The 65,880-nt window shown below is 59.7% G+C and overlaps 4 protein-coding genes across 12 annotated transcripts; 3 read left to right on the top strand and 1 right to left on the bottom strand.

The window, feature by feature from the left end:
• Positions 1-9,270: 9,270 nt before the first annotated feature.
• ZNF511 (zinc finger protein 511) lies at positions 9,271-13,129 on the bottom strand. Of its 2 annotated transcripts, none has more exons than XM_039252382.1 (6): positions 12,958-13,129; positions 12,516-12,589; positions 11,901-12,102; positions 11,586-11,719; positions 10,446-10,595; positions 9,271-9,665 (listed from the first exon to the last, which is right to left on the bottom strand). In XM_039252382.1, exons 1-6 carry the CDS (start codon positions 13,108-13,110, stop codon positions 9,587-9,589), a joined length of 792 nt encoding a protein of 263 aa, XP_039108313.1. In that variant the 5' UTR covers positions 13,111-13,129; the 3' UTR covers positions 9,271-9,586. The 2 variants fall into 2 exon arrangements, with proteins under 2 accessions (XP_039108313.1, XP_039108315.1); XM_039252384.1 differs by having other exon boundaries at positions 11,595-11,719.
• A 50-nt stretch (positions 13,130-13,179) lies between these two features.
• TUBGCP2 (tubulin gamma complex associated protein 2) lies at positions 13,180-32,180 on the top strand. 3 transcript variants are annotated; one of them, XM_039252380.1, is made up of 18 exons: positions 13,180-13,251; positions 16,118-16,277; positions 18,094-18,222; positions 19,040-19,216; positions 19,861-20,020; positions 21,942-22,149; positions 22,456-22,655; positions 22,941-23,130; positions 23,987-24,132; positions 25,192-25,372; positions 25,952-26,132; positions 27,475-27,647; positions 27,962-28,090; positions 28,523-28,643; positions 29,169-29,312; positions 29,850-29,978; positions 30,651-30,814; positions 31,748-31,883. In XM_039252380.1, the coding sequence occupies exons 2-18, from the start codon at positions 16,128-16,130 to the stop codon at positions 31,881-31,883; spliced, it is 2,718 nt and encodes a 905-aa protein (XP_039108311.1). In that variant the 5' UTR covers positions 13,180-13,251; positions 16,118-16,127. The 3 variants fall into 3 exon arrangements, with proteins under 3 accessions (XP_039108311.1, XP_039108310.1, XP_039108312.1); XM_039252379.1 differs by having other exon boundaries at positions 13,224-13,558; XM_039252381.1 differs by lacking the exon at positions 13,180-13,251 and having other exon boundaries at positions 16,128-16,277; positions 31,748-32,180.
• Positions 32,181-34,096: 1,916 nt separating this feature from the next.
• On the top strand, positions 34,097-45,183 carry ADAM8 (ADAM metallopeptidase domain 8). Of its 3 annotated transcripts, XM_039252418.1 has the most exons (25): positions 34,098-34,313; positions 35,291-35,394; positions 36,278-36,354; positions 36,439-36,517; positions 36,602-36,678; positions 37,001-37,184; positions 37,531-37,593; positions 37,667-37,735; positions 37,873-38,042; positions 38,168-38,249; positions 38,548-38,696; positions 38,779-38,956; positions 39,190-39,279; positions 39,428-39,617; positions 39,691-39,772; positions 40,024-40,186; positions 40,704-40,781; positions 41,339-41,423; positions 41,736-41,870; positions 41,982-42,093; positions 42,509-42,668; positions 43,120-43,185; positions 43,333-43,383; positions 44,199-44,276; positions 44,630-45,183. In XM_039252418.1, the coding sequence occupies exons 1-25, from the start codon at positions 34,271-34,273 to the stop codon at positions 44,678-44,680; spliced, it is 2,616 nt and encodes an 871-aa protein (XP_039108349.1). In that variant the 5' UTR covers positions 34,098-34,270; the 3' UTR covers positions 44,681-45,183. The 3 variants fall into 3 exon arrangements, with proteins under 3 accessions (XP_039108348.1, XP_039108349.1, XP_039108350.1); XM_039252417.1 differs by lacking the exons at positions 44,199-44,276; positions 44,630-45,183 and having other exon boundaries at positions 34,097-34,313; positions 43,333-43,567; XM_039252419.1 differs by lacking the exons at positions 41,736-41,870; positions 44,199-44,276; positions 44,630-45,183 and having other exon boundaries at positions 43,333-43,567.
• A 291-nt stretch (positions 45,184-45,474) lies between these two features.
• LOC120245381 (sperm flagellar protein 1-like) lies at positions 45,475-50,987 on the top strand. 4 transcript variants are annotated; one of them, XM_039252423.1, is made up of 7 exons: positions 45,475-45,644; positions 46,175-46,286; positions 47,288-47,438; positions 47,817-47,883; positions 48,225-48,312; positions 48,403-48,505; positions 50,506-50,987. In XM_039252423.1, exons 1-7 carry the CDS (start codon positions 45,503-45,505, stop codon positions 50,785-50,787), a joined length of 945 nt encoding a protein of 314 aa, XP_039108354.1. In that variant the 5' UTR covers positions 45,475-45,502; the 3' UTR covers positions 50,788-50,987. The 4 variants fall into 4 exon arrangements, with proteins under 4 accessions (XP_039108354.1, XP_039108356.1, XP_039108358.1 ...); XM_039252425.1 differs by having other exon boundaries at positions 50,627-50,793; XM_039252427.1 differs by having other exon boundaries at positions 50,607-50,694.
• The last annotated feature ends 14,893 nt before the right edge of the window (positions 50,988-65,880 follow it).

The raw sequence follows: 65,880 nt of genomic DNA, 5'->3' as shown, positions 1-65,880 counted from the left end.
CGAGGGAGTGACCAGTGGAGGCAGGTGAACTTGAGAAGACCACCCCCCGCAGGCAGGACCTGTTGGCCGGGAGTCACGGCACCTACGGCCCCTCCCAGCAAGGTCTGGTTCTCCTAAAACAGCAGGAAGGGCTCAGGCCGCCTGGGAGGCCCTCCCAGTGACTTGAACCCATGTTCTGTGACGCTCGGCTGAAGGGAAGGCGGGGAGAAGGGAAGACCCCTCCCTGCAGCTAGTGAACGAGGCCCAGGGGAAACGGAAGCCTGGGCGCCAGGCCCCGGGAGCAGGCTCCACTGCAACCAGAGGCTGGCCTGCCCCTCCGTGTTCTCAGGAGGCCAATAGGTGTGGGCTACTGATGGGCTACGGCCGCGGGGTCCCCTGAGCATCAGCCTAATGGACACCATCTGTCGCACAGGCCTGAGTCCTGGGGACCAAGACAAACAGGAGCGAACTCAGGGAATGCGAGAGAGGCATCCAATAGCCCTGATGCAGAGCAAGGGCTCCAGGAGCCTCCCTGGGAAGTTCAAGTGGGAGCCGTGTGCCCAAGCTATGGCCTCTAACTGAGAAGCATGCCGGCCGAGATGCACAGACCAGACTGTTCCTGCCTCACCTCCCTCGGCACCTGCCCTGGCCGCACCCCCCACCCCTCGCTGATACAGCAGACAAGAACCAGCCACTGGCAAATGACTCCAGGACCCAGGGGTTTCTGCTCCACCAGCCAGCCAAGCCGGCCCAACAGGTACAGACCCCCGCATAAAGGCTGGTGGGCTCCCAGCTCTGGGAAGAGCTGCCGTGCACCCCAGCACACAAGCCCACCCCGCATCCCAGCATCCTTCCCGGGCCCATGAAGGGAAAGAGGCTGGCTCTCACCAGGAAGTCGGTGAGCATCCCTGACTACAGTCAGCTGTTCTGAGTGGTCTGAGAGGGTAATAGAGCAAGGCCAGGATCTGATGCCTGCCCAGGAGGACCGGAGCCTGAGTCCAGCGTGAGTGGTGGGGAAAGCGGCCTGGGGGAGGCACAGCTCAGGGCTGAGAGGCTGCAGGGAGAAGAGCAGCAGGGGACAGGGTGGGCAGGAGCACATCCTGTGCAGGGAAGGGGGGGAGGGGGGCAGGGATTTGGGACTGGCCTGAGGGACACTTCATTCTTTCAGCTAGCAAGAGGCTTCTGTCTCCTGGGCTGGGGGGCAGCACTTGTGCAGAAGCTTCTGGAGGAGCTGCTGTCAGAAGGCTCAGGAAATTCCGAGGGGCTGCGAGTTGAGGGCCCTGGGCCCCACCCAGCACTGCCTGCTGGCCTGGTCCTGGGTGGATACACTGGTGACAAGTGGCCACTGGCCTTCCAACACCTGTCTGAGGTCTTACTCACGTCCTGCTGGAAGGCGTCCCTGTGCTCTGTACCAGTCCCTGGACAGTGTTACCTGACCTTCCAGAGCCCCTGAAGACTGACCCCCAACCTAAACCCCAGGGCAGGAAAACCCCTTGTGCAGCCTGGGGCTGGGGGCCTGGGGGTTGCAGCCTGAGGGTGGGGGCTGGAAGGGCACAGCCTGGGGGTGGGGGTGCAGCCTGAGGCTGGGGTGTAGCCTGGGGCTAGGGGTCCAGCCTGGGACTGGGGAATGCAGCCTGAGGGTGCAGCCTGAAGCTGGGGGGTGCAGCCTGGGGCTGGGGCCCTGGGGGATGCAGCCTGGGGGTGCAGCCTGAAGCTGGGGGTGCAGGGCTGGGGCTAAAGTTCCAAAGGGTTGTTCTTCTCTAGAACCCTTTCCTGGCCCCTCAAGGTCCAGGGTCAAGTCCATTCCTCCCAGGGCCGCATTCCAGGTGTTTGTTCACTGATGAATGAATGAGTGAATGAAGTGCTTTCACACCACACACTGTGCACTTGCTCATCTGTTCGAGGTGGAGAACAGGCTTCCCAGGACCATTTGTGCAAACAGCGGGTGCTGTCCCCGCACTCCCTCCCCTCACCCCGTCCCAGCGGGCAGAGCCCACCCCCTCCAGGTCCCATCCAGGGCGACTGAGGCGGGGTCTTGGTGACATTACCCGCTGACTGGCTGCTCAGCGAATCCTACGAGGGTCACCCTGTAGCCCCGGGTCCCCCGCAGAGGCAGCGGGGACCCTGCCCCCACTCGCGGGCGGAGGCGTGCGGGGCGGGTTTTAATAGAGTGGAAAGGGGCTGGACCCCGGCAGCCACGATCCCGGCTGGGGGCTTCAAAGGAACAATTACCCGGGGCCGGCGGGGGCCCGGGGGGCGCGGGGGCGCGGGAGCGCGGGGGCGCGCGCGGGCGGGGCGCGGGGTCGCCCCTTGAGTGGCGTGGCCTTTGCGCCGGCGCTGTGAGCAGCACACGCTCCGCGCCCGCTCCCCGGTGACGTCCCAAAGGGCCTTTGAGGGGAGCCCCTGGCAGGAGGGGTCACCTGCAGAGCCGCTCTATAGAGCCTTTGAAAGCGCGGCAGCTGCCGGGGCCGGCAGGCGGGCACCTAGAGGGACGAAGAATGGGGGAGCGGCCCCTTCCGTGAGAGGCCACTTGGAAACAGCAGGCATGGGCCAAGCCCGCACACCGGGAAAGAAAAGTGCTCTTCATCGGGACTCCGTGTTTGAAGGGGACCCTTTCTCAGCCGCAGCGCCCTCGTGTGCATGACAAAGGGGACTCGGGCGGGCCTGGAGGCCGACAGTCGCAGCCGGGTCAGAGCGCTCAAGGGTGGCCGGTGCATCCATCCAGGGAGCTGGGCCCTGGTGCCCAGCCGCAACCCGGCGCTCTCTGGTCCCCACTGCAGGACGCTCCCGCAGGGAAGTGGGGGGTGGGCGCCCATCCTTCCCTGGGAAATGGTGAAAGAGGCCTGTTCTGGAACCAGGAAGGAGGACTTGAGGCAGGGGAGCCCCCGTGGCCACAGCATCCCTGAAGCAGAGAGCCTGGTTTCCCTTCACCACGCAGAGACTGCCTGCCGCAGCCGGGGCCAGACTTGCCCAGCGGCCCCTGCCCCCCAGCCTCCAGGGCTGTGGAAGAAGGTAGGCAGGCAGATCCACTGCTGGAAATGTTGGCCAGCTGCTCAGTCTTAAAAGGTCTTTTAGACCAGGATTAAATTAGATACTAGATTGTCAAGTACCCTCTATTTTAGATTGTTTTCAAACTTAACAATTCTTTTTTTAAAATTTTTAATGTTTTATTTCTTTCTGAGAGAGAGAGAGAGGCGGCGTGAGCAGGGGAGGGTCACAGAGAGAGGGAGACACAGAATCCGAAACAGCTTCCAGGCTCTGAGCTGTCAGCACAGAGCCTGACGCGGGGCTCAAACCCACGAACCGTGAGATCATGACCTGAGCCGAAGTCAGACGCTCAACCGACTGAGCCACCCAGGTGCCCCCCATTCTTGACTTTTAGAGAAAATATTTTTAATGCCACCACAAGCATGAGACATGTGGTGGGTGTTTTGAAATCTCTTCCAGGTGACCACGGTTCCGTTCTGCAGCTAGTTAGTCCGAAGTTTTATCCTCAATGAATGTTGTCTTTTGTCAGATGCTTTTGTGCACATATGGAAATGAGGCTATGATTTTCCTTTCAGGCTGTTAATGTGGTTTATCATAGTAACATTCTCCAGGGTTGAGACAAGTGTGAACTCCTAGAATAAACCTGTGGAGTGAGGAGCTTTTGACACATTAAATTTAAAAAAATCATAAAGATAATAAATGACACATTGCCCACGTAACTGTTAAAAACTTCTGGACAACAAAATACCGTAACATGAGGTCCACAGCAAATCGGGTGATCGGCTTGGGGAGAGACGGCAGGGTGATGTGCGAGCCCAGTGCCTGTCCTGTCCTCTGGGGCGCCTGCCTGCCTGCCCGCTACCCACCCCATGTGCCCACTCCGCCTCCCCCCCCACCGCCTGCTGCCTGCCTACCCTCTGCCCGCTGCCCACTCCTGCCCGCCCCACCTGCCTGCCCGCTGTGGTCCAAATGGACCACCTCAAGCAGAGGCTGCCCACCGTCTCCAGGGTGGGTGCCGCTCCCTCCCACTCGCCCGCGGCTCGGTGCCCTTCCCCCGTAAGCACTCACTACGCTGCTCCAAGAGCCTGATCTCGGTTCTGTCTTTCAGACGCCCGACGCCCGGAAAGAAAGCCGTTTGCCTTCTGCTCCTGCCGTGCGGCCGGGCACGAGTTTGGTTGGGTGCAGCCTCTCATCACTTGCTGCGCTCATGGAAGTGTGGGGGGCCGCCCTCGACACGTGATGGCCCGGAGCTCTGGTCCCTGAGGCTGGTGCTGCCCACCACACCTGCCTTGGCTTTCCCTTCCTCCTTTTCAGTTTACTTGCAGAAGAGGCAAGGGCGTGAGCACAGTTAGGACCACCATGCCCCCGGCTCCTGGTTTCGGCAGCCATCAGCCCAGAGCCAGCCTGGTCTCCTCTCAGCGCCAAGCAGCCCTCCCTCCCAGATCATCCTGAAGCAAAACCCAGACATCATGTTATTTCCTTCACACGTATTTCAGGATGTGCTTTTTAAAGACGATTTAGGAAAACACAGCCAGTGTGAGCATCGCAGGAGCGCTGAAGCATGTCGAGCACCCAGCAGCATCCGGGTTTCCCAGATTGTCTCGCGATTTGTGTGCTCTGTTATTTATTTGTGAGCTTTTAATTTTTACACGTAAGTCTCTACACCCAACATGGGACTTGAACTCACAACCAGAGATCAAGAGTCGTAGGCTCTTCTGCCTGAGCCCTCCAGGTGGCTGTTTGTTCTCTTAAACAGCTTTATGGAGAGAGCACCACACTCCACACGGTTCACCCATTTAGTGTAGGATTCGGCGCTTCTCAGCAGATTCACAGACACGTGCAGCCATCGCCACAGGCAACTTCTGAGAGTTTCCATCGTCTCAGAAAGAAACCCCGTATTTTTCAGTTCTCATTCCCCTATTTCCCCATAACCCCATGTGTGTGTGTGTGTGTGTGTGTGTGTGTGTGTCCTACGTTCACTCAGCATCAAGTTTTCAAGGTTCATCCGCGTTGTAGCCATTGTTAGTGATTCATTCCTTCTGGCCAATTAGTATTTCATTTTATGAACACATTGCATTTTGTTTACGCATTTATCAGCAGAAGGATGTCTGAGTTGTTTCCACCTTTCGGCTGTAATGAACGATGCTGCTGTAACATCCACGTGCGAGTTTTTGTGTGGACGCGTATTTTCACTTCTTAGGTGTATACTTTCTTTTGCATGTGGATGACCAGTTATCCCGTACCATTTGTTGAAAAGACTACTCTTTCCCCACCAGTTGACCACAAATATATGGGTTAATTTCTGGATTCTCAATTCTATCCCAATTATCTTTATGTTTATCTTTCTGCCAGTACCACAGTGTCCTGATTATTGTTGCTTTGTAGTAAGTTTTGAAACAAGTAAGTGTGGCTCCTCCTATTTGGTTCTTCAAGATGGTTTTCGTTGTTCTGGGTCCCTTGAAATTACATACGAATTTTAGAATCAAGTTTGTCAATTTCTACAAGTCCACTGGGATTCTGACAGAAATCACACTGAATCTGCAGATTAGGGAATATTGCCATTTTAACAGTGTTAAGGTTTCCAATCATGAACTAGAGATGGTTTTTTTTTTTTCAGTTACTTAGATCTTTAATTTCTTTGAGCAATGCTCTATAGATTTCAGAGTATAAGTTTTACTTTTTTTTTGGTGAAACTTATTCCTAAGTATGTTATCTCTTTTGATGCTATTGCAAATGAAATCGTTTTATTTCTACTTTTGAATTGTTCATTGCAAGTGTAGAAAAATATAATTGACTTTGTATATTGATCTTTTTTCCTTAGAAGATTTTTTTCATAATGTTTATTTATTTTCGAGAGACAGACAGAACACGAGTGGGGGAGGAGCAGAGAGGGAGGGAGACACCGAATCGAAACAGGATCCAGGCTATGAGCTGTCAGCATAGAGCCCAATGTGGGGCTTGATCTCACAAACTAAACCATGAGATCGTGACCTGAGCTGAAGTTGGACGCTTGACCAGCTGAGCCACACAGGTGCCCTGTATATTGATCTTTTGTCCTGCAACCTTGCTGAGCTCACTTGTTTTTAATCATTTTTTTTTTCAGTGGGTTCCTAGGACGTTCTATATACAAGATCATGTTGTCAGTGAATAGAAATAATTTTACTTCTAGAAAGCCTGAGGGGCTCAGTCAGTTGAGCATCCGACTCTTCATTTAGGTTCAGGTCATGATCCCCACCCAGGTCGTGGGATTGAGCCCTGTGTTGGGCTCCATGCTGAGCATGGAGCCTGCTTAAGGTTGTCTCTCTCTCCCTCTGCCCTTCCTCTTTCTCTCGCTCTAAATAAATAATTTCACTTCTTCCTTTCAAATCTGGATTTTTTCCCCTTTTCTTGCCTCACTGCCTGGCCAGAACATCCCGCACAATGTTGGATAGAAGTGGCTCTGAAGTCCTTGTCTTATTTCTGAAGGCATCCAGCTTTCACATTAAGTATGATGTGAGTTTTGGGCACATCTTTTCATAGATGCCCGTTATCAGGTCGAAGAAGTTCCCTACTATCATCAATTTTTTTAAGTCTTTCTATCACGAAAAGGTGCTGGTTTTTGTCAAATGATTTTTCTGCATCAGTTGAGATGATCATATGGTTTTTGCTTTTTATTGTGTTGATATGAGGTATTACACTCATTGATTTTCTGATGCTAAAAGAACCTAGCATTCCTGGGATGCATCCCGCATAGTTGTGGTGTATAATCCTTTTATATGTTGTTGACTTGATTTGTTAATGTTTGTTAGGATTTTTGCATCCATGTTCCCAAGAGTTATTGAACTATGCTTTTCTTTTCTTTTTTTTTAAATGTTTATTTATTTTTGAGAGAGAGATACAAAGCACATGCAGGAAGGGGCAGAGAAAGAGGGAGATCTAGAATCTGAAGCTGGGTCCACACTCTGAACTATCAGCACAGAGCCTGATGTGGAACTCGAACTCACGAACCCTGAGATCATGCCCTGAGCTGAAGTTTGTCGCTCTACTGACTGAGCCACCCAGGCGCCCCTGCACTATGCTTTTCTTTTCTTGTGTGTCCTTGTCTGGTTCTAATGCCAGAGTAAAACTAGACTTGCAAAAGGGAGTCAGGAAGTGTTCCCTCCTAAGCTACTCTTTGTAAGAGTTATTGAAAAATTGGTGTTAATTGTCCTTATTAAATAATTGCTGGAACAGTGAAACTATCTGGTCCTGAACTTTTCTACTTTTTCTAAATGGGTAGTTTGTTGCTGTTTATTGTTTAATCTTTTTACCTGTTACAGGCCTATTCGGATTGTCTATTGCTTCTTGAGTCAGTTTAGTGTCTGTGTCTCTCCAGGAATGTACCCGTTTCTCTGCATTATCTAACTTGTGGCATGCAACTGTTCCTAACATCCCTCCCTGGCCCTTCTGTCTCCATGAGATATGGAGTAATGCCCCGCTCCCTTCTGATTGCTGGACGTGGGATTCCCGACAGCCTTCTTCTCTGAGCACTGGGAAGGCGCCACCCTCCGGCCTTCTGGCCTCCGCGGCTCCTGATGGGAGCCCACCGCCTAATGTTCCTGAAGTGTCCTTGTAAGTAAGCGGCCGTTTCCGTCTTGTTGCTTTCAAGGTTCTTCCTCGTCTTGCACTTTTCAGCATTTTTATTACATGTCCAGACTCTCTCTGCGTTTATCTTACTTAGAGTTCATTAAGATTCTTAGATGTGTGGGTAATTTGTTTTTTAAGTGGTTTTGGGAAGGTCGTTAGCCATGATTTCATCAGTTTTTGCTCCTTTCTCTCTTCTGGTGCCCCCCCTCACACGTGTATTGCTCTTAACGGTGCCCACATTTCCCTGAGGCTCTCTTCATGTTTCTTCATTATTTTCTCCCTGTTTTTCGGCTTACATGATCCCCATCACTCTATCTTCATGTTCATTTATTCTTTCTTCTGCTAGTGAGGTGCCTGGGTGGCTCAGTCGGTTGAGTGTCTGACTTTAGCTCAGGTCATGATCTTGCAGTTCTTGGGTTCGAGCCCTGCGTCGAGCTCTCTGCTGACAGAGCAGAGCCTGCTTCGGATCTTCTGTCTGCCACCTCCCCGGCCCCTCCCTGCTCACCTCTCTCAACAATAAACTTTAAAATGAAAAAAGATTGAGCTTTGTACTTTTCAACTCCAGGATTTCCACTTGGTTCTTTTAAAGATAATTTCTATCTCATTGTTGATAGTCTCTATTTGATAAGACATCGTCCTCATCCACTTCATGATTCTTTAGCCAGTTTCCTTTAGTTCTGTGAACTGACTTATAGTGGCTATTTTGAAGTCTTTTCTGATAAAGCTGACACCCTACCCTGCTCATAAGCAGTCTCTGTTGCTTGCTTTTTCAGACATGTGGGTTTTAGATTCCTCTTTCTTTGCCTGCCCCATCATTTTTTTGTGGGAAATTGAACATCTTAGATAATACATCATAGCAACTTTGGGTACTAGTCCCCATTCTCTGAGGCCTATTATTATTTGCTTGTTTATGTGTTTAAAGAATGGCTGGATTATTTTAGTGAAGACATTTCTTTCCATATCCCCACCACCACAGCATTGAGCCCCTGGTGTGTCCCTAAGGACTGCGCAGCTTCGGGTAGCCCACAGCACCCCCCCACCCAGGCGCCAGCCCCACTTGCATTTGCTGATTTGACCTGGGAATTTATCCCAGGCTGTGAGGCCCTCTCCCTCAGGAGGACCCTCCAACTCTTCGTCTGGTTGGTGGGTCCCCACTCTGCCAGGCCTAGCCCCCCCACCGAGGGCCCCGATTTCATCAGGACGGAGCCGATCCTGCTGTTTCTCCCCGGTGTCCCTCTTCCTGCAGCTGCGTGGCGTTCACCTGGGACACAGCCACACACTGGTGCCGTGTCCCCCCAGGAAGATGCCAGCCAGGCCCTGGCGCAAGGGCGAGCCTCTGCCGCGACACCTGCCCCTCTGCCCACCACTGTCCTTCCTCAGGGAGGCTGGCCCTGGCCGCGGGGTTCCCTCCGTGCCCAATGCCCCCTGCGGCACAGGGGCCCCTCTGCCTGTCATCCCCCCCAACCCCCCCGCCCCCGTCAGCTCTGAGCTGATCGCCGATGGGGAAGGACAGCCCTGGAGCCTCTCGCTGAGCTGTGAATGTCCGCGACTCAGGTGCTGCATCCTCACCTCCCAGGGGCGCTGTGGCTTCATAAATCTTTCTGGAAACCGAGCCGTGCAGATACATTCCCCACAGACAGCTGCTGCCCATTTCCCTACTCAGTTCGACCACGCATTAGTCACGGCTGGAGACAGTTATGGCAAATACTTATGTATTTATACAGCACATCCTCAGGGCGGCCCCTGCAGAGGGAGGAGGCACAGCGGGCCCCCATTCCAGTCACCAGAGCATATGTTGGGGCCATTTCCAGAATCCATGGGTCTGTCAGTGCTTCTGCTGTCACACAGCCGTTCGCCGACACAGAGCTGGGCTGACACAGAGGGTGGCACAGGCCTGGGTCTGAGGGCAGCCACACCAGAAGGCGAGAGAAAGTGCATCACTGATGCCCTGTGCTGCGGAAGGCCACTGCCCGCTCAGGGTCAGCTTGGAGTCCATGGCTCTCTGTCCACGTTGTCACTGGTTTTCCTTTCTTTTCTTGGTGCTTTTAAATCCTCGCGATGCACCTTGACCAAAACAGATGGTAGAAGGTACTCTGGAAAAGAAAAAGGATCTTCGTACTAAACCCTCGTGTTTTTTCCCAACAAAAGCCCAACTCCTAAAACGGCGTCATGAGTTTGTTGGAACAAACTGAGGAACATTTGGAACACGGGCTCTCCCTTCCCCAGGTGCCCCAGGCCCCCAGGGCAGCTCCCTCCCTACACCTGGCTGGCTGCCTCAGACCTGCTTCCCGAGGGACACCCTCCCAGTCACCAGTGCACACTCGCCTGGGACACTGGGCCAAGAGGGCCCTTCCCGCCCCGAGCTCCAGGCCCAGGCTGCCCACCATCTGGAAGGAACCTGACCGCGACAGCATCCGGGGCCACCTGCAGCCAAAGGCTGGGCGGCTGCACCACGGCAGCTGGGAGTAAGAGTCTACCTTCTTGTCAGTTTGCAGTCGTTAATTTCTTTCTTTCTGTCCCATATTCTTCCCAAAATTAGACTTGAAATCCAGTTTAGCCCAAGAAGAGAGCAATTAGTACTAGAAAGACAGACTAGTGGATTCTAACTTCAGCAACGACAACCAATGGTTTTTCCACCCCAGCTTAGGCCACGAAGCAAAGAGGAGGTGGTGCCTTGGCTTCCCGTGCCTCAGGGCTTCCGAAACAGCACGCGCAAGAGAGAACAGGAACAGCCGGGCTCTCAACTCCTGCTGAGCCAACACTCGGCCCTGCGTCCCCTTCGCTCAGGGCGACTACTGCCCAGGGCCCAGCCCAGCACTGTCCTCACAAAGCCCACACTCAGAACCTGCTTCAGAAAGACACCAGGGACTGACCTGTGGCTGGAGGTCCGTCGCTCGCCCACGGGCTCTGGGAGGGAGGCCGCGTGTTCAGAGCAGACTTCCATGGCGTCCCCTCCTGACTGCTCCCCGTCATGCCCCGGAGCTTCTGCTGACGCCTGTACGGCAGCCACAGGTGTGGCTGGGCTGTGGAGACAGAGAGGGTGAGTGGTGGCTCCTGTGGCCCTGTCTTCTCCCACAGACAAACTGACCACAAAAACACTACTTTTTCTCCCAGAAATATTTTTTAACTATTTTGGCAAAGTGTACTTTCCAGATTACTGGGACAGACATGATTACAACAAAATCCTAAATGAATGGTCACATAATGGATGCCACTTTGTAAATTTAATGACAATTACACTTTAATTTTTGAAATCAATATTTTTGTAGTGCCACATGCTAAACGCCTCCCAAGGGCGCCCAGTGTCTTTCCACAACTATGAGAAGTTTGCTAACGTTAACCAAGCAGTACTGAGAGCCTCCTCCCCAATCCCTACTCAATCCAGAGCCGCAGGACTTCTCTCCTTGAAATGATCCCTCCGAGACCCTTGCACTCGGAGCCTCGTGACTCTCCCGTGTCACAGTGGGCTCTCGGAATCAGGGTACTTTAGAGAGCAAAGTCCTGCTGAGGACTGCTAGCCTCGTAAAACTTCAATGCGATTCTCAGGACGTCCTGACAGATCTCTTTAGGAATCAGTTGAAAAAAGCAAAGAAAAACAATACAAGCTTTAGAATTACTCCTGATGCATTTCCCCTGGCTGCTCTGAACAGTGGTGTTTTAACAAAAGGGCTTTACTGTCCAAGTTACCAACCAGACGAAGAGTTGGAGGGTCCTCCTGAGGGAGACGGCCTCACAGCCTGGGATAAACTCCCAGGTCAAATCAGCAAATGCAAGTGGGGCTGGCGCCCCCAGGGGGCGATGCAGGCACAGCAGAGAAACCTGTAACATTCCTAGATGCCCCAGGGCAGACACCAAGGTGAAATCCCAGTCACGCCCAGCTGGGCTGGCAAAACCATGCTCTACCAGTCTAACCTCTCCTGAGAACCCCCAGCCCACAGCACCCTTAAAGTCCGCAACTCAGAATGGTTTTCTAAATTCAGGGGCCCCATCCCACAGCTCAACATGTGCACCACCTTGCATACCCTCTGCTTTTCTTTGGTTTATCAAATCGGAAGTCCGCAGGGTAGAGGTGACATCTCACCAGGTGATCTTTCCTGTCTTTGCTGGTCTTGAACTTCTCTGCACAGCCTTCCACCAGGCACTGATACTGAAACAGCAATGGTGTCACCTCCATCCTGACCCCCAGAATCCCCCCACACCTTGCCCCTGACCCTGAGAGCTGGGAGCAGTGCGCTGACTCCCCACCCCCCCCAGCTCTGGTACCCACTAGGCAAACCGCTAAGGGACCAGCCCCCCGCCGCCCCAAGGAACATGGACGCATCACCCACCATGTCCTGCCTTTCGGACAGGACCTGGAACAGGGAGTCATGCCACTCCAGGATGTGGATGTCCAGCAGGTGCACCGAGGGGAAGGCCCGTTTGCAGAAGGAGCAGACGTTTCTGTGCAGAGTGTGGTAGTGGTGCTCGTAGTCCTCCAGGCTGTCGAACACCTGGCAGCAGCCTGCCACCTGACAGGTGAACTCAGGCACCCTGGCAAAGGAAACCACCTCGTGGGAACGCCATCGTGCTGATGACAGACCGCCTGAGGCTTCCGTTCGACGCCTTTAAGTAGCCTGATAAACAATAAAGCTTCGATGTCTCTTTCAAAATATCAAATTCTTTTTTTTTTTAATGTTTTATTTATTTCTAGGAGAGAGACAGACAGCATGAGCAGGGGAGGGTCAGAGAGAGAGGGAGTCACAGACTGAAACAGGCTCCAGGCTCTGAGCCGGCAGTCAGCACAGAGCCCGACGCGGGGCCCGAACCCACGAACCGCGAGATCATGACCTGAGCGAAAGTCGGACGCTTAACCGAATAGACTAGAATAGAACCGAGCCAGAATAGAAGGGCACGGACTGAGGTCGGGCAGAGGGTAGGGCGCCCAGGAGCGGGCAGGCTCCTACCTGGGCCTCTCGGGCGCCTCGGTCACCTGCGTGAGCACGTCCCGAAGGTAGAGGTGTCGAAGCACGTCCCCATCCTTCAGGAGACGCACATCAGGGGCGGGGCCGGTCGTGCCAGGCCCGGCCCCTTCCGCGCCGCCCTCAGGCCCCCGCCCGCCGGCGCCGCCGCCGCCCCGCCCCCGCCCGCGGGCCCCGCCCCCGCCGCGAGCCCCGCCCCCGCCGCGAGCCCCGCCCCGCCCCCGGCCCCGCCCCCGCCGCGAGCGCCGCCGCACCCCCGCCCGCGGGCCCCGCCCCCGCCGCGAGCACCGCCCCGCCCCCGGCCCCGCCCCCGCCGCGAGCACCGCCCCGCCCCCGGGCCCCGCCCCCGCCGCGAGCACCGCCCCCGCCCGCGGGCCCCGCCCGCTCCGTCCGCGCCAACAGCTGCCGTCTCCCTTGGCTCACGGACCTCGAAGAACTCGTGCTCCCGCGAGAAGCGCACCCGGCGCGCCGCGAAGCGGAAGGGCGGGGCCCCGGCCGCAGGGTCCCGCTCCACGGGCAGCGGCTCGGCCGCCCCGGGTCCCCCCGCCAGGCGGGAGTGCAGCGCGGGCGGCAGCTGCATCGCCCGGCGCGCCGGCGGCCCCGCAGCCTGCCGGCCACCGTCCGCGAGCGGGCCGGGGCGGGGCCGGAAGTGGCCTCGCGCCACTTCCTCTGCCGCCGCGGGCTGCGCTGCAAGCCCAGGGGGACTGGCGCGGCGAGCGCGGTGAGTGCCCCGGGGGCGGTGGGGGCCTGAGCCGTGGGGGCGGCGGGGCGCAGTCTCCCTTCCGCGCTCCGCTGCCGCCGGCCGTGCGCCGACTGCCCCACCGACGGTTCAGGCCGCGAGCCTAACTGACCGTGCGGCTTCCTAGCCGTAGAGGCTCCCACTCCTCCTCCGCCCTCACTGCCCTCACGCCGTCCACACCGCGTTCGCCTCTCCCCTGAAGGGCTGGGGCGGCCTCTGGATCGTTCTTGTCTCCAGACCAGTAACCAAACCGGAGCCAGAGTTGTCTTTGCGGAGTTCCCGTTTTACGGTAAACCCTCCTTGTGTAAAGCGCTTCGGTGGCTTCCGGTTACCTTGGTCCGGCGGCCCCCCCTTGGCGTGTCGGGCCCTGCGTGTTCCGCCTGCCTGTCTAGTCTGCACCCCGTCAGCCCCTGGGATGCGCGGGACGCTGTGCCCCGCCGGGGAGGCGGCTGTCCGCGCGGTGCCGGTTCCCTGGCTCAGACGGTGATGGGTGGCCTGAGGGGCTTCCTGCGGGGGGTGCGCGGGGTGGCCAGAACCGGACTCCGCGCCTCCGCCGGGTATCTCGGCGTCCTCAGGGCCTGTACACCCGTGCCGTGCGGCGGTCAGGAAGGGGGGTCCTGTTACCTTAAAAAATTAGGAAATAATTTTTAAAGCTGTAATTTAAAGAGCCTAATAAAAAGCTTTTGGCCCCTTCATCCTGGAAGTAAAGGCTTGTGGCTCTATTCCCCGTCGGTCATTTTCGCGCTTAGGAAGAGCTCTGGAAAGATTCATCTCTTATGCTTTACTTCTCTGTCCCTGAAAAAGCCGTCAGGGCTCTTGACTTGTTTTTTTTTCCACAAATTTTATGTTTCTCAAGCCCATTTGTGCAATTAGTTTTGAGCTCTCACCAAAGACCATCTTCGGAGCGCCCGGGTGTCTCAGTGGGTTGAGCTTCCGACTTGAGTTCAGGTCATGAAGGTCTTTGGGTTCGAGCCCCGCATCGGGCTCTGTGCTGACAGCTTGGACCAGAGCCTGGAGCTGCTTGGGATTCTGTCTTCCTCTCTCTCTCTGCCCTTCCCCCACTCACGCTCTCTCTCACTCTCAAAACTGAATAAATGTTAAAAGATTAAAAAAAAAAAAAAAACAACAAAAAACCCTCAAAGACTGTTTTGTTGAAGTGTTCACTGGGGGGGGCATGTGTGCCTAACCTTTTCGTGGGGCAGCGTGCGCTCACCCTCAGCGTGAGGAGGAGGTGAGTTCTGCTCACTACAGAAGTCGGTGTTTGTGGCAACTGACAGGAGGACTCAGGAGCGAGCCCCTCCGAGCTGTTTCCAGCGGCGGGACGCTTCTGTTGATTTAGGTTCTCTGGTCTCTAGCCCACTAGACACCAAGCGCACCCTTCTAGTCCCTACGACAACCAAAGGTGCCCTCTGCGCGTTTCCAGAGGTCTTCTAACGAGAGCTCCTGCCCGCAGGCAAGAGCCACAGATCTTGCAGGAATTGTTCCAAATCCGCACAGAGGACCAGCTTCCTTGGAGTATTAACACTTGTAATGGGAGGATGGCTGTGCTTGTATTTTTGCCACAAACGTAAGGTTTCATGAGGATAGTTTTAAAATAAACGTTCACGTTGGGGCACCTGGGTGGCTCAGTCGGTTTAGCATCCAACTCTTGATTTCAGCTCAGGTCATGATCCCAGGGTTGTGGGACCAAGCCGCATGTCAGGCTCTGAGCTGATGGCATGAAGCCTGTTTGCGATATTCTCTCTCTCTCTCTCTCTCTCCCTGCCTCCTCCCCCTTCCCTTCTTTCTTCTTTCTCTCTGCCCCTCCCCTGCGTGTGCACGCACACACTCACTCTTTCTCAAAAATAAATAAATGAAAACTAAAAAAAAATAAACATTCACCTAGATGATCTTCTTCTGAAGCGACCTCTCTGCCTACTGTATCTGGGCGACAGGTGTTTCCCACGGTGAATGCAGTGCCCTTGCCATCTAGTGTGACAGTGTCCATCCCTTATAGGACATCTAGTCCAGCTGCTACAGGACAACCCACATTCCTTAGGAAGCCGTGTAGGACGTGGGTAAAACTGGGTGCCCTGAGATTCAAAGAGGCTTTTGTCTTTTCTGCCTTGCTTGTGGTTTGCAGTGCCTCGTTCAGGGTCTGTGGTTAATAAGGTAACTGATGGTGACTCAGATCCAGTTTTCCTTTGGTGAAACCAGCCCTTTCTCCAGTCACATTTCCACGTGGTCAGCCCTGTGTAGTAACGGAATTCCTTCTTGCTTCTCTAGTGACAGCGCCTTAGGAGCTTAGTATGTGTGGGCCCTTTGCTAATTTATAAGGATGATTTTATTTAATCTCCACAATAGCTCTATGGCTGGGACTTACTATTCACCCCTTGTCAGTAGAAGCCTAGAAAGACGAGCTCCTTGCCAAAGACCTTACAGCCCAGAATTGGCCAAGTCAGGGTTCAGACTAGCTGGGACTCCGTGACCCATGCCCAGCTACACCTCATGCCCATAACTGATTATTGTGAGCTCCCGATTTTAAAAGCATGTGTGCTAGTGACTTATGCATCAGCTGCTGCTTACCTGTTCTGCCTTTATGGTTGAAGATCCCCTGACTCCGGCCAGTGTTCGATGTTTAGCATGAGACGGAGATATTTATATGTCCGGAACTTGTTTCCATCACATGAGATTAGAGTCTCACTTTCTCAGTTGCAAGTTAATATTCATTAGTTAATTAGCATACAGGGGGTTGTTGCGTCGACTGCTTGATGTTTAACTCGAGCCTCATCTTCACTAGAGCTGTTAGCACAGTTTTGTTTTTCATAAACTGCTTCCCTCTTTAGAGTATGTTGTGATGTTGTTTCAGAGGCAAAACTATGAGTGAGTTTCGGATTCACCATGACGTCAATGAGCTTCTCAGCTTGCTGCGTGTCCACGGAGGAGATGGTGCTGAGGTCTATATCGACCTGCTGCAGAAGAACAGGACCCCATATGTCACAACCACTGTATCTGCACACAGTGCCAAGGTGGGCCCTGGCGCTGCACTGTGTGCACTGGGTAGGGTGGGCCCCGTCCCGGTGCAGGACTGTGCACTGGACAAGGTGGGCCCCATTCTTGGTACAGCTTGTGCACCAAGTTCACAGACTCCTTGATTGAGCAGCCCCAGCACTGGCAGTGCAGATGGCAGATGGTACTTGTCAAAGGCTTTTCTTGGACCATGTATTCTGCTCACCTTAGTGCTTCTGATGATTCCTCATAGTAGCTCCTGGAACTCACCCTGTTGTACAGATGAATAACTGGAGGCTCGGGGAGACTGCTGGGTTGTCAGCCTAACCTCAGAACCCAGGTTCCGGGTCGCCTGAGGAGGGAGATTAGATATTCTTCTGGATGAAAAGGAAGCTCCTGGTATTAACTGCATTGAAATCCCTCTAAAGCAGTTTTTTCTTTTTTTATTCAAATAGTGTATAATTCAAAATTATAGATATTTAGTATAAGATAATTTGAAACTTGTTTTTAGAAGCACTTTTTAAAGCTTCAGTAGTTTAAAGAGGTTAATAACGGCACAAGGATAATTAGAAACATTCACCAGGCATGGGGCGCCTGGGTGGCTTAGTCGGTTAAGCGTCCGACTTTCGCTTAGGTCATGATCTCGCAGTTCGTGGGTTCGAGCCCCACGTCGGGCTCTGTGCTGACTGCCAGCTCAGAGCCTGGAGCCTGTTTCAGTCTGTGACTCCCTCTCTCTCTGACCCTCCCCTGTTCACGCTGTCTCTCTCTCTCTCCTAGAAATAAATAAAACATTAAAAAAAAAAATTTAGAAACATTCACCGGGCAGAATGGGAACACAGAAGTGATTCTAATTTATTACAAGGGAGCATCATAGAGTAAACATAACCCCTGAGCCTGTGCCTGATTCTAGGGGGAATAGGTTTAAATGCATAAATTTTAAAAAGTTTTGGGGGCGTCTGGGTGGCTCAGTCAGTTAAGCATCCGACTTCGGCTCAGGTCATGATCTCACGGTTCATGGGTTTGAGCCCCGGGTTGGGCTCTGTGCTGACAGCTAGCTCAGAGCCTGGCGCCTGTCTTCGGATTCTATGTCTCCCTCTCTCTCTGAATGCTGTCTCTGTCTTTCTCTCAAAAATAAATAAACCATTAAAAATTTAAAAAAAAATTTTTTTAACGTTTGTTCCCTTTTGAGAGAGTGAGAGAGAACGTGAGCTGGGGAGGGGGAGAAGGAGAGGGAGACACAGAATCTGAAGCAGTTCCAGGCTCTGAGCTGTCAGCACAGAGCCCAACCCGGGGCTCGAACCCACAAACCGTGAGATCATGACCTGAGCCGAAGTCGGACGCTTAACCGACTGAGCCACCCAGGCGCCCTACTGCATAATTTTTTTTGATGTTTATTTTTGAGAGAGAGACAAAGCATGAGGAGGGGAGGGGCAGAGAGAGGGAGACAAGCTACAGACTCCGAGCTGTCCAGCGTAGAGCCTGACGCAGGGCTGGAACCCACGGACTGAGAGACCATGACCCAAGCTGAAATCAGACGCTTAACTGACTGAGCCACGCAACCGCCACTAGAGTTAAATGTTTAAAGTGAATGCACAAACTGGTAGAACGTCTTAGTGGTTATTTTCTGATCTCAGGCTGAGGAAACATAACAGGAGGGAAACTGGGAGAGACCATGGGTAGGTTTAATGAGATGTTTTGTTGAATTTAAGTTTAATTTGAGGAGTGTACAATCATGTAGCCTACCTAATTTCACTGTTTTGGTTTTCGTGTTTAATTTTCTGGAAGATTTTAACGGTTTATTATTGTCACTAAATCTCTTCTGTTTATGCTTTTGAGGTTAAAATAGCAGAATTTTCTCGTACTCCAGAAGACTTTCTAAAGAAATATGATGAACTGAAATCTAAAAACACAAGGAACCTTGACCCACTGGTATACCTGTTATCGAAACTCACGGAAGACAGAGAGGTAACGGCTGTGGATGCCTCAGGAGTGTGACGCATGCTTCTGATGGAGTTTGTGTGTGGAGTTGCTCTGATTAATGTGTTCTGAGCACGTGAGTTTGCTCAGCTGAGATAATACATGGTACGCCTGCTGTCAGATGGCACATTTCTGCTCACTTGCAGCACCCGACACATGGCTTCTTTCCCTGCCTCGTGCTAAGAGCACTCTGACGTACCATAGAGTATATTTGTGGTGCATCAGGATGAACAGCAGCTCACATTGGCAGTACCCCTGGGAAATAGTACGGTGGTTACCCCTGGAGATGGGGGATTTTAATTCGTAGTCTCGTGCTGGGGTTTTGTCTGTTTTGAACTGGCACGTGTTATGTGTGAGCCTAGGGAAAGCACTTAGTGTCATGTCAAACCCAGAGGCACCGTTGTAGCCAGGACCGTCCGGGGATGTGCTTGGGCCTCTCACTCCGCAGCCCTGGGGTCTGTTTGAGGGTGAAGGGTGCGTTGCCGCACCAGTCACATCTGACCATCAGATAAAGGGAAGAGGTCTCGCCACGTGCAGCACGGGAGACGGGCCGAGCATAGAGAAAAGGCCATATTGGGAACAGGGATTGGGAATTGGCTGTCAATCAGCTGTGGGATTATTCTCCCCTCTGTTTGGGGATGTGACACCTCATGGCAGAAGACATGGAAAGACTGGACGGCACCCTACGGACTCGGGAGCTCCTGCTGGCCCCCACGTGGTGGTTGGGGTCAGGAAGGAGGAAGGGGGCCTGGCCGTGCTCAGCAGAGCGCACAAGCGTGTAACGCGGGGCCTCGTGTATTTTCAGACTCTGCAGTACTTACAACAGAATGCAAAAGAGAGAGCTGAGCTCGGGGCCAGTGCTGCAGGCAGCAGCACCGGCGGCTTCAGTGCCCCCCCCACGGCCTCCAAAATCTCCATGCAGGAGCTGGAGGAGCTGAGGAAGCAGCTTGGCAGCGTGGCCACGGGCTCCACGCTGCAGCAGGTACTGCGCCCCGCCGTCCGCAGGCCCCACACCCCACGCCTGCGGGAGCAGGTGCGGCGGCGGGACGTGTGCGTGCTAGAGAAGTACGTGAACGTGGAGGGGCTGAGGCTCACTCCCGATGGGGACCTAGCTGTGTAGGGATGGCAGTGCTGATGCACGTCACAAACACAGGGCCCTGCGTCACACAGGCCGGATGCCTATTCTGGGCCCGCGTGTCGGAGGCACTCGTGCGGGTCTTACACTATAAACTGTGATTCTTTGTTTTCCTCTATTAGTTTTTCAGTTTATTTCTTAAGGTTATAGATAATTTCATCTACATCATGTTCTACCTCCTATACTTACTGTTTTTCTTGCTCTTGATTTTGTGTCCCACGCTGGTCACTTGATGGGCGTCTGTCTTCTCAAGCTGTTACCTCTGTGACCCTCAAGCCCTGTCAGAACTGCATCCCCTCGAGGGTCTGATCAGAGCACGTGCCTGCGTTCCCCTCCTGTCCCAGCTCCTCACATCGTAACGGGCAGGGAGACGGTCATTTCATCCCTTCCCGTGTGCTCAGTGGTTGACCTCTCCAGTGCCGCATGCGTTAGCGTTAAGTGTTCGTACTAAAAGTGTATCTTTTTTTTGTTTTTGAAAATACCCTCACCAGTCCCTGGAACTGACAAGAAAGTTGCTTCGAGATAAGCAGAACAAAAAAAATTCAGGCCAGCGCCTCCCCGTCTTTCCGCCATGGGTATACGAGAGACCCGCCCTGCTTGGGGACTTCCTGCCTGGCTCAGGCGTCAGCACAGACGCAGCTGTGCCTATAGGTAAGTGACGTGTCTGTTTCTCACGTTCTGCGCGTGTGAGCAGCGTGGGGCACCGCCCTCCCTGTGCTGCCCTACCCCCAACCTCATCTTCCAGGTGGGTCCCAGGGTTTGGCCTGGGTCTTCCCCGATGGTCTCCTTCTCCACAGTGACTACCCATTGTGATCCCAGGTCTCTATCCCTAGCATGTCTCCCTGAGTTTTGGCTCATGGGGCCAACTGCCTTCTGTGTGTGTCTACAGCGGGGCTCCTGACCTTCCATCTGATGTCCCCACTCCTCTTGTGGTGACTGGCACCACTGCTGGGTCCTGGAGCTGGGGGTGGCCCCTGTGTTCACTTCCTTCCTACTGCTCCAGCCTGGTCCCGGGCCCTGCCTCCATCCGCCCTTCTTGCTCAGACACTGTCCTGCTCTCACTGCCTTGGGGTTCTATTTCCCCAGAGTTTTCTGTGCTAAAGGAATGTTCTGGATCTGCTGCCTAGTATGGTGCTATCAGCTGAATGGAGCTCATGGGCATTGAAATCCAGCTGGTGTGGCTGGGAATGGGTGTTTTGCTTTCTTTACTTGGCCCAGGTGGCTGGTGGCACGGAGCCTCGTGTCCTGCCCCTGCTCCGTATGGCACTCTCCACAGTCCCAGAGCTCGCAGCTTTGAGTGGCAGAGCTGTGCCCCCATGTAGCCTCTGCAGTGACTCCCCAAACCCTGGCAAGCCACAGAGACCCTGCTGGATCGGTCTCCTGGCCGCGGCTTGTGGTGCAGTGTCCCCTCACCTTGGTGTGTCCCGTGTCCCTTCAGGGTGGTCCCTTCCTGTCTCAGCCTGCCTTTTGCCAGCACAGCTTACAGAGCTTTCTTCCACAAGTGGACATGGCGCTGGAGGGGCAGGGTGGCGTCTGCCCCGAGGCTAAAGTCCCCCGCCCAGGACCGACTGACCTGGCACTGCACCCTGAACCCCCACTGAGAGTGTGCACTGGGGGGTCTAAGCAGGATGATGCTCAGATTTCAAGTGAGCAGAGGCCAAGGCTGGTGATGGCTCCCGGAAGGCAGCCCTGCTCCAGAGGAACAGGAGCTGCGGGTGCTCTTGTCCTGACGGGGCTGTGGAAAGGAACTGAGCTTAGAGTGCGCCTCCGCGTGCCAGGTGACCCGTGCTACAGACGGTGGCTGCCGTGCTCAGAGCCTGTGTCTTGCATGTGTGACTCCAGCAGTGCTGTCGTGACCAGCAGGGTGTGGCGCAGCACCACCTGAGCTGCCAGGCCCCGGTTTGGGTGCTGTGGGGCCAGCTGTGCGAGGCTGGGGTGAGGCGCAACTTCATGGAGACCCTTTCTGCTGCTCTTGCCTCTGGCTGCCCGTGCGTGGCGGCCTGTCCCGGCAGGTGGGGCAGAGGGGGAGGGACAGCGAGGGTCGTCTCAGGGCCTGTGAACTGAGGGAGGCAGGGGCTGCTTGGCTCATGAGGCGTTGGTGGGCGGACCTGGTGATGGCACGTGACTGTCCTTCAGTCCCTGGGGTGGTTGTAAGGGGACAGCCTCATACTGCGCATACCTGGTTTCAAAGTCTTTGAAGGAAACCTTTCCACCCCACAACAGCCCAGACTCACTGGCTGTGCGCAGAGCTGTAAGAGCAGCTTACGGCAGAAGTGCTTCTTAAATTCCTGACTGCGTCAGGCATTTATCTGAGTGAGAGGTTTTCTCCGCCTGGCGCTTTAAGGCTGTGGTGCACTGCTCTGGGCTCCGCCAGTGCCGGCCGGTGCTTTCGGAGTCCCAGCCTTCCGTGCCCTGCTGGGACCAGTCAGATCCCAATCCGCCTGGCTCTCGTGCCCGTGAGTGCTGGAGGGTGTAGTGGGGACGAGGGGGGATGGAGGGTGCTGAGGAGATTCCATAAAGAGCAGGGGACCCTGGACACGAGGCCACAGCCCAGCGGTGTCCGCGCCCACAGGCACGCTGCCCCTGGCCGCGCAGGAGTCCGCCGTGGTGGAGGACCTGCTGTACGTGCTGGTGGGGGTGGACGGCAGGTACCTCACCGCCCAGCCCCTCACTGGAAGACAGAGCCGCACCTTCCTCGTGGACCCCAACCTCGACCTGTCCATCAGGGAGCTGGTGAACAGGATCCTCCCGGTGGCTGCCAGTTACTCCACGGTGACCAGGTGGGCACCAGATGGGACCTGAGACTGGGCACCAGCCTTCCCAGATGCTCCTGACCCCTGTAGCTCGGACTTCGTGCCCAGGAAAAGATTTGAGCCCTGTTTTAAAGAGCTTGCTTCTCTTGTTGGGACCGGGTCTCACTCCCAGCACAGATTTTCAGGGCCCGTGGGGACAAGTGCAGGAGTCGTGTCTGCAGGTTCCTTTCAGGGCTAAGAGCCTGAGTGGGGAGGGGACCCAGGGCTTCTGACATGTGACCCGAAAACTCAGCCTCATCTGCTCATGGTCCCCGGTGCCCCTTTCCCTCCTAGGTTCATTGAAGAGAAGTCTTCCTTTGAATATGGGCAGGTGAACCACGCCCTGGCGGCCGCCATGAGGGCGCTGGTGAAGGAGTACCTGATCCTGGTCACCCAGCTGGAGCAGCTGCAGAGGCAGGGCCTCCTGTCCCTGCAGAAGCTCTGGTTCTACATCCAGCCAGCCATGCGCACCCTGGACGTCCTGGCCTCCCTGGGTGCGTGCCTGCCCTCCTGTCGGAGCACCGGCTGGGCCACGTGTTGTGCAGCCAGAGCCTGCCGGGCTTCGTGTGTTGGTCTGTGTGTGGCAGGAAGACTCCGGAAGCTCTTCCTGATAGACTTCAGTTAGTGATCACAACTTGGTGGTTGAGTGTGTCCCGCAAGAGCAGCACCTGTCCCCAGGAGACCAGAGATGAACTGAGGCGCTGGTCTGTCATGACATGGCCGCGAGCGCCATGGGCACCCCCTTCTCAGCACTGAGCACCACCTCCTCCTCTTTGCAGCCACTTCGGTGGATAAAGGCGAGTGTGTTGGAGGGTCAACCCTGAGCCTTCTCCATGACCGGAGCTTCAACTACACGGGCGACAGCCAGGCCCAGGAGCTGTGTCTGTACCTCACCAAGGCTGCCAGCGTGCCCTACTTTGAGATTCTGGAGAAATGGATCTATAGAGGGATAATCAATGACCCGTACAGGTAGGGCTCTCGGAGCCTGAGGAGAACACTGGTGAGATGCGGGAGGGGGCCAGACGCCCACACGGGCCCTGGGAGGCTTCATCCTGTTGCATGAAGGGTGTCCTGGCCTGAGCTTCCTTCCGCGTTGGTGAGACTTGTGCATTCCGTTTCTGCATCACATATTTAAACGCATAAACAGAGCTAGGGCTACTCAGAGGAGTCTCGTGTTGAGGTATATTTCTTAAAATACATGAAAAATAAGTTTGTGGCTGGAAGTTGTGTTTCTCTGCTAATGATGCACGTAATAGTCCAAGGGGAGGGCCTTACAAGGAACATGATTTTAAAATTGTGCCTTGCATGGGGTGCTTGGGGGACTCTGGGCATTTCTTGAGCATGCAACTTGGTTTTTAGCTCAGGTCATGATCTCAGTGTTTTTGAGTTCGAGCCCTGCGTTGGACTGATGGCACAGAGCCTGCCTGAGATTCTCTCTCATTCTGTCTCTATTCTTCCCCCACTCGCACTCTCCCTTTCTCTCTGTCTCTCAAATAAAATAAAGTTTTAAGTAAACTGTAAAAAACAAGTTTTAAAATCCTGCCTCAAGAGAGCGGTATCTGAAGCAGCCGTGCCAGGTTTGCACCCCTGCTATTGGGGTTGCATGTTGCCCGTGTTCACAATGGAGGGAAGTGCTAAGTTCCCCTGGGACGGGGTGAAGGTAGATGTCTACCTGCAGCCCTGCAGCCCCGGGTCTTCTCCGAGCCCCAGGTTGAAACAGCTGCCCCCAGGATGCTGGTGGGTTCACTGTCGCTCACGGCCGGGTACCGGCTGGGGGGCGGCCTGTGGTCAGCTGGTCCCCTGAGGGCTCTTGCTGGGCCTACAGTGAGTTCATGGTCGAAGAGCATGAGCTGCGCAAGGAGAAGATCCAGGAGGACTACAATGACAAGTACTGGGACCAGCGGTACACCGTCGTGCAGCGCCAGATCCCCTCCTTCCTGCAGAAAATGGCGGGCAAGGTCCTCAGCACCGGTGAGCCCCCCGTTCGGGCGCCGCGTGGTGCCTTCCCTGCCTGGCGACTGTCCTGTCTGACGTCTGTGGCTCGGGATGCTGTCACACTGTGCCCTGACCCTGAGGGGTTGTCTCCCAGATGCCTTTTCCTCACTACTTCATTTCTAGAACTCTGTTACCATTGACAGGAAAATTGCTTCCCTGCCCCCAGCTGACCCCAGCCGCAGGGGTTTTCCACACCAGCATCCTGCTCCTCTGTTCACTGACACCAGCTGGGCGCCCTGTAAACTAACTGAGCCCTCAGACTGACTGCCCGGGGTTGGCAGGGGCTCCTTGGTTTGAGGCTCAGTCCCTCAGGGCGGCCCCCACGTCAACAAGTATTGTGTCCCTGGGCTACCGGCACTCCATTGGTGATTTATTCAGTCTCTAGCTGTTCTCTATCCTGACCTCGGGGTGGTGATGACGGGATTGGGTCCCTGGCCCCCAGCCCCCAACCTGAAGCTGTTGAGGGGAGCTGCCAGGAGTCCCTCGCTGGCATGAACTCAGGTGTGGTCAGAAGGGGCTTCATGAGTAACAAGATCCCAAGGATTTTAGGAGCTTAGCGCCAGCAACCAGGGACAGAGACCGAAGACCTGTTTCTCCCTGGGTCGGTCTCACACCATGACAGGAAAACAGCCAAGGACGCAGGCCTCACTAGGCCAGCCATGCTCCCGTCCCCATTGCACAGGCTGACGTGCCTGACACACTGCTGGCCTGGACTCAGCATTTTCGTTCGCGAGCTGTGCTGTCTAGGACATGGTTGGAAGAGGGTCTAGAGTCTCATTCTCTGAAATCTTTTTGAAATTATTTCTGGGTTCTTTGTTTGGAAGATCTGGATAAAAGAGAGTCCAGCCCGTCCTAGCACTTAGCACTTCTGTGCTCCGTGGGCATCTGTCTTGTGTAGAGGGTTCTAGACTGTCCTCAACCTCTGTCGTTTCCAGCCCTCTAGCTGCTGTTCGGGTTACCATACCGGAGGTTCAGGCCTGTGGTTTATCGAACTTAGAGTGAAATTTTTAATTTGTTTTCTCCCTGTCTTTTCAGGAAAATACCTGAATGTAGTTAGAGAGTGTGGCCACGATGTCACCTGCCCAGTGGCCAAGGAGATCATCTACACTCTGAAGGAGCGGGCGTACGTTGAGCAAATCGAGAAGGCTTTCAACTATGCCAGCAAGGTGCTGCTGGCCTTCCTGATGGAGGAGAAGGAGCTCGTGGCGCACCTGAGGTGTGCTGTCTGCCCTTGGCCTCCTGGCTCAGCATGTGCAGCCCTGGGGGACCTGACCAAGGCCACAAACTTCCTTTTAGTGGCTCTGTCTTGTCTATGTAAAAACTGGCACGCTGCCAGGTTGTCCTGCCTGAGAACCTTAACGCATTTATGACCCTGCCACTGTGGTCCTCCTCCCCAAGGCCCAGCAGGGCAGTGTCTGCCTGTGTCACCTTGTCTGCTGTGACCTAGCTTCCCAGTCTTCCCCCAGCCGCAGGCCACCAGGCCCTTCTAGGCAGCGTAGCCGGGCGCAGTCCCTCACCCCGCCGAAGAGCTATTCATTTCTATTTGTTCGAAGCTGACCACTGGCCTCCCCTTTCTAATGTATTTCCTGGTGTGGGGCGCTGCCAGGCGACGTGCTCCACATGTCCTTCCCGGGCTGCGTGGTCCCTCCTCCTGCACCCCCCCCCCATCATCCAAACCGCTTGTTCTGGTGGGAGCACGCAGGTCTTCCTTAACAGACGCCTGCCGGTTCCTCCGAGTCCAGGCCACTGCACGTCCGCCAGTCTCACTGGCGACCTGTGTCTTCCCGTGCTGCAGGTCCATCAAGCGCTACTTCCTAATGGACCAGGGGGACTTCTTTGTGCACTTCATGGACCTCACCGAGGAGGAGCTGAAGAAGCCGGTGGACGACATCACACCCACCCGTCTGGAGGCGCTGCTGGAGCTGGCCCTGCGCATGAGCACGGCGAACACGGACCCCTTCAAGGATGATCTCAAGGTGGGTTGGGGGTGGGAGCGCCCTTTGGACCACCCCCCGTGTCCCGAGAGCTGGAGCAGCTGTCTGAGAAAGACATTTGAAGTAAAACATGGGAAAAACCAACTCTTAAATTTAAAAAAAAAATTTTTTTTTTAATGTTTTAATTCTAGGAGAGAGAGAGAGAGAGACAGCGTGAGCAGGGGAGGGTCAGAGAGAGAGGGAATCACAGACTCTGAAACAGGCTCCAGGCTCTGAGCTGGCAGTCAGCACAGAGCCCGACGCGGGGCTCGAACCCACGAACCGCGAGATCATGACCTAAGCGAAAGTCGGACGCTCAACCGACTAAGCCACCCAGGCGCCCCTCTCTGTCCCTCCTCCTAATTCTCTCCCTCAAAATAAATAAACTTGAAAATAAATAAAATAAGTAGATAAATAAAATTTTTAGAAGCTTTAAAGTATCCTTTTTTTTTTTTAATACCCAAAGTCACAAGGATATTGCCCCATACTTATTTCTAAAATTTTTGTGAAGTCACATATCACATTTGGGTNACTCTGAAACAGGCTCCAGGCTCTGAGCTGGCAGTCAGCACAGAGCCCGACGCGGGGCTCGAACCCACGAACCGCGAGATCATGACCTAAGCGAAAGTCGGACGCTCAACCGACTAAGCCACCCAGGCGCCCCGGAAAAACCAACTCTTGACAGTGATACCCACGGCCCTCCCTTGCACGGCCTGGGTGTGAGCGTGTGGGTCTGTTTACACGCAGATTTTTTATTGTAAATGCAGTACAGTGATGTGAATGGATTTTCTTTCTGATTTTCTTGACGTTTCCTGTACTCTAGTCTTGTTATAAGAACACACCGTGTGTTGCATACAACATACAAAGCGTGTGTCCATCAGCTGTCGCAGTAAGGCTTCGCTTGGCAGCAGGCTGCCCGTAGTCCAGCGTAGAAGTCAGAGGTTCCACGTGGATTTTCAGCTGAATGGCAGGTTGGCACCCCGCCCCTGTTGTTGTTCAGGGGTCAGCTGTACTATGTCTTCAGATACATGGACCTTCTCTTTCAGCCTGGGCCTGGTACCTGTGGTAAAATTGTAAATCTGGAGGGATTCAGGCCTTTCTGACTTGCTTCCTAATTTTTCATTTATGTCATCAGTTATATTTTAAATGCTCTCTCTGTATATTTGTCTTTCTACTTTGGTGGAAAGTAGTGCAGTTTTTGAGTTAGGGTCTCTTGGTGGGCCCTTGTTTTGTGAGCCGGACTCTGAGATGGAGGGCCCTGCGCAGGGACTTGCTTCTCCAGCCTGTGCCGCAGCTGGGTTGGGGCCACGGCAGGGGTGACGCCGCCCTCTCGGTCTTTCCCAAGATCGATCTGATGCCTCATGACCTCATCACCCAGCTCCTGAGGGTTCTGGCCATCGAGACCAAGCAGGAGAAGGCAATGGTACATGCCGACCCCACAGAGCTCACGCTGAGTGGCCTTGAGGCCTTCTCTTTTGACTACGTCGTCAAGTGGCCCCTGTCGCTGATAATCAATAGGTGAGCATTGATCCTTCCTGATCCTTCCGGCACTAGCTTTTGTAGACCTTCTTCAGGATTGCCAGGAGGGAGGGTCTGGGTCTGCTCAGCACCTGCCTTGCTCTGCTGAGCGTCCAAGGCACCTCCCCACCCATTTGTCCAGGGTGGGCTGCCTGGCGCCTGGTGGCCGGGGCGCAGAACTGCTTCAGTGCCGCCGAAGCCCGGGCCGCCATCTGCTGTGAGCCTCATGAGGTCCAGTGCCGGCAGCGCCCCCCTCACCCCACCCCGGGTGTCCGGCAGAACCCTAGGCACCTCTCCCCACCCCCTCCCTGCAGGAAAGCCCTGACCCGCTACCAGATGCTCTTCAGGCACATGTTCTACTGCAAGCACGTGGAGCGGCAGCTCTGCAGCGTCTGGATCAGCAACAAGGCCGCCAAGCAGTGCTCACTGCACTCTGCCAAGTGGTGCGTTTCGTCCCCACATACGTGCTCCCCTCGAGCCAGGGTGCCTTCCCACTTCACAAAAAGGCAATTTGCCTCACACCTTTGTAGCTTATAGCTCCATGATCCATTCTGCATTGCGGTGCAGGGCCATTGCCGACCGCAGTAGCCACTGGCTCTGTCCCTCAGCCATCTGTACAGACTTGTGGGGCTTGGGTCTGTCAGCGTGAGCCCTTTGGATATGTGCTCTCTCCTGGCGCACACGCAGCTGCATGGTGTCAGCTAACCGCTCCCTGTTGGCCAGAGGTGCCCCGCACGCTGACCCGTGACACCCCGCGGTGTTCTTGCCTGCGCGTGAGCCCCCGTTGAGGAGCATGCACTGGAGGCGGGTGGCCCCCAGACACTGCATACGCACTGGCTCTTTGTCATCTGCTCTGAAACCGTCTGCTCGCTCAGGTTTGCCGGTGCCTTCACTCTGCGGCAGCGGATGCTTAACTTCGTCCAGAACATTCAGTACTACATGATGTTTGAAGTCATGGAGCCAACCTGGCACATCCTCGAGAAGAACCTGAAATCTGTGAGTTGTCGCTGAGCAAATCAGAACGCTGGAAAGGCTCTAGTAGGTTCTTAAGAAGGGACCGCAGTGGGTCAGGTGTTGGGGGATGAGAGCGGCGCTTGCCCCAGGCTGATGGGGAGGAGGCAAAGCCTACACTCGCACACGAGTTTTCCTCACGAGCGTGTGAGGGTGTGCGTGTGTTGGAGCATGTGTGTTGGGGGGCACCTGACCCTGAGGTCGTGCAGAGAGTTGTGGGGCTGGGGCGGCTCCTCACCCCATCCCCAGCACGTTCTGGGACCTGTCAGGATGTCCCAGAAGCAAAAAGGGGCAGCAGCAGTATTTTCTTCCAGCTTTCTGTGTTTAAGAACCAAAATCTTGGACTTTTGAGGGCACATTTAGTGTTTTCTTGTGCCGGTATTTTGAAATTTTCCCTCAAAGGCCACAGGGTCCTTTGAAAAAAGGGAACAGTCCAGAAGTGTATAAAGCTGCGTCTGAAGCCAGGCCCGTGAAGGGTCCGTCTCCTCGTGAGGCCCTGTCTCCTCACAGGCATCCAACATCGATGATGTGCTGGGCCACCACACAAGCTTCCTGGACAACTGTCTGAAGGATTGCATGCTGACCAACCCTGAGCTGCTCAAGGTCTTCTCCAGGCTCATGTCCGTGTGCGTCATGTTCACCAACTGCATGCAGGTGCGGCGCCACGCAGCCCGTTCGCCTCTTGCCGTCTGTCTGCAGGATTGTGGCTCTGAGCCCCTTCTGCCGGTGTGGGCCTCTATTCCCGGCATTTTTCTGGGCACTTGCTGTTCTTTTTGTCCAACTTGAGTTATTTGATTCAGTTACAAGCAGTTGCCCCAAAACACTGGCACAGAATGCAATTGTCGGGCGGCAGAGGAGGCGACTGAGAGTTCACTGGGGCTCCAGGGCCTAGGGGGTCTGAGTCGGAGGGGGCAGCGGAGAGCATGCAGGGCGGTGGCCAGCTGCCAGAGCGCAGGAGCCCGGTTCCCAGGTCTCTTGTGGCCGCACGGGGCTAGAGCTGGGGAGAAACTTTCTGCAGGCAGTCTGTGGACCAGCCCTCTGGCCGGCACCCGCAAGGTCATGTGGGCACAGCTCCAGCGCTCGCGTCTGCTGTCCCCGAGCGTGCAGAGACTGCCTGGCTGTGCGGAGGCGCACACTGCACTTGCGCTGGGGCGGTTGACACCAACAGGAGCGTTTCTTTCTGACCCCAAGAGATTTACGCAGAGCATGAAGTTGGACGGTGAGCTGGGCCGCCTGATGTTGGAGCACGGCACGATGCTGGGGCCGCCCACGGAGGCCGAGCGGGCCGAAGAGCGCACCCGCAAGGAGCTCGCCAGGAAGGTGCGCTTCGCCCAGCTCTGCTGGGCCCGCAGCTCAGCAAGCACACCCGCTGCTGCCCGTCACTCTTCCTTTTGGTTAAAAAAGTTTACCATAAACTATATTTTAAATATGAGCCCCAGAGATTCTCCTCCCCCGACTTGTCCCAACCTCAGCCCCACTGTGCTGGAGGGCAAGGCCACAGTTCCCCCGAGCAGGTGTGGGCGCCCCTTGGAGGGCCTGGCATGCAGCAGGCATGGCGCCGCGGGCCCTGCTGTCCTTACGGTCAGAGCCTGGCCTTAACTAGAGGGGCCAGGTGTCCTCGCCTCCTTGGAGGGGACGTTGGGGGTTTAGGGCCTGCAGCACCACCCAGGCCCGTGCTCCTGGGCCCCTGGTTCCGTTCCCTCCACTGAGAGGGAGCCAGGAGAGAATGCCGCATTAGCTTGAAAACCTGAGCCGCGTAAAGAACACTGGAGGTGGGTGGGTGAGCACAGCAGGTGCTGGCAGCCCAGACCGTGTCTCCGTCCTGCGCTCTCAGGAGGCTTCGTGTTGCCCTAACTCCTTCCCCTTTTATCACATGAAAATATACCCGGATCCTTTTTTCTATTAGAAAAAGAAGGGGGAGGGAAGCTGAGCTGGTAGAGAGCAGTGCCCAGGCCGGGCTGGGCACTCATGGTGCCCGACCGTGGCTTCCAGTACCTGGCCGAGCACGTGGACGCCCCTCAGCTGGCCTCCAGCTTCGAGGCCACCATCAACAAGTTTGATAAGAATTTCTCAGCACATCTGCTTGACCTTCTGGCCCGACTGAGCCTCTACAGCACCAGCGACTGTGAGCACAGCATGGCCAGTGTCATCTCCAGGTGGGTGCGGGCGGTGTCCTCCGTCCCCACCTGTTGGGAGTCCCAGGTTTCCCTCACCTGCTCCCCCACCGCCGTCGCCCCACAGCCTTGGGCCACCTCAGGGAAGGTGTGACAGCCAGGGTCCACTCGGGCGTGAGGCCTTCTGTCCTCAGGCTGCTGGTGGTAACTCGTCACCCCCTGAAGTCACAGATGGGCAGGCATAGTGGTTTGTGTTCACCAGCGTGTGCCAGGCCACCCCATCAGTGCCCCCACAGCCCCAGGCCATGCACAGCAGCAGTGTCACACACACACACACACCCCCTATTTTCAGATGGACAGCCAGGGTGGCCAATGGAGAGAGGATGGGAACTGTGCTGGGAGCACACAGTGGGGGGCGTGGTGGCACTCACTAAATCCTCCCCGTTTGAGCTTTTGGGGCTGGCTGTGCCTTGTCACTCTCTGGAGGGATGGCCAGTTGGTGGTTCTGGGGCTGGCAGGTTCCCACTGCCCATGGATTCTGGACGCGTGGCTCTTCCGAGAGGAGGCAGTGGCTCAGCTTATTTGCAGGAGATTGTGGGGGTGTCCTTGCCTTGGAAGGTGTCATACGTTGAGGATCGATGTCCTAAGTACAGGGCCTGGGACCCTTGGGCCCCGTGCCAGGCAGGGCTGGCCCCAGCGTCCAGGGGCTCAGAGGAGGTGCTCTGCTGGAGATGTTCCTGCTTACATCTCTTCATTCGAGGTTTTGGATTTCTCGCTTAAATCTCATTTGTGTTTAAATTCTGGTGTCAGTATTGCTTAAAGAAGTGAAGGCCGTTTGGAGCCTAAGGCCCTCGTGTGGGTAGGGCCACCTGGTACAGGGCCCGCCGTTGGCTGTGGGGCAGGTGGGCTGTGCCGGGGAGGGTGCCTCTGCGCCCGGGGCATCTGTGCAGAAGCCTGGCCCCTCTCCTCCCGCAGACTCGACTTCAACGGCTTCTACACGGAGCGGCTGGAGCGTCTGTCTGCGGAGAGGAGCCAGAAGGCAGCACCCCAAGTGCCCATCCCACGGGGCCCCCCAACATCTGCACCCCGGGTCGCCGTCACCGCCCAGTGAGGCCAGCAGGTGCTGCAGAAGAATGAGTTCAGAAGCTGTTACGTGACTGTTGCTGAACCTTGTGTGTTGTGTGCATCATTACCATTTTAATAGAAGATCTGAGGGGCGCCTATGCCAAGCTGCTCTCATTCTCAGGGCGCTAGGTTCCCCTTTACAGCAGCCACCCCCACTGAGCTGGACGCCTCTATAGGTGTGTTTATGTGAGCTTTCTTCTATCGAACAGGGTGACTTTTTAAAACTGTTTTCATTCTCAAATAAAGGCAAAGTGAGGGTCATTTGCGTGGCTCAGCCAATTAAGCATCTGACTTTGGCTCGGGTTATGATCTCACCATTGGTGAGTTTGAGTCCCACATTAGGTGAGACAGGCCCTGCTCCGGGTGAAGACACGCCCCACTCCGGGTGAGCTCGGCCCCGCTCTGGGTGAGAAAGGGTCTTTTTCTCTCTCCCTTCCTCTCTCTCTCTCTACTCCTCCTGGGATTCTCTCTTTTTCTTTGTCTTCCTCTGCTCTGCCTCTGACTCACTTGGGCTCTTTCTCTTTCCAAAAAAAAAAAAAAAAAGCGTGAAAACATGTGGCATTTGTGTAGCTTCCAGATGATTAATTACCAAGATCTCACAGGGGACGAGAGCCAAGCCTGACGTCCAGGTGGGCATCCCCGGTCTCCCAGAAATCAGCTAGGCTGGGCTCTGGCACCAGGGGGCAGCACGGTTCGTGTCCCGCCACCGGGTGGGGCTGGAGGGTGGGGGAGTCCTGAGGAGCACTGAGGTGCAGGGCCGGTCCGGCACTGGTGGCACAGCTGTGACCCCACCACACCGCCCCATACTCAGCCATGCTGCCCACCGCGACATGTCCCGTGTCGCTGTCCAGACTCCGCTCTGAATGCCTGCTGCAGGAGGCTCTTGGCGGGCAGGTGGAGGGCACCGGAAGCAGGCTCCAGGAGGCAGTGCGGGGGGCACTCAGCCCAGCCGCTGCCTTGCAGAACAGGCACCATGGCGCTGGGGGGGTTGCCTCGCAAGCCGCCGACGGCTTTCCTGTCCCGGCTGTGGCGTCCGCGGGACAAACACGCTTATTTGCCGCCCGCGTTGTCAGAGCCCACTACCGTGCAAACCTCGCTGCGAGCCGGGGGGCCCCTGGCCCTGGGCTTGCCGCCCTCCTGCCCTGCCCTGGGACCTGGAAGCCTGGTGTCCCCATCCTGGGCCTGGGCAGCAGGCCTGCCCGCTGCACCCCAGGGTTGCCGGCGGTGAGGGTGGGGGTGCTGTGTCCGAGGAGCAGGGCCCTGCTGGTCCTGCTGCGCACGGGTGGCCTCGTCCGCTGGCCGGGCCAGGTGTGCGTCTGCAGCCGCTCTGGGTTTTGCCTGCACAGGGGCTGTCGCCCTTTAGTTTTTGTTCCCAAATAATTGTGACCTCCAGCTAGGGAAGAGAAGAGAGCCCGCTGGGAAGGGGGCGGCTCACGAGCCAGCGGTGTGTGGGGCCCGGGCCCTACTGCCTCCTCTGCCTGAGGCGCCTCGGAGCCGCCGGCCCCTGCTTGTCCCTCTTTACCTTTGCTTTGGGGGAGCTACTGGGCTGTGAAATTTTGGCCTCTGGTCTGGGACTGCCTGTGGGCGCCACAGCCTCACCCAAGGTTTGGACTCACACTGATGTCCATCATCCCAGGAAGTGTGTCCAGAGCGAGGCCCCAGGGCCACTGAGCTAAGGGCAAACCCACGTGGATTAGCGGCAGGCGCCAGGAGCTCCCCTCCCCCCTCCGTGCCAGGACAGCTTGGGGGCCGACAGGGCGGACCGAGGCACTGGGTGCTGTGCGGGAGCTTTATGTTCCCCAGGAAGTCTGAGGGCACATCCGTACCTGAGCACCCCCAGACCGCAGAGGGAGCCTCGCCCAAGCCGCCCCCCCCCACCCCCGGCTGCAGGCCGAGCCTGGGCTTCCTCACCGGCGCAGGGGAGCCTGCTGACTTGCAAGGAGGGGCCCGGGTCGGTCTGTTCGCTGCCCGTCCGTTAGCTGGTCCACATTTGTGGAGTTTTCTCGTGGACACCAGGGGCCGATCAGGATCCCCCTGGAGCCCAGGGATAGATGCCGCCCGGATGGGGGCGGGGGACTCCCCCCGCCCCCCCCCCCGCACCCCCCCGCCGTTGTCCAAGCCCCGCCCCTCCAGCCGTCAGAGGCGCCTATAGGCTGCGGGCCGGGGGCCGGTCTCCGGGGCGGGGCGCTTCCGAAGGTTCCTCGGAGCGTGGAGCGCCGAGACCAGACCAAGTTCCGAGCGCGGAGCTGGCCCCGGCGCGTGCTGTGTTGCGGACTCTGGACCCCGGACCCCGGACCCCGGACCCCGGACCCCGTGCACGCTCCCTAGTCCTGCCCCGGGCGCCCGTGTGCGTCCCCCGTGCGCGCCCAGGCCATGCGCGGCCTCGGGCTCCCGCTGTTCGCTCTGTGGCTGCGAGGTGAGTGCCTGGGCGAGGGGCTGCCTGCCGCCCTGGGTCCGTCCCCCGGCCTTCTCCACCCCGCCGAGCCCTGGAACAGTCTCAGCAGTTGGGCGCTTGGAAAGGAGCCCTCAGCGCGGAGCCCTCCGGTGACAGACGGAAACTTCAAAAGGGAACTGGGGAGAGACTGGGGCGTTTCCCCAGCACTTGTCCCGCGGGGATTCGGGGCAAGGTGGAGAACCCCACTGTTCCCTGTCCACCCCGAGGCCTTGAGGCGACTACCCACTCCCACGCGGACCCTCCAGCCTGGCAGAGAAGGGAGGACCGAGGGGCTGGGGTACAGGCGGTAGGCCGCCCACCCGGCGACCCGCCTCTGGCACGGGGAAAACCCAAGTGTGCTGCTGGCCCCAGCGCTCACCGCTGCGCCTGGCGCTCTCTGGGCTGGGGTTCGGTGGTGCCCCAGCCCCACGCTGGAGGGGATCACTTCTCCGGCAGGCAGGGCCTCTTTCTCCAGGAGGTTTGCAGGATAATGGTTTTGGAGACACTTGCATTAACACTTTGCGGGAGACACAGAAAAGGGTCTCTTGGTTCTCCAATTCTGGGTCTCACCCCCACGCCCAGGGCTGTTTGTTGCTGGGTCCCTAGGAGCTTCTAGATCTGGGCTGGGTGAACGGCCTGCGGGGCAGGCCGGTGGGCTCCCCAGTTAGGCACGATTATGGGATACATCGGGATGGCGAGGAGGCCCCGTGTGCGCCTTTGGACCCAAGGGAGGGGAGGAGACGTGTAGGTCAGCCCTGCGCTCTGGCGGAGGAGCTGTCCAGGCAGCTTGGTGGGCCCCACCCAAGGTAGGGTCCTGTGGCCTCGGAACCTGACACCCTGGGCCTTGGCAGGAGAACTGGGTCTCCTCCGGGTGTCTGGTCCCTGTGCTGTCCGGGGACTCCCCCAGAGACGGAGGTACAGACCCACCACAGGCCGGCTGACCCCCTTCTCTCCCACAGTGGCCTTGCCCAGCGCTCCCCTGCCCCACGTGGAGCAGTATGAGGTGGTGTGGCCCCAACGTCTGCCACCACCCCGTGCCCGCCGAGCCCTGCCCTCCCACTTGGTAAGCCTCAGCCAGGGGAGCTGGCCCGGGGGGTCCCTCCTGCAGTTCCCAGTGTGCCCAGCCAGTTGTGAAGAGCAGCCTGCGGGGCCGAGGGCCAGGCGGGCTTCTGAGGGGCTCACAGCCCACAGGGGCCGCCTGCACTTCCTCCACCCCCAGGCCTCACCTTCCTACATCCTGCCTCACCCTGCCCTCTGTGGGGCGGAGTGCCTTTCAGGAACCTGCTGGCCCCGGCCACACCCCAGTTTCACTTGAGGGCTGGATCAGTCAGATCCCTCCTAGGCTAGAGGGGAAGGCTCACTAGGGGCCTGTTGCCTGGGCGTTTATGGTGACACACCTTTGCGAGGCATCTGGTGCTGGCCTGGGATTCCCCAGGGCTGCCTGGGGGCATTCCTAAAGTTCTCGTGAGTGTGCTGTGTGGTTTTGGTGGAGGTGTGCATGCCTGTGAGTGTGGAACAGCCCTCTCCTGACCTCAGTATCCGGGAAAGGCCGGGCCCTCATCCCACCCTGGGGGTGGCACACACTGTTGGTCGAGGTGAGGCCAGCAGAACGGGGTTACCCTGGGGTGCCCCCTCACAGACCCTGCCCCCACCTTCTCTGCTGCAGTGGTTCGAAGGGCAGCCTTTTGGGGCCACATCTGTCTCCCCTCCCCCCGCTTCCTGGGGAAGAGATCCCAGTTATTACCCTTGTGTGGGCAGATGGGGAAACTGAGATTTAGAGCCCCGGCCTGCCTAGCCCCAGCCTCGTAATACCAGCCTGACTCTGAATGACCCCGAGTCCTCCTCTGAGGGTCTTTCAGGTTTCAGGGCGCCCTGGCCTTGGGCTGCATCCCCACCCAGCCGAGCTCCGCCCCTCACTCTGGACCCCTCTCGTTCCCCTGCCTCAGGACCCGTACCCCGAGAGTGTGAGCTATGTCCTTGGGGCCCAAGGGCACACCTTCACCCTGCACTTGCGGAAGAACAGGTAAGTGGAGGCCGGGCCTGCGGGGTCTCAGCACGCCCGTGCCGGTCCCCCCCGTGCCCCCAGCACCTGGTGGCTCTTTTTCAGGGAGCTAGTGGGCTCTGGCTACACGGAGACCTACAGCACGGCCAATGGCTCCCAGGTGGTGGAGCAGCCACGGAGGCAGGTACAGGCCCCTGGGCGGCGCTCCCCAAGGCCGGCGGTGGGCAGAGCGGGGACAGGGCTGTGGATCACTCTCCCCCTCCTGCAGGATCACTGCTTCTACCAGGGCCACGTGGAGGGGCATGAGCATTCTGCCGCCAGCCTCAGCACCTGTGCCGGCCTCAGGTGAGCACCGCACCCCTGGGGAGGGAGGGTGTCAGCACATCGGGGCCTCAGCCCTCCCACGTGCCCCAGAGAGGTAAACCGAGGCTGAGGAAAGCGGGGCTACACATAGCAGCCTTTCTGCACCTGTTAGAAGTCACCGGTCCCCTAAGCTACACGGCTCTCCTGGGGCTCCGGATGCTGTCCCCAGTGTACCACTTGCCAGGGGGCCTGTGTCCTTGGGCACCAGAAGGAGACTGCCTGTCCTTCAAGGGTTTGTCCTCCCCAGATAGGCATGGGGGGGGGTGCGCAAATGTGGAACCGACTGGCTTCCCTCTGCCCTCAGGGGCTTCTTCCAGGCTGGCTCAGGTGTCCACCTGATTGAGCCCCTGGATGGGGCCAGCGAGGAGGGGCGGCATGCGCTGTACCGGGCCGAGCACCTGCAGCAGGAGGCTGGGACCTGCGGGGTCAGCGATACCAGCTTGGAGAAGGCCTTGGGGCCTCGCATCTCAGCAGCCTTCAGGCCCCGGGTGAGTGGGTGCCCCCACCAGCTTCAGCACTGCCGGTCTGCTGGGACTGTGCATCCCCGAAACTCCGGTGAGGTCAGCTGAAGCTGAGTGAGAGTTCTGTCCCCCACCCCCACGGTCAGGGTGGCTAAGGCCTCCACGCAGTCCCCATGGCCAGCGGGCCTGGACCTGGCTCCACAGCAGTGGCAGAGATAGCTCCAGTCTGCACGGGAGCCTCCTGGGCCCCCCAGTAGTGAGCAGGGGGCTGGCTGCCAGCTCCAGGTCCCCGGGAGAGGGGCGGCGGGTGCAGACCGGGCCCAGGCCAGGAGGGCTGGGGCTGGGGCGGCTGACCAGCTCCTTGTGCTCCCAGAGCCGGCCGCTGCCCCGGGACACCCGCTACGTGGAGCTGTACGTGGTCACGGACCATGCAGAGGTAGTGTGGGGCGGGACGTGGGGCAGGGGCCGGCCGACGGGCCGCGTGCGCCTGACGGTCTGCTGCCCTTCAGTTCCAGCTGTTGGGGAGCAGAGAGGCTGTGCGCAGCCGGGTGCTGGAGGTGGTGAACCATGTGGACAAGGTGGGGGCTGCTCCCTCCCAGCTCAGTAGAAGCCCCGGGTGTCGAGATGGGAGGGGCAAGGCAGAGGGGAGGCCCCCGAGGAGGTGAGCTGGGCTCTGGGTCCCTGAGCCTGACCGGGGGGCTCCCCGCCCTCGAAGCTTTACCAGGAGCTCAACGTCCGTGTGGTCCTGGTGGGCCTGGAGATCTGGAACCAGGTGGACGGGATCCACGTGAGCTCCCACGCCAACACCACCCTGGAGAACTTCCTCATCTGGCGGTCGCAGAGGCTGGCAGGGCGTCACCAGCACGACAACGCGCAGCTGATCACGTATGCGGGGGCGGAAGCAGAGAGCTGGGCCCTTGCAGGCCGGGGGGGCTGTGTGAGAATGCAGGGCGCGCCCAAGGGGGGCGGCTCTCAGGGCACCCACGTCCACACGCCCCTCTTGTTTCCAGCGGGGTCGACTTCGCCGGGACCACCGTGGGACTGGCTAAGGTGTCGTCCATGTGCTCCCAGGCCTCAGGGGCTGTGAACCAGGTGCGCGGGGAATCTGGCCCAGGCTTGCTGGCCTCTGGGTGGGGAGCCCGGCTCAGAGCTGGGGCCAGAGCGCGTGAGGGGGAGCCCTTGGCACCTAGGTCCACGTGCTTGTCCCCGAGCTGTCCCCATGGGCTGGGACACCTGGATGGCCACCTCCCCCAGAGGATGGGTTGAAGCTTTAAGAAGCGTGGTTGGCAGCAGGGCGCACCCAGCTCTCAGCCTTACCTGGGGCAGTGTGGGTGAGGCGCGAAGTTGGGGGGTGGCGGGCGGCACCAGCCAGCACAGCCTCTCCCTGCAGGACCATAACCAGAACCCCATCGGTGTGGCGTCCACCATGGCCCACGAGATGGGCCACAACCTGGGCATGGACCACGACGACAACGTGCAGGGCTGCTACTGCCCCGTGCCGCGGGAGGGCGGTGGCTGTGTCATGGCGGCCAGCATCGGGTGAGGCCCAGGGAGGCCGGCAGAGTGGGGTTTCCCCGTGCCTCCCTCCCTCCCCGCTGACGGAGTCACCCCCCGCCCCCAGCATCAAGTTCCCCAGGATGTTCAGCCAATGCAGCCGCACCGACCTGGAGATGTTCGTGGAGAAACCCCGGACGCGCTGCCTGGACAACGCCCCGGACCCTGGCCGGCTGGTGGGCGACCCCGTGTGTGGGAACCAGTTTGTGGAGCACGGGGAGCAGTGTGACTGCGGCCCGCCCCAGGTACACAGGCGCCCGCTCCACCCCGCACGTGGAGGGGGGGGTCCGCGCCTGACCCACCAGGTGCCCCGCACACCGCAGCCACACGTCAGAAAAGACTCCCATTCTCTGACACCTGTCACCACTCGCAGGGGCTGCTGGGGAGGGGCTCCTGGGGCCCCCCTGGAGCCCGCTCTGACCTTCGCTGCACACACCCCAACCCCAACCCCAACCCTAACCCTAACCCTGCCCCCCAGGACTGTCGGAACCCCTGCTGCAATGCCACCACCTGCCAGCTGGCCCACGGGGCCCAGTGTGCACAGGGTGCCTGCTGCCGGGAGTGCAGGGTGAGCACGGCGCCCCTCCTGCCCCAGCCTGGCTGTGCCCCCAGGCCAGTGGGTGGGAAGGGCCCCCGAGCGCATGCCTGCCAGCGCGGCGGGTGTGGGTCCGTTTAGGGGCCTGAGTTCCCCAGGTGAACTCTGCTCTGCCGGGCAGGTGACGCCCGCCGGTGAGCTGTGCCGTCGCCCAAAGGATGCATGTGACCTTGAAGAGCACTGTGACGGCCAGCAGCCAGGGTGCCCAGAGGACGCCTTCCGAGAGAACGGCACACCCTGCCCGGGGGGCTACTGCTACAATGGAGTCTGCCCCACGCTGGCCCAGAGGTGCCAGGACCTGTGGGGGCCAGGTGAGGCGGGTGCCCGCGGGTCTGCGGGCGGCCCTGGGTCCCGAGCGGAAGGACTGACCCCCTGCCCCCACAGGCTCACGGGCCGCCATGGAAAGGTGCTACTCCTACAGCCTCTCGCCGGACTGCAAGGGTGGGATCCCCTTTGATTCCAGCCGGTGAGGGGTCGTGGCCTGACTGCCCTGGGTGCAGGACCATGGGGTGTCCCTGTAAGCAGGGCTGCCTGGGGACTGAGTCGGGGGCTCTCCAGGGGTCCACCTTGCCTTTCGGTGGGCTGCCCCTCAGTGGACCCCCCGCAGCCTGTCCAAGGGCTCTGGGCCCCATTTCCCGCAGCTCCCCCGGTCCTCCTAAGGGGGGTCAGCGGGCGCCAGGCAGGGGCCCAGCAGAGCATGGCGTGTTCTGTGCACAGGGTCAACAGGTGTGGCGTCCTGTACTGTGAGGGGGGAGAGAAACCCCCAGAGCGGAGTTCATGCAGCCTCACCTCCTACCCGGCCACTTGCCAGGCGCTCGTGCTGGAGGAAGGTGCTGGCTACGAGCCAGTGCCCGAAGGCACCAAGTGTGGCGTGGAGAGGGTGAGCTCCCGGAGCCCCCTAGCCCCGTCTGCTCTAGGGCACATCAGCTGGCTGCGGCTTTCAGGGGCTTCTGCGGGCTGTGACCCAGTCGTGAGCCTGGACGTGCCCCACACGGCCGTCAGGCTGCTGGACCCACAGGTCCTAAACTTGTGGCCCGAGGGCTGTGCACACGGACTCCTCTGTGTTCTCAGTAGACTCGGGAGCACAGGGAGGGTGCTGAAGAAGCCTGTCCTTTGTTCACGTGGTTTGAAGCCCTTTCTGTTCTGCAAATCCACCCCCCGACAAGGCACCCACTGCACCCCTGGGTGGGTGGGGCCAGTCCTCTGGCCCTGGTGGGCTAGGCAGCCGGCCAGCAGAGGGCATGTGCACCAAGCCTGGATGCGGGGACCACAGCCCACCTCCCCCAAAGCTCACCAGGCAGGCTGTGAGCCAGCTTCAGCCAACGTTAGAAGTGGGGGGTACAGAGGCTTCAGCAGCATCTAGAATGGCTGCCTGAGGAGATCCCTGCTGCTCTCAGATTTGCTGGAAAGGACACTGCCAGCCGCTGCAAGTTTACAGATCCAGAAACTGCTCCGCCCGGTGCAACAACCATGGGGTATGTGAGCCCACGGGACACCCTGCCGCCTGCCCTTTGGGCTGAAGGGGACGAGTAGGCGGTGCTCAAGATGAGCCCAGGTGGACAGGGGGCAGGGCAGCACCTGCGAGACGGTGCCAGAAGCTAAGGGACTGAGCTGGCGGGGATCTGGGCGTCCCATGCGAGCACTGAGGCCCAGGGTAGCCTGCTGGGGGCCTGTGGGCCGCTCATAGTTGAAATGATCCACTGTGAAATGTGGCGGCTGTGGTCAGTTCTCAGTAACCTGTGCGGTGATGCAGGGAACCAGAACTTGAAACAAGGGGCTGGAGCGCCCCCCTTGGGGCTCCTATCTCAGGGAGGCTTGGGGGTGGCCCCGAGAACAGCCCACAGGAAGCCGACCGCCCTGCGCCTCCCTGACCAGCGGTGCCGGGAAGCAGGGCCCTCCTCTGTGGTCGGCGCGTCCCCGGGCCCTTGGTTGTGGCAGCTCATGGGTGAGCCCTGCCTGTCCGCCATCGCTGGGGGCCGCGGCAGAGCCCATCCTAGGCCAGAGGCCTGGCCCTGACCCCCCTCACCTCCAGGTGTGCAACCACAAGGAGGAGTGCCAGTGCCACCCGGGCTGGGCACCGCCTTACTGCACAGAGCCGCTGCCCTTCGTGCGCACAGGTAGGCTTGGCCACCCTGGGGCCTGCGCGCCTATACAGCCTGACGGGGTCCACACCACCTGGACAGGGCTGACAAGGACACCAGGTGCCCCCAGGTCTCTCGGGGCATTGTTAGATCCGACCCCGCACTTTCTGGCCCCCTGGGTCTGGGTCTGTGTGGCCACCTGGGTCCCAGTGAGACAAGCAAGAGGCCCATCCTAGGGGGAGGGCACAGGAGCAGTGACAGGGAGCGCCCGCCCCTTTGCCGGGTCCTTGGCCCTCTTCTGAGTGCAGCCGTCTAGGGGACCCCACTGCTACCATGTCTTTCCTGCAGCAGCCACTGTGCGTGCAGCCAGCCACAGCACCACCACCTCCAGGGCCTGGCCGGCCCTGACTCACGTCACTGTGGGCCCGGGGCCAGCCATCGCCAAGCCCCCCAACTCCTCATCTGAGAGTCTGGAGCGCTGGTGTAACGTACTGGGTCTCCGTGCTAAGGGTCCTCAGACAGGCCCTGGGCTCTAGGGAGGGCCCTCCCAGCCCTCACTATCCTCTTGACACCTGGCCCTGTGCGCCCCTCCAGGGTCCAGGAGCCTCCTGATGGCCGTGCTGATCCCTGTGGTGCTCCTGGGGGCTCTGGCCCTCCTGGCGGGTGCAGTCATCTACCGAAAGGCCCGGGGCCGCAAACTTTGGGGGTGAGCCTGCCCTGGGGTTGCGACACATGTGTCGTCATGTGCAGGGAGCCCTTCCCCTGCTTGCAGCTGGGAAACGCCCCACTGCTGTTTGAGGAAGAAAAGCAGCCCTTCCTGGAGACTGGGGCCTCTGCCTCTCACCGGGGGGGAGGGGGGAGACAGGTGACGAGCTTTGGCGACAGGTGGATGGTCTGCCCCTGTGTCCAACCCCCCCCCCCCCACCAACCTCCCCAGCCCTTGCTGGTGCCAGAACACGTGGATGATGTGGGCTTGCAGAAGCCGGCCCATACCGCCCAGGGTCCGAGCTGCCACGGGACCTCACTCCATCTTGCTGGCTGAAGGACACACCCAGGAGCCCCTGGGTCGCTGGGTCAGACCCCGAGGCCAGGACACCCTGACCGGTCTTGCTTTCTCCCAGGACTGCAGCGCCCAAGACCGCCGTAGGGCTCTCCAACCCCTTGTTCCACGAGGGGCACGGAGTGCCTGCCACAGGTGGGGCTGCGGCCCTCCACCACCACCACGGCCAGCTCACCAGGCCCACAGCCCCCAGGGCGGCCCCCAGGCAGCCGCCCCCTGCTGTAAGCACTGCATCCCGCTGTCCCCGCTGTCCCCCATGGGCTTTGGAGGCCACCCCAACCCTCACAACAGGGCTTAGAGCTCACCTGCAGAGGCAGAGGCAGGCTTTAGGGCTGGCAGTCTGAGAACCCGCATGAGCCAGTGACAGAATTGGAGCTTGAACGTGAACCTGAGGCTCTTGGCCTCTGCACGGTCAGTCGGAAGGTGTTAAGGCCCAGATGCCCTCCGTTGCCACCCACCCCCTCCGACCCCCCCACAACAAGGTTGAGGGAAGGGAGCGTGGGAGTCACATCCGGGCTCAGGCCTTGCTAGACAGTGGGGTGAGGGAGAGCTCTCCAGGCACACACTTTATTCCTCTTTTGGGAAGGGCGGGAAGCTTGTGTCCTGAGCTGGGGCCGCAGCTGGAGGCTGGCAGCCTCCCTGTGAGACCCAGGCTGCGTCTGTTCCCTGCAGCCTCCAGCCGCCATGTCTAGCCCACCCTTCACGGTTCCTGTGTATACCCGGCCACCCCCAGCCCAGGTGAGCGGTAGTGGCCCTGAGCAGCCAGGCCATCTGGGGACTGGATTTGGTGGGCCCGGGACCTTAGGATGGCTAATGGCCCAGCCCAGAGGGACAGCACATGTACTAGACCCCTGGGGCCTGATTGCTGCCCCTCCTTGCCACCAGCTCAGACCTGCTCCGCCTGCCAAGCCCCATCCTGAACTGAAGCCCAAGCAGGTGAGAAGTCTCTGCCACTCAGGAGCCTCCTCCAGCTACATTTGTGCCCCTCGCTGGCGGCAGGGCCTACATGGCCGGACCCGAAGTGTCTGCGGCTTGTTTGCTGTGAAGTCCTTGGTGTCCCTTTGGAGCTGACATCTGGAGATGCTTTGAGATACACAATCGATTACTTCCTCCACGGTGACCCCTGTGTCTGTGTCTGTCAGTGGGCCCTGCCAGCAAGCAACCTTCACTGTGGTGTTTGCTTAATGGAGATTCTTTCTCTTCATAACTTTTTAAACTAATTTTAGACTTAGAGTAAAGCTGCAAAAATAGCCTTAGGAGGGGTTTTGACAGAAAGACAGGGGCAGGCAAGGCAGAAAGGTTTCTGGCCAAGGAGTGGTGATTGGGAACTGCACACCCAGCGTCTTCCCCGGGGCTGGGTGACCTGGGCTGAGCTCTGGAGGGCCTTCCCCCCCACCCCGCATCCCCAGGCCTTGCCCCTGAACCGGATATGCAAACAAATGCAAATTTTAGTGGTTAATTTTTGGCCTTTGAACTTCCAAAGACTACATTCTGGCAATTTAAGAGCTTTTCTTGGGAAATGCTGGGCTGGGCTAGGGTGGGGTGGGATGTTGAGGGAGAGGGGGAGGCGGTGACATAGGTCGGGGCTGATGGGCCCAGGCATGGGGTTCTGCCACATTTGGGCCTCAGTCTGCCGGTGGTGGCAGCCATGTGTTGGGGGCACTCTACAAGGTGCTCGGGAGCAGGGCAGACCTGGGGCGTTCTACGCCCAGCGGCCATCAGATGTCTCCTCCGTCTCCTGTGTCCTGCAGGTTGTCAAGCCGACCTTCCCACCCCCAGGGCCACCAGTCAAGCCTGGGGCTGGAGGAGCCGATCCCAGGCCCCTGCAGGTGAGCCCCTCCCACCCAGGGCCCTGGGCAGCTGGGTGAGCGTCTTCCCCACCACACTGCCCTGACACTGTCCTGGCTGTAGGGCTAACATCCACTTTATACATCAGAGGACTTTTCCCTGACAGCCACTCCTACTGGCTGCGAATCTGCCTTTTCCAACTGTTCGTACCAGTAAGAAAGTCTAATGGCTACAAGGCGTCAGCTTTGTTGGGCTTGTGGCTTGTGGCCCACACTGCTGTCACTGCACGGGAACCACTGCATGTTGCATGAACAGAGACCTGCATCTTAAATGTAAAAGGAAGTAAGATTAATTTGTGCTCTTGGCGAAGCTGATGGATTTTTTCTCCTCCCAGGGTGTCGTCTGTCCCAAGGCTGCTCTGAAGCCACCGGTGCAGAGAAGGTGACTCCTGGTGCCTGCAGCCCTGGCGCCAGTGGGGAGACACCTGTCCTTCATGTTGAAGGGACCCCGCCTGCCCCCCATGCTCTCCACCCCTGGGGGCTGCGTACGCTGTGAGAAGTGCTAACGGAGGAGACAGGGCCAGACCCCCTCTCCCCACGCCGTGCCCCCTGCCCGGATCCCCGCACCCCCGGCGCCCCACCCCCCACCCGGGCTCCCTGCCCTCCTCCCCCAGGGGCGCTTCCACTGTGAGAAATGCTAACAGGGCCCGGACCCTGAGAGGCACCTGCGGCCCCAGCTGCTGCTCTGGAAGTCCCGGGCGTGCCTGCAACCGAAACTGCAATGAAAAGTGTGTGTTTTATGATTAAGTTATTGATCAAGTTCTCAATGATGCGAGTTTCTTATTAAATCGATGGAAGAGTGTATGTATGCTCAATAATGTGGAATTCAATGTATAACATGTAAGGGATCAGTGCTTGTTAAAATAAAATGAACACTGAAAACGGAAAACGCCAAAATTCTACATTTTTCTCACCCGGACTTTAGGGGGAGCCCTCACCCTCAGAAAGTTGGCCGCCGCAGGGTACCAACCTGGGGGGCTTGCCTGGCGACCCTGCAGCCCGCCCAGTGCCCCGCCCCTTTCGGCCCCTGGGCGCCGTCTCCCGGCAACCTCCGGTACAACCAGCCCGGCGTCCCGCCCCTTCCGGCCTCCAGCCCCCTCCTGGGCGCCGTCTCCCGGCAACCGCCCCAACAGCCAGCCCGGCGTCCCGCCCCTTCCGGCCTCTGGCGCCGTCTCTCGGCAACCGCCCCAACAGCCGGCCCCGCAGCCATGCTGGGCGCCGCCGGGCCGGCCCCGCGGGCCTCGCCACAGCCGCTGCCGCCTGGCGCCCTCCGCGGCCTCTGCGCCTGGCTGGACGGGCTCCCGCTCAGCCGTCCCAAGCGCCACCTGGCCCGGGACTTCAGCGACGGCGGTGCGGGCAGGGCGGCGGCCAAGCTGAGGGCCGGGGAGACGCCGGGGACCGCCAGGGCTGGGGTCCAGGGGCGGGCCGAGGGCTCGGGGTGCCGGCCCGGCCTTCAGTAGGCTCCTGGGAAGTCCGAAGACCCCAGAGCGGGACGTGGCGGGCGCTGCGGAAGGGGGGGGTAGAACGGGGGGGGCTGCATTGCCGGCCCCTGGAGGACGCCGAATGCGGCCAGAGAGAGGGGCCGCCGGGTGCTTTCAGCTGCATTTTAGAGGGCATTCCCCTCCCCTCCCAGCATTCCCCGGGGAGGATGGAGGCAGCCTTAGGGTTCCCTCCAGCAGCTCCTCTGACCCCAGGCCGGCTCTCAGCCGCCTCCCTTGGGGCACCCACGCCCTGCTGAGGAGGGTGGCACTCCAGCCTCGCCCCTGTGACCGCCCCCCCCCAGGTCCTGGACCCTCCCCGGTTCTCCTGCCCTGAGAGACGGAAAGGACGGGTTCTAAGCTCATCAGGCCAGGCTTACCTTGCACCCCCTGCCCCTCCAGTGATGCTGGCAGAGATTGTGAAGCACTTCTGTCCCCGACTCGTGGATCTGCACAACTATGTCCCCACCTGCAACACTGACCAGAAGCTCAGCAACTGGAGCATTCTCAACAGGCAGGCCTCCCGCCTCCCTGCCTTTCCTGTCCGAGCCCCAGGCCGTGCTCTAAGAGGGCCCTCCCTCCAAGGTGGCCTGGGTGGGCAGCTTCTCCCCCACCCCTCCTGGCCTCTGGGACAAGCTCTTGGGCTGTTTCTCTGTCAGCGTCTGTGCCCCTGTCCCCTGGAGCCTCCCCATCAGCCCAGACTCCTGGCTGAGAGGACGGCACCAGCCAGCTTGAGAGCCACTCAGCAGGTGTCCAGCCGACCCGTGCCCATACCTCTCACTTCCTGACTCAGCAATAGTTATGGGGGGGTGGCAGGCTCTGCTCCAAGCACTAAAGGCACGTCAGTGAATGGGCCCTGCCTTCATGGGGCTGACGTGATAAATAAGGACATGTCACCAGCGTCGGTTGTAAGGAGTGATATGAAGGACTGGGACCCTGAGAAAATGATAGCAGAGTGAAGTGTGGGTGACCTGGGGGTGCAGTGGGAGGCTGCAATGGGGAGCGGGCTGTAGAGTCCCTTACTCCCTGAGGCTGGATGGGGAGGGGAGCGCAGGCTGCCCAGGAACCCTGGAGCCTTCGAGGGAGTGCAGGTCTGAGGGAGTGCAGGGCTGAGACCTGGGCAGGTTCTAGTGGGGCTCATTCCAGAGAGGGAGGCAGGGGGAGGCCACTGTCAACTCCAGGGGTGCAAGGGTGGTGGCTCTAGCAGTGGTGACAAGTGAGATTCTGAGCACCTTGGAGGGAAAAGGTCCTTGTCACAGAACCAGGGGTGATTCGGGCCAGAAAGCCAGCCCTGCCACGAGCCCCAGGCGGGGACTTGGCCTGAAGGCCCAGGCCACTGACCCACTGACTGCTCTGGCCCTGGAGGGCACAGCTGGGGACGAGAAAGCTGCCGGGCTCCTCCAAGTGCAGGGCGAGAAGGGGTTCCGGTCCCAGCCTCTCTGCCCAGCGTCCCCCCCCCCTCCCGCCTGGCCCACATGTTCACTGCTGAGGGCTGTAGCTCTGCTTCCTTTGCAGGAAAGTCTTTCACAAGCTGCGTTTGTGGGTCTCAGAGACGGATATCCGAAAGGTGGTGGCCAACACGCCCGGAGCCATCGAGCCCATCTTGTGTGCACTGAGGGAAAAAGTGACGGATTGTGCTGCCCACCAGGACCCGCCTGCCATGGCCGTACGTGTTGGTGCCATTGTTTGGCCTCTGACCCTGCTGTGTTTGTTGTGTTGGGACGAGGCCCAGTTATCTGCCGATGATGGTAAAACCCTGGTGGTGGTGATGAAGGCCCTGGTCCACACAGCCCTGGCCTGCAGAATCCTGCCGCCCTCTGAAGCCCTCCGGCGTCTTCCGGCCTGACCCCCCCCCCCCGGGGCCATGACAGCTCCCTGTGCAGAATCTCTCCCACCCAGGCCCGCCCAGCCCGAGCTCTCTCTGCTCCTGTTTGCCACCCCCGACCCCCAGGCTGTGGCTAGAAATGTAGGGAGGGGTGTTGGCAGCATGAATGAGTGTCAGCTCCTCCTTGGCCGGCCTTACCGTACGACCTTTAAAATGCAGGGCCCAGGACCCTTCGGCGGGACTGCTGAGAGACCCCGGGCAGAGCTCACCGCCCCGCCGCACACTGGTAGTACCCGTGTCCCCAGCTTGGGAGAACTGAGGCCCATCAGAGCCTTCCATGAAGGGCCGCGTCAGAGAGATGAGTTCACACCCCGGGAGGGCAGGGGTGTCCTGGCTGCCAACGCCTCCCGGGCTGTGGTTTCCTACGCGGGAGCCCACGGCCTGTCCACACCCCGTGCAGTGCCGTGCAGGGGCGTCCAGGGCTGCACTGCGGGTGACGTTAGGCCAGACGGTGCCTGCATGGTGCCCTCTGTGGGCTCAGCGCCCCGCCCCCACCCTGCACGCTGCTACCAGGCAGGCTCTTCTCTGGGGGCTGAGACCCCAGATAAGCATCCGCTTACCTCTCAGGCCTGCCCGGCCCCACAACGGCCTCAAGTGCGAAGACCCCTCAGAGTCCAAGGACTCCAGAGAAGACCGGCTGCTGTGTGTGCACAGGGTGGGCCCCTGTCTCTTGACCTCTCTGCTGTTCCACCCTTACCCCATCCCCGCCAGCCTGTGGGTTAAAGGCTGGGTGTTTGCCTTCCAGTCAGGACCCGGCGGGGGGACCCTGGGGGCACCTGGACTCCAGGCTGCAGCAGCTGCTGGAGGAAAAGGAGCAGGCACTGGCTGTCCTGCAGGAGATGGTCAAGGTACAGGGACCTGGGGGCCCTGCGAAGCCCAGACAACCCCTAGGAAGGGGAAGGATTGGTTGTAAGCCTTACAGGGAGGGGCCGCCCCGTCCCCCCTTCTGGAAGCTTGGACCCAGAATGAAGCTTGGCGGTGGGTGGGGCAGGCCAGGTCTCTGACCTGGGAGAAGCACGTTTAGTTTGATTATCTAGAAAACAGCCTAACTATGGAATATTCCAGACATAACCCGGAAGCAGAGAGGAGTATGGGGGACCTCCAGCCCCCTATGACTCACAACGCAGTCTTGCCAGTTCCCAGGCCCCAGAGCCCAGGCTCTATGGCCAGTCACAGGCACCAGCACTCGGAAGCGCTGGATCGCAGGCCCAGGGGCGGGGGGTGCTGAGTCAGGGAGCAGAAAACACTCCCCCAAGGCACGTGCCTGGTGCTGAGGGCGCCTGCCTGCTTCTGCAGGGGCCCTGGTGTTTCTCTGCTCTCTCACGGAGCGTCTCCTCCGTTCCTGGGCCCAGGAGGTGGCCCGGCTCCTTGCTGACCTAGAGCTTCCCTCCCGCGTGTCCCCACCCCACCCCCGTCCACCCCGGGCACAGGCTGCACTGAGGCGGTGGAGGGTGGGAGGTGTGCCGGCCACCCCAGTCGGCTCTGGGAGTGAACAGTTGTGAAGACAGCGTGGCTCCCCAGCGGGCGCTCAGATGTCATTGAGCTGTTTTCTTGAGGAAGCAGGAAAGTGATGTCATCGTGTGGTTTGAATTTGAAGGGCAGCAGAGAGGGAAGTGAGAGGCAGAAATGAAGCTGCTGCCTCGGTGAGGTCACCGTCATGCCCCCGCCGGCGGCAAACCTGGAGGGAAGGAGGCTGCACCGGCAGCTGGATGCTGTCCCCCCAGAGAGAGTAGACTCCGGGGGGGTGGGGGGAGGTCCTGGCAGCAGGAGGAGCAGCGGCTGTGGGGCCGGCGGGGCCTCTGTGTCAGCCGGAGCGGGACGTCTGTCATAGTGGGCAGCGCTAGGCAGCACGTGGCCGCGGTCAGTGTGGGGGATGGTGGCGTGCCGGCCCACGCTGTGCGGTGAGCATCAGGCGGGGGGAGGGGGATTCATCTGCTGAGACGCTGGCTCCTTGAAAGCCAGCCGGAGAGGTCTGTCCTTAGCTGGAATGTGGAAGTCATGCCGTTGACTTCACTTTGGAGTTTGGGGGCAGACAGGTTTTTTTTCAAATCCAGCTGTTTCCCATTTTCTGGCATGACTGGGTCTGTGCTTCCGGTAGGAAAGGTTTGTGCTGTGACTGGAGAGGGCACCCCAGGCAGGGCAGCCTGGTGAGCGGTGTGGAGCCTGGTCGTTCCTCCCGCATGAACGTGCGCCCAAGAATGGTTTCTTGGCTATTCATTTTTATTGTCTCAACTTACTTGTTTTTAAGTTTTATTTATTTCAGTAATCTCTACACCCAGTGTGGGGCTTGAACTCATAACCTGAGATCAAGAGTTGCCTGCTCTTCTGACTGAGACAGCCAGGCACTCTTTGGCTATTAACATTTCTCATTCATTTATTCCTTTATTGAATGCTTGTTTATTTTTGAGAGAGAGAGGCCACAAGCAGGGAGAGGGGGAGGGGACACAAGATCCAAAGCAGGTTCAGCGCTGACAGCAGCGAGCCCCACACGGGGCCTGGACTCACAAACCATGAGATCATGACCTGAGCCAGAGGCAGACGCTCCACCAGCGGAGCCCCCCGGTGCCTCTGGCTATTAACTTTTAGCGATAAACGTTGCACACACCGCCTGGATGCAGTGCATACATTCAGTCAACCATTAATTCCACAAACTGCTCCGAAAACCTACCAGGGGACCAGGCAAAGCTCTTCCGTTTGCAGAGGGGACAGGCTGGGGGGCTCCAGGAGGACTTGCCAGCCCTGGCCAGCCGGGACCCAGGAATGTTCCAGAAAGGGTGAGGCAGGGAAACCAGCCCCTCCCATAAGCACCCCCCCATCCTCTCATGTCCTGCCCTTCCTGACTCCCCAGCAGTCTCCATGTGCTCCTGGCTGGGGAGCAAACTGCCCGCCTGGCACCCCCGACCATGTGGTCGCCCAGCCCCAGCCCATGGACAGCGTGCTGCCTTTCAGGGTTCTGTGCTTTCCTGAAGATTTTGCAGATGAAGGTGGTCAGGCTGGAGCACCTGGTAAAGCTGAAGGACCAGCGGATTGGAGAGCTGACGAGACCTGGGAACGAGCCCCAGTGACCGAGAGTGACACCGGAGAAAGGCTCCTCCGAGTGGCCACCCCTCCCAAGTCCGCTAGACCTTGAACTTGAGTCCACATGGAACTCCCCCAGACCAGGGGCCCTTCTGCTTGTGTCTGTGCACCGTCCAGCAGGAGCAGAGTGGGGACATGTGTACAGAGTGTCCCAGGGGCCTCGGTGTGCGGACGTCCACGCAGCAGAGGCCGGAGATTCCAGCCCACCCCAGAGACCCGTTGGGATATCAAGACTTGGTCTCGTTCCCTTGAGTCCCTGAGGTGTCCTGTCCTCATTGTGTCTGTGAGCACAGAAAGTTCCGGTCTGTAGGGTATTGTGGTTGCAGGGGAGGGGGAGCAGGGCTGGGCCAACCAGCAACATCCTGTGTCAGCCAAACCCAAGTCCTGTGGAGGATTCTGGATTCCGTAGACATAGCACACTGGGAAGCGTGTCTCTGGGGCCCGGCCTCTCTCCGCCTAGGGAGCACGCGAGGGTTGGGAAGGGCCATCAGAGCTGGCGGTGCAGGCACTGGCCGCCCTCCGTGCGTGGGTCTAGGGGCTTTGCAGAGACCCCAAGTGGACCCACCGGTCCCTGCACTTTGCTCGGGAGAGTTTGGGGGTCAGGGTGGAGCTGGAGCTTCAGCCGGTGTCGCTGTGGCCTTCTCACCGTGGGATAGGCCCACGACCTGCACGTGGGGTCCCTGTCCCTGGGTTGGGGACTTCGGGGCAGTACACTGGAGGGGACAGGCTGGGGGTTGCATCCTCCCGCCGACTTCTGGGTCCCGAGCCACTGTTGGGGACTCAGGAAGCTGCGGCAGAGCCACAAACCACCTCCAGGGCTTGCGAGTCAGCAGAGCCCTGAGTCAGAGCCCAGGCCTCCCTGAGTCAGACAGCGCGTCTCTCGGCCCCCGAAGCCGCTGAGGCCTGGGTCAGGGCTCTGGGCTCAGAGGGCAGGGCTGAGGCTGTTGAGAGAACCGGGGCGAAGCTGCTGAGGAGCACAGCTGAGGCAGGGGGTTTGCCCCCAGCCAGGAGGCCCGTGGAGACTCCTGGGCCAGCGCTGACTCGGCCCGCAGCCAGGCCCCAAGGTGGGCTGGGGGGCTTGGGGGGCGTACATGCAGGAGGAGGGCGGTTCTGGAAGAGCCTCCGCCACTGGAAGGGCCCGGGAGTGGTCGTCTCAGAGGCCTCCCGTGCAGCCCGCCCCTGGAGAACGAGGAGCCTCAGGGTTTGTGGGGGTCCAGGCCTCAAGTAGTAGGGCTTCTAGAGATCAGTGTGGGGGTGTTCACATCTCAGTTGAGGGGGCAGGCTCTTGCTCAAGGGTCTAGACCCCGCCAGTTGTGGGCATCTGGGCTACAAATGTCACTTGCTTGTTCCTGGTGTTAAGTGAGAGCCCGGAAATGAGCCCAGAGATGGGGGCTCCCACGGCCAAGAGCCTGAGTCAGGACAGGCCCCGGAGGCTTTAGACCCCAGACCTGCGTCCTGCCCAGGCCCCTGCAGGAGCCAGGGTGTGTGTGGCGGGGTGGGAGGTGGGGGGCATTCCTGAACTCTCCTGTTGCTTTGGGGATACAGCAGGTGGGGCTGCCTGTCGGCTCCAGGGCCCAGACATGTGCAGACACACACTCATGAAGCTGGTTGGTCCCTTGATGAAACAGGGCTGCTGTGTGTACCTGTGTGCCTGGTCACACCCATGTGCTCACCAGTAGAGGTGGCCCCAAGGGCTGGGTTTCGGGCTAGAGATGAGGTTGGAGCTGGGGGAGCATGGCCCGAGGTGATGGTTTTGCCCTGGCAGGGGCCTGTCCCCGTCAGGCACCGGAGAGCCGGCCCTGAGCATCTGGTGCCTGGAGGCGGGGGCCCCTTCCAGATGAGAAGCCCTGTGGCCCAAACACAGGCCCGGCTTGCTGGCCTGCAGATGGGCCCAGGGGCTGGACCCCCACTGCAGCCTCTGGAGGGTCAGCCCCATGGCTGGGGGCACGGGCAGGGAGACCTCTGGCTGAGGTGTATGAGCCCCACCCCGGCTGAAGGAACAGTTCAGCTCTGTGCCACCAGCGCAGGCTCAGCCACCCAAGGTGAGGCTCCGGAGGGCCTGCTCAAGGGCCGGAGGCTACCCTCTGGCTTAGCCTAGCTCCCGGAGGGACACCCTTCCCCACCCCGGGGACACACACCGGGGACAGTAGACCCGGTGGACAGGTTGGCAGGTTCTGGCACCAGGTTCTGAATTCCTGGCTGTGGGTTCTGAATTCCGAGCTGACTCGGGCCTGGGCCGGACGGGGACGGGGGAAGCTGTGAAGCCAGGACCTCAGGCTCGCACTTGCCCCTCCAGCCTGTGTTGGATCCTGGGCTACCATGTATGGGAAGCCCCTTCCGCACAGACTCCCCCTGGTTGGGCAGCACCCATGACCTTGGATGACAGTGATGTCACAGGACTTCCTGTGGCCAGCTTGCATCCCTTGTGTGGGGCTGGAGTGCTGTCCAGGGTACTCCACGTGGGCCCCCAGGTCAGGTGGGGTTGGAGCCCCTGCGGAGAGCAGACCCCCCCCCCACGCCCGCTCAGGCCCTCCCCAGTGTGCGTGCGGCTGGGGGTGCAGGCGCCGGAGAGACTGGTGCGTGCCGCAGGCTGCAGAGTTAGGGGCTCCCTTGGGGCCCATACAAAGCGGGTGACAAGTGAAACATGAGGGTGCCGCTGTGCCCTACCCCATTCTCTTTCCCCGGACCCCTGGAGCAACCTCATGGTCAGACCAGCACAACATAGGCCCAAGAGGCTTCTGGATCCTTCTGTGGGGACTTGGGACCCTAGCACAGTGCCACAAACTCTGAGGGTCCTCATCCCAGTTATGGGGGGCCCCACCCCAGGCCACAGGATGCTCCCCAGGGGACCACCTGGCCTTGGCTCTCAGGACCTGGGGCCTGAGCTGCGGGTCCGATCCCGGCACACACACCTCGGGGGCTGCTGTGCAGGGCTAGCAAGATGGAAGGGACGCAGCTCTCCGGCACACCTGGGCTGCGGGCTCCCGCCTGGCTCTGCAGCCTCGCCGGGAGGCAGGAAGCGGAGGCTGACGCGTTGTCTCACTGCCGTGTGCTCACGGTTGCTCAAGTCAGCCGCCTGGATGAGCAACAGCTCCGAGGAGCCGTGCTGACATCCTGGCCGTGACTGCGATGATGAAACGGGCCCTGTGATTAACGTCATGCACCAGGGACACCACCCAGGTGCCATTTCCCGTGTAACCCTAGGGAGGGACCGAGCCTGGGGGTAAATGTAGGACAAAATCGGAAGCCAGGTCAGCCCCACGCTGCAGCTGCTCTTTCTCTAGTTCACAATTTAACTGCGGAAGCAGAGTGCAGAGAAATGTCCGCGCCACAGCGCGGGGCTGGCTCCGAGCGGCCCAGACGCCATCAGACATTGCGGTTATTCCTGCCTGAGATGGACCTGACACGGAGAGTGCTGGAACCAAGTGAGTGCCTGCGAGAAGAGACCCAGTGTGACAAGTACTTCGTCTCTGTGTCCACAGGTGAGGCAGAGCACGGGGGCTTCGCATGGTCTGAGTGCAGAAACCTCCGGCAGTCCTCTCTCGGGCCGGTTCCCCTCCCACAGCACCTCCCGAGGCAGTGGCTTCTGGCCCAGAGGCCGTCCTGACCTGCTCCTCTCGCCAGCCCTGGCGTCCACACCCGCAGACCCGCGGCCGCTGGCCCCAGGCTCCCTGCATCCCTAGTTTAGGGATTTAGGTCACGCCAGCTTTGTCCTGCTATAAACTGCACAACATAAAGTCACCTGAGAATGAGGAGTTTAAAAGGAGTGGTGCCAGCTCCCCCCACCCCCAGCCTAGACAGCAGGAGGTGGATGCGTGGGAACGTGGAAATTCATTGGGTAGATCTTTCTGCATGTGTTAAATATTTCATAATTTTTTTTAATTTAATTTAATTTAATTTAATTTTTTAAAAAATAATTTTATTTATTTCTAGGAGAGAGAGAGAGACAGCGTGAGCGAGAGAGGGTCAGAGAGAGAGGGAGACACAGACTCCGAAATAGGCTCCAGGCTCTGAGCTGGCAGTCAGCACAGAGCCTGACGCGGGGCCCGAACCCACGAATTGCGAGATCATGACCTAAGTGAAGGTCGGACGCTTAACCGACTAAGCCACCCAGGCGCCCCTCATAATTTTTTTTAATTTTAAAGGGAAAAGCCTAGGATGCACAGAAGTGCACATGTGAACTGGTGGTTGGAAACCCATCATGTGGGGTTGCTGAGTGTGCAGCCGTGACGGCACCTCCCGGCTCTGACCCGCCCCTGCCCGGGGTCAGCCAAGATCTGGGGTGGCTTCCGTTTCCCGGAGCCCACTTCCCCTTTCGAAAAATGGGGAAATGCAGGTTTCCCTGGGCAGGCTGCCCCCACTCACCCACACTGCCCCCCCAGCCCCCATGGCCCGGCCCAGGGGTGCCCCCATGTGGTCAGTGTGGAAATCACGCCTTGTTGACCCTTAAAAATGGGCAATAGGTGGATAGGATTTTTAAACCCCTGAAGCTCTGGGTTTTACTGGCCGGCTTGCCTGGCCTTCCCCGTCGCCTTCCTGCTTCAGCCAGAGGCCCGACGCGTCGCTGCTGCCTGAAGGAGGGCGCTGGAGCCCCTGTGCGGGCAGAGACTCGCCCGGACCGGGCTGCGCGGTCCGGACCCCAGGGAGACCCCAGGGCACCGATGCCATCTCCCCGCCTCGTGAATGTGTATTTTCATAAGTTTTGAAACAATGAATCCAACTTTGTTCTCGTCCTCGTCCTCTCGAACACGCAGTTCGCAGTTCGCTCCCAGAGTGTTTTTGAGTGAGAGGCTGCGGCGGCGCCTGGGGGAGGCCCCCGGGGTGGGGGGGGGCCGGGCCTCAGGGCCCCCCCCCCCCCGCCGGCTCTGTGCCAGGCCCAGCCCTCTAGCGGCAGAGGGAGCTGCAAGCAGGGTGAGGGATAGGTACCAACCGGAAAGGAGTGGGGAACAGGAAATAAACAATAAAAACGGGCACTGCGGACGGAGTGGCTGGGGAACCCCACGAAGACTGACGACTGGGTAAAGTCCCCGGAGCAGAGGGCCAGGGGTCAGGGGCTCACGGCCTATCGCCTGCGGGCTAGTGGGTCACAGCTGGGCCTGCGAGAGGCTCAGGGTTCTGTCCTTGGGACCACAGTGTGTTGGGGCCTGTGGGGGAGACGCCCGGACGCCCCCGGCGGCCGGCCTGGCTCTGAAGGACACATTAGCAGAGGTGTCCTCAGCATCGCAGATGAAGCACGTTCAAATTCCAGAAAACAGGAAAGTGGGTGCTTTTACTAAAGGGTCATAAAGCTGTTCTCAGGCGAATGAGAACCCCAAGGTGCAGGGCTTGCTTGAGAGGTTCAGACATTGCAGGAGCTCGTTAGGTCGTGTTTCTGAGCTGGAAAGTGGGTGCAGGCCTAGCCCTTCATAGCATTTAGCACAGCTTTTTGCAGTGTTAGGTATTTTGTAACACTTAAGTAAAACCTTTTAGTTTATTTGTTTTAAAAAAAGACAGCACAGGTGCACTTGCCTGAGCTGGGGAGGGGCAGAGAGGGAGGGAGACTGAGAATCGCAAGCAGGCTCCATGCTGTCAGCACAGAGCTCCAGGCAGGGCTCGAACTCAGGACTCTGAGATCATGACCTGAGCCAAAACCAAGAATCGGAAGCTCAACCCAGTAAGCCACCCACACGGCCCTTTAAAAACATATCTGAGGGGCGCCTGGATGGCTCAGTCGATTAAGTGTCCAACTTCAGCTCAGGTCATGATCTCACGGTTCGTGGGTTCGAGCCCCGTGTCGGGCTCTGTGCTGACAGCTCAGAGCCTGGAGCTGCTTCAGATTCTGTGTCTCCCTCTCTCTCTGCCCCTCCCCCGCTGGCTCTCTCTGTCTCTGTCTCTCAAAATATAAAGACTTTTTTAAAAATTAAAGAAAACATTTTTGAGGAAAACAACACCCAGAGTTGTGCAAGAGGTGTGGAGTTGTGAACTGACGATTAGAGACGCATCGTTGAACAATCTGCTTTTACAAAACTTACTTTATAAATTTACTTAAACTGTAAGGTTTAGATCAAAGCTTTAAGTAACTGCAGGTGGTGAGTTAGAGCAGATGCCATGGACTGCGGTTGCCTAGAAATGAAAACAGAAATGAACACTTAGGAAGAGAACTGGCTGGACAGCGGGCGTCCCTGTGTGAGGCCCGAGGCCGCCAGCAGACGACCTCAGTCTCGGGGACCCCCCCATCGTGGGCGCCCAGGAAAGCACTGGTGCGGAGCCCGGAGGCGAAGTGATGCCTAGAGCCAGCATGGTGAGCGGGGATGCCTCGGGGCGGCGCGCAGCCTCTTCGTTCTGTATTGCTCACAACTTCTGTAATAGCCACGTCTTGTTCTGTAATTGGGAAAAAATGAAGATAATGGCCCTGGGAAGCTTGCCTGGGAGACGCAGAATCCTGCTGCTGCTGATGCTGCTCCAGTCTTCTCAGAGGCTCTGCAAAGGACACACTCAGTTTTTCTAGAAAAGAGAAAAACTGCTCAAAGACCCATTAAACCAAGTGCTCAGAATGGTCAGCTGTGGACCCACTGCCCTGGGCCCCACTCCAGCAGAACAGGGGGCCCTGGGGCCAGGAGGTGGTTGGTGGGGTGTCCTGGGGGGCGGTCCTGCCCAGGGGAGGGTGAGGACACCGGGTCCAGGAACATGTTCTCAGAGGGTCTTTGTCTCCCCCCCACCACAGCGAACGCAGTGATACGTGCCCTCCATGGCCTCACCCTCAGGCTGGCCTAGTGGCAGTCGAGGAGGCTGAGCACGGGCAACAGCAGGTGGGAGTCGGGGCCGTGGCCTCCTCGGACACCCTCACGATGGCAGCTGCGTGGGGACCCGTGCCTAGAGCCCTGGGTGTGGTTGGCACTGTGCCAGCTTGCCGCCCCCGCCCCCTGCAGGCAGCCCATGCCAGGTGGGCAGCTGGCTGGAGGGTGTTGAGCCCACACTTCCCGGCCGGGCCCCAAGAGAGACGGAGCAGGCGTGACGTGAGGGTCCCTGCTGAAAGACCACCCCCACACCTACTCCCCGCTCCTGAGGCCCACCTGGGCCTCGCTTCTCAGGAAGTGCTCACTCTCCCCATCGTCCGCCCCAAACTTTCCGACTGTCCCTTTCCCCTCTATCCAGCACCCCGGCGGCCCCCCCCGGGCAGCTGCCCTGATCACTCCTTCACTCTGTCCTCGCTCCGCCCGGTTCACCCTGCGCCCCAGCCCCTGTGGGGAGGAAGGCGGGGGCTCTGCTCATTTGCATGTCCAGACCCAGAGGCCTCCAAGCCCTAGTCCTCGCTGCCCCCACATGCCCTTCACTGCCCCTCCCCTCATAGGGCCCCCAGACCCATAGGTGCTCACATGTACTCACACGCACACCCCAAGTGCACACATGCGTGCCTGTCCATGTGTAAGTGCACACTCAGTCCCCAGGGCTCCCTCCTTTGCTCCCACTGCCCATGGTCTCCGGCCCGGACCATCTGGACCGGTCCTCTTTCCGTGGCCCAGAGCCACACGGAGGAAGGCCACAGGACTCCCTCCACAGGCAGGCTCCCGCCCAGCCCCTTCCCCAGAGCCAGGGTCCACCCAAGCCAGGGGCCCCAGGGAGACGGCACCCAGCAGTCCCTGCCGGCCCAGCCAGGCAGTTTCTCTGTTTACAAGGAGAGCAGGGAGGGGTCCCCGGGGAGCATCGGGAGCTGGGAGACTATAGTGTCTGAGCCTGGCTGGCCCCTGTCCCTGGACCCTAGGCTCGCCCTGCCGATCTGGGCCACGGTTTCCCCTCAGCAAAGTGGGGCCCAGGACCAGAACCCCACAGGCCAGCCGATGCTCATGGAAGCAGGGGCTGAGTGGCCTGGAGCTGGGCTCCCCAGAATTCCCAGGTCCTAACTGACATCCCAGACTCCTGCCACGGGGCCTTGGGTTAGGGATCCCGAACCAGAGCCCGAGGGAGGGCATCTCCCTGTGGGTCAGCTGGCTGAGGACCTGAGGACACAATGAGAGAATGGCAGTGGCCGTTATATAGGGGCAGGCTGGAAGGAGGCAGGGCCCTCGTCAAACCTGGGGCGCCGAGCCCCCTTCTCAGTGGGAAGGGGACCCCCAGCTCCCAGGTCATGGAAATTAGTAACTGAGCTGGAGTCAAGGTGAGGGGCTGCACCTGGTGTCTAAGCCCAGGGGGAGGGGGTGGGAGAGGGCGGGCCAGGTGTGCACGCGCGTGCTTGTGCTGATCTGTGCGCCGAGCGCCGGGCTACGTGCTCAAGGTGGGGCTGCCTGGTCAGCAGTCCCAATAAAGTGGGGGCCACGGTTCTTCCATGGGTGGGGGGTCCCGGAAAGGCCAAGGGTGCCCTGGGAGGGGGTGGCCTTGGAGGACAGAGGAAAGTTCCCCTGCAGGGCCAGTGTGCTGATACGGCGTGGGAGAGGAGAAAGAAAACATCAAGAAGCCACGATTATCTCCCCCAGGGAGGGAGTCACAGGACGCAGCCTTGAGCCCTGACGCAGGCAGGGGGGCAGGGGCCTCCCAAGCCGGGCTTAACCCTTTGCCTCCTCCTCATACCTCCTCCCGGGGGCCTGTCTGTCCTCCTTTGGAGCCTCCGGGCACAGGTGCCCTCCTGGCTGGCACCCTGCACGGCCTGGCCTGGGGACCCAGCACCCACAAGTGGCTTCCTAGGGGTGCCAGGGCCACAGGAGCCCCCGGCGGAGGCCACACTGGCCGCACTGCCCTCCTGCTCTGGCCAGGAGCACGGGGACTCTGCCCCAGCGTCTCTCCCAGCCCCGGCTGAGGACGGAGGCCCACGCCGGCTCCTGTCCGCCCGCCCTGAGCCCTCATCCTGGCGTCCGCGGGTCTAGGGCACCCAGCTCAACTCCAAGCCGCATGAACGAGTGATGTTTATTGTGACACGTCCCCTGCCCTGCGAGCGGCGTGTATTTCCCCCCACACCTCGGCGAAAGGTGTTGCCTTTCTCACGCGCCGCGTCCCCAGGCTACCCACGCCCCTGCCTGTCCCGCACCCCCAGCCTGTTGGGGGCCAGTGCCCCTTCCTCCTGGCACGCACCTGGGGGTACAGCTGCCACATCACAGGCACGGAACACCTAACACCAAAGGGGTCGGCCGTTTTCAGCGCCTCCACTGACGGGTGGAGAAGCCGAGGCAGCCGGCACAGGGCTAGGCTGAGCAACACTCCTCTGTGGGGCGGCTGTGAGGCTGCCTGACACCGGCTGGGGAGACCAGTGCATAGTAACCCAGGACCTGCAGTGAATCCAAAAAGGCGCAGGGCAGGCGGGGACGCAGGGCAGGTGGGGGTGCGGGCAGGCCGGGTAAGGGCAGGCAGGGGTGAGGGCAGGCGGGGTGAGGGCAGGCGGGGGTGAGGGCAGGCCGGGTGAGGGCAGGCCGGGTGAGGGCAGGCTGGGGTGAGGGCAGGCGGGGGTGAGGGCAGGCTGGGGTGCAGGCAGGCAGGGGTGCAGGGAAGGCCGGGGTGAAAGGCAGGTGAGGCTCAGGTCTCTGTGTCCCACGGACCAGTGGGCTACCCTCTCTGGGCACAAACTGGGAGAATCCAGCAAGGGTTAACACTAGGCTGGCTTCTGGGGGCTGGAAGCGTGGCCTGAGCTGGGCAGACAGCTGTGGGAGCCTCCCCCTCCCCGGAACAGAGCACAGGGAGGGAGCGCGNCAGGGGGGGGGGGGGGGGGGGCGGGGGGGGGGCAGGGGGGGGTGAGGGCAGGCGGGGGTGAGGGCAGGCGGGGGTGAGGGCAGGCCGGGTGAGGGCAGGCGGGGGTGAGGGCAGGCCGGGTGAGGGCAGGCGGGGTGAGGGCAGGCGGGGGTGAGGGCAGGCTGGGGTGAGGGCAGGCTGGGATGCAGATAGGCTGGGGTGCAGGCAGGCAGGGGTGCAGGGAAGGCCGGGGTGAAAGGCAGGTGAGGCTCAGGTCTCTGTGTCCCACGGACCAGTGGGCTACCCTCTCTGGGCACAAACTGGGAGAATCCAGCAAGGGTTAACACTAGGCTGGCTTCTGGGGGCTGGAAGCGTGGCCTGAGCTGGGCAGACAGCTGTGGGAGCCTCCCCCTCCCCGGAACAGAGCACAGGGAGGGAGCGCGACGCCTTGAAGGCCACCCCTTATCGCCCGTCAGCCCAGTGCCAAGCACGTCCTCCAGAGCCAACAAAGATGTTTTCTGTCTTGCAGGCAAAGGGAGGCCGAGGCCCCGCGTGTCTGGTGTCACAGGGGGCCCTTGGGGTCTACGGTGTCCCGGGTTTGATTGGACCTGGTGGGGGGCGCTGCCCCAGGTCACAGGGACTCCGACACAGTGCCCAGGCCTGCAGGGACGCCAAGGGGCTGGCGCGGGAAAGGGGGTGCCGCCTGGGGCTGGCATCTGCCTGAAGGGCCCAGGAGGGCTGCGAAGACCCCTGTGACCCGCAGCCCTGTCCTGCACCCGCTCTCCCTGGAGTCCAGCCTTGGGGGCTGCCCGTCAGGTACTGTCCTCACCGCTTGAGGAGGGACTGTGCCTGGCGTGCAGAAAAGCCTGACCTGGGGTCCCCTGGACGGGCAGGAGCCGGGCTGTGAGGCCCAGTGTGCAAGGGGGGGCTGCCGGGGGCCACCATTCCTGCTCCAGGTTTGTGTTTCCCTCAAAGCACTGGGGGCCGCACGGCGGCTCAGGGCAGGGCGGGCAAGTGGGACGCCCCTGTCAGGCAGCATGTGGCCGCAGCAGCCGCCTGCTGGGACCCTCCTGACAGCTCGGCCAGGCTGTCCCTCCGTCCGTTCCTTCACCTCCTGGATCCCCAAGCACACGTGGGAGGGACGCTGAGACCCCGAGGGCCGGCTGTCCGGGGGCCACGGCCAGGTGGGCTGGCTGGGATGGCAGCCCCACCGAGCTCCCCACACGGGCGGTGGAGGGAGACCCCCGGGCACAGCATCGGCCACGTGACCATGTGGCTTTCAGGGAGACAGACGGTGGCCCCGGCCCCTCCCCACGGCTCTGGGAGACCAGCCACCCCACCCTCAGGACAAAGCCTTCGGCTCCTTGGAAGTCGACTCGGAGAGGAAGCGGCTTGGGGAGTACGACCTGCGGACACCCAGCTGTGGGCAGGTTCGGGGTCCTTGTCTGACATTGTCTCTTTATACCTTTCTGGACCTCGACAGGCCTTAGAACTAGCAGGCACCGATTTATAACCAGGAAAACAAGGGGGAAGCCCTGAGGCCGCGCCCACCGCCCTCTGCCTCCCTGTCTGTCTGTCTGTCTCTGTCCTGAAGACCCACTTACAGGAGCCCAAGGTCAAGTGGTGACAGTGATTTCCCTGAAGCCCTGGGGCAGGTTTGAAGGGAGAATTTGACCCCGGGTCACAGAGCAGGACCCTGGAAGTTTCCACAGAGAACAGTGGCTGGAAGAGAAGGCCCCGGAGCCACGACTGGGCCGGGGCCGGGCAGGGTGGGGGGTGACAAGGAGGGACTTTACCCATCAGCCCCAGACTCAGTAGGTGCTCCCACTCCACCCAGTGTGAGCCTCCTCCCTAAGGGTCCCCCACCCCAGCCTCCTCTCAGCAGAGGATGGAGGCCGACACCCCCTTTGTCTCCTTATCACGGGCTCAGGCTCAGGGAGCATCTGTCCCCCACCGCCCAGCGGCCAGCGGCCCCAGCGTGGGGGGAACCGTACCCCCCAGAGGCCAGGGGTCTGCAGCTGTTCGGGCCCACTCCTTGGCCCGAGCTGGGGTCCAGGCTGCTGTGGGGTGAGTCAGGAGGGCCTCGCTAGACAGCAGGGCCCCAGCATGTCCACGGGACACTGGTGGTCATGCTCACCTGCTGTGCCCACCCAGCGGCCAGTGCAGCCAGAGGTTCGTGTGAGTCAGCCTCCGCCCCCACCCTACAGGCAGGGACAGCCAGGGGCTGCCGTGTGTGCACAGACACGCGCACGGACACACGCACACAGACAGACCACACCCAGACACGCACAAGTGTCACCCTCTCCTAGGCAGGTGCCCCCGGGCCAAGGGCCCATAAGCGGGGCAGTTCACCTCCTGCCACGTGGAAGTAGGTGCCCAGGCAGTGCCTGCCCAAGTTGGGGGACAGCGGCGTCCACATGGGCGAGTGTCCCCCACTCTGTTCAGAGCTTCCTGACCGTGGGGAGGGACAGAGGCGGCAGCCTGGGTCTGAAATGGACAGCCTTCCGGTCCCCCCGATCCTGGATTCCCGGGGGAGCCTGCGGCCCTCTGCCCTCCCCTCTGGTGTCTGCACCACAAGTGTGCGTGTCTCCGTCCTTGATCAGCCGTCCCCTGGGTGCCATGTCCCTCACCTGCATCTGCATTCTCACCCCCATGACTGCAGAGCCCTGCCTTCTCCAGTCACCCCCGGGGGCTCAGGAATAAAGCTGAGCCCACGTCGGGGGTGTGGGGCCCGGGGAGAGCTGCCCACCTGATCCTCTGGGACTTGGTGCCCGGGGTGGGGGGGGCACAGTGAAGCCCTGGGCAGGGAGGGAGGAAGGGAGAGGGGAGAGCCGTGCGTTTTCCGGGCGCTGACGCAAGCAGTAGCACTTTGGGAGATAAGTACTGGCCAGGGCTGGCCCAGCCCCAGCTCCGAGCCAGCAGCCCCTGGGCCCCGCGGGCTTCGCAGCCCGCCCGCCCGCCAGCCTCAGCACTGCACTCAGAGAAGGTCTTTGTGCCCCAATCTTGCAGGTGCGGGGGTGGGAACGGGGTCCTTGGCTCAGCTCGGCCTGCGACCACATGTGACAGCAGCGGCTGTGTGCCCGGCCCCAAGGTCTCTGCCTCACATAAAAGGGGCCGGCCGGCCGGCGGAGGCAGAGTCAGCAGAAGGGCTCTCCTGCTCCACGGCTCCGCTCCAGCCGCCCGGGACCGGCTGCCTCCTGATCCCCGCCGGGACCCTCGCCGGGACCCTCGCCGGGACCCTCGCCGGGACCCTCGCCCAGGACCCTCGCAAGCTGCTTGCTGTTCCTTTTTCCTATGCATATACTTCTTTGAGGGTCAGGCCTAAAGAGGTGTAAGGCATGGGAAAACGGGGCAGTGAGGTCCTCTCCCGCGGAGCCACGGCCTCACAGCCTCCTGCGGACCGGCCTCCAGGCGGGGGACAAGACGGGTGGGTAATGGTAATGTTGCTTCTGTGGGCACCCTCGAGGCGTCTGGACCGTGTGGTCAGGTCCTGCCGCTGGCTGACGTTTGCCCCCAGAGCTCGGGGCGGCTTCTGTAGACGTCGTGGTGATTTCTGCTTCCTACACCTTGATTATCCTTTTGTAATCATGAATGTGAGTTGATTTTCTGACCAGAAATGTCAATAAAACTAATTTCATGTGAACTTAAGTGTGGTATAGTTCTGACAGAGTTTAAATCAAAGCTGCCGCGGCCACACAGCGCGTGGGGTGGGCACATGAGTATCCGTGGCCTTGGCCTCGGAGGAATTTCGTGAGAAATCTGTGGACGTGAGGAGAATGACATGGCTCTCAGGGGGGAGGGCGCAGCGGTGAGGGTGTCCTGACGGCCTTTCTGAAAACCAGGGCCACTCCTGGTGGGAGTCCCTAGGGTGCCTGGGAACAGATGGCGGGGTGGGTGGGCCAGGCATCGCCCGCCACTGGCCCCGCGGGTCAGGGTGGGGGCCCCTTGTCCCTGGAGCCAGGGGTCTTAACTTCCTGGTGTAGCAAAACGGACAGAAGCCTTCCTGAACTGGAAGCTTAAACAATGATCATTGGCCTTTGTCAGCTAATCAGCCCAGTGAATGGAGCAATTACAGGCGCCCCTTTATCAGCGGTGGACTGGGCTGGCCTGTCCCTAATCTCATTTTGCTGTCCCTCCCTCCGGGGACCACGGCCTCCTGCCTGGAGGAGGGGAGGGCTGGGCTGGGTGGGCATTGACGCAGGGCAGTCCTTGGGAGACACTCCCAGTGCTGGCTGCCCCCCTCCACAGTGCTTGTACCTGCGGGGTCGGAGGGGGGGGGGGAGGTGGGGCTGGCTCCCGGTTCCACACAGTGTAGAAGGAGCAGACAGGGCTCAGCTCCTGGGCACAGAGAAAGGGGTCCCTCAGCATTGTCACAGCTAGAGGTGGGGTCCTTGGCTGACTGGAGGTCACATGCCTCACCCCAGCCCTGGGCAGTGGGGGCCCCAACAACAGCACATAACTGAGCGGGCTGCTACTTGTGCAGGGAGAACAGCCCCTTGGGAGGTGGGGCGGAGCCGTCTAGGTCCCATCGGCCAAGGAGCCCCCAGAGGCAGCCTTGGGGCCGGACTGAGGCTGGAGAAGCCCTCAGAAGTGCGGCCAACAGGCCATCAGTCTTGGGGACCTTGTCCCATGGGCAGTGGGCTGGGGGTCCAGGGACTCCTCCCAGTGCCTTCCCTTGGGAAGGGGCTTCCGTTCATCTGTTCCCTGGCCACTTGCATATTCTGCAGAGCTGGACCTGGGGGCACTGCTGGCCTGGGCTCCAGGGACATTGCTGGGCGGTGACAGACTCCTGGGGACAGCCCCTCCTCTTGCCCCGGGAGCCTGTGGGATAGGCGTGTGTGGACAGTCAGTGTCGCAGCAGAAAGAGCTGCATGTTTTCACCACTGTGGGAGCGCGGGGTCCCCCAGACACCCCAAGCTGGGGGCTGCATGACCTCGCTCTGCTATCGGGGTTGTGGGGGTGGCCTGAGAGCCCCCACCCCTGGGGCCCGCCACCTTTGGTTGGTGCGTGCCTCCTATCCGCCACTTGCTGTGATTTTAGATGTTGAAGTTCTCAGGAACGTAAACCCCACGTCCACGGACTCACCCGGCTCCGCGGCAAAGATGTTGCCGTCTGTGCGTCACTGTGTTGCTCTTGAACCTCGTGAGCGTGAGCTGCAGACACGGGAGCTGCAGATAATCGGGCTGTTCCTCACCTGGTCGTGTCAGCCGCAGAGACCCCGCCTGGTGGCCTGGAGGCCCCCCCACCTCACAGCTGTGCTCACGTGGCCCTAATCAGGGTTCTCCAGGATGGCTGGGTCTCCCCGCCCCTCTCACAAGGGACTTCGGAGCCCTGGCTGATGGCCACTATAAAGTCCCCGTTTTCTAACAGGAATTTAGGTTTTTGACAAGACTATTTCACAGATGCTCGTGTGTCTGAGCAGAGCCCCGGGGGGTGGAGCCCCTACCTGTAGGAGAGGCCACGTCGCTGCCGAGGTGCTTAGGGAGTGTGCACCCGCCCTTCAGTCTACACC

The sequence above is a fragment of the Hyaena hyaena genome, unplaced genomic scaffold (assembly GCF_003009895.1).
Source record: "Hyaena hyaena isolate Hyena2069 unplaced genomic scaffold, ASM300989v1 scaffold_409, whole genome shotgun sequence".
Lineage (NCBI taxonomy): Eukaryota > Metazoa > Chordata > Mammalia > Carnivora > Hyaenidae > Hyaena > Hyaena hyaena.
Note: the sequence above shows the minus strand (reverse complement) of the source record. Positions and strands in the feature narration are given on the sequence as shown.

What these genes read in the sequence shown, in the direction of transcription:
- TUBGCP2 (XM_039252381.1), top strand. Translation starts at nt 16,128, where the DNA reads ATGAGTGAGTTTCGGATTCACCATGACGTCAATGAGCTTCTCAGCTTG. An exon ending in CCTTCAAGGATGATCTCAAG is followed by an intron (nt 26,133 to 27,474) that starts GTGGGTTGGGGG and finishes GTCTTTCCCAAG; the next exon opens with ATCGATCTGATGCCTCATGA. An exon ending in TGTTCACCAACTGCATGCAG is followed by an intron (nt 29,313 to 29,849) that starts GTGCGGCGCCAC and finishes TCTGACCCCAAG; the next exon opens with AGATTTACGCAGAGCATGAA.
- ADAM8 (XM_039252417.1), top strand. Translation starts at nt 34,271, where the DNA reads ATGCGCGGCCTCGGGCTCCCGCTGTTCGCTCTGTGGCTGCGAG. An exon ending in GAGCCCTGCCCTCCCACTTG is followed by an intron (nt 35,395 to 36,277) that starts GTAAGCCTCAGC and finishes CCCCTGCCTCAG; the next exon opens with GACCCGTACCCCGAGAGTGT. An exon ending in CCAGGCAGCCGCCCCCTGCT is followed by an intron (nt 42,669 to 43,119) that starts GTAAGCACTGCA and finishes TGTTCCCTGCAG; the next exon opens with CCTCCAGCCGCCATGTCTAG.
- LOC120245381 (XM_039252423.1), top strand. Translation starts at nt 45,503, where the DNA reads ATGCTGGGCGCCGCCGGGCCGGCCCCGCGGGCCTCGCCACAGCCGCTG. An exon ending in AACTGGAGCATTCTCAACAG is followed by an intron (nt 46,287 to 47,287) that starts GCAGGCCTCCCG and finishes CTTCCTTTGCAG; the next exon opens with GAAAGTCTTTCACAAGCTGC. An exon ending in CACCGCCCCGCCGCACACTG is followed by an intron (nt 47,884 to 48,224) that starts GTAGTACCCGTG and finishes CTTACCTCTCAG; the next exon opens with GCCTGCCCGGCCCCACAACG.
- ZNF511 (XM_039252382.1), bottom strand. Translation starts at nt 13,110, where the DNA reads ATGCAGCTGCCGCCCGCGCTGCACTCCCGCCTGGCGGGGGGACCCGGG. An exon ending in GAGGCGCCCGAGAGGCCCAG is followed by an intron (nt 12,103 to 12,515) that starts GTAGGAGCCTGC and finishes TTCCTTTGCCAG; the next exon opens with GGTGCCTGAGTTCACCTGTC. An exon ending in TGTCCGAAAGGCAGGACATG is followed by an intron (nt 11,720 to 11,900) that starts GTGGGTGATGCG and finishes TTGCTGTTTCAG; the next exon opens with TATCAGTGCCTGGTGGAAGG.